The sequence below is a fragment of the Canis lupus genome, chromosome 8, assembly GCF_048164855.1.
Source record: "Canis lupus baileyi chromosome 8, mCanLup2.hap1, whole genome shotgun sequence".
NCBI lineage: Eukaryota > Metazoa > Chordata > Mammalia > Carnivora > Canidae > Canis > Canis lupus.
Window position 1 is genome coordinate 29635108 of NC_132845.1, and position 72089 is coordinate 29707196.

General features: G+C 37.2%; 1 protein-coding gene across 1 annotated transcript; it reads left to right on the forward strand.

Moving 5' to 3' along the window:
• The first annotated feature begins 29593 nt into the window (after positions 1-29593).
• Positions 29594-43274, forward strand: LOC140639165 (uncharacterized). Its single transcript, XM_072837670.1, has 3 exons — positions 29594-29603; positions 35057-36993; positions 41819-43274. Exons 1-3 carry the CDS (start codon positions 29594-29596, stop codon positions 41969-41971), a joined length of 2100 nt encoding a protein of 699 aa, XP_072693771.1. The 3' UTR covers positions 41972-43274.
• Positions 43275-72089: the final 28815 nt, after the last annotated feature.

A 72089-nucleotide genomic window follows, 5' to 3' on the forward strand; every position in this document is an offset into this window, starting at 1 on the left:
AGAATGAAGTTCTGATATATAACATAATTTGGATCAGTCTTTAAAGTGTGGTTTTTTTTATCAGTAAAAGGAACTTGTAATGTGGAACACATATTATATAATTTGTATGAAATGTCCGTGTAGAAAAATTCATACAGATTAGTGGTTGTGACTAGGGTGAGGGACAAAGAGTATGGGAAATGACTGCCAATGTGTATGGTGTTTTTTGAGGGGGAGGGAGTGTTAAAAATATTCTAAAATTAAATTGTGGTGTTGGTTGCACAATTCTTTGTTTTTTTTTATTTTTTAAATTTTTAAATTATTGTTTTATTTATTTATTTATTTATTTTTGGCACAATTCTTTGAATGTATAAATAACCCCATTTTGTAAACTTTAAATTGGTTAATTTCATGAAAAATAAGAAGCAAACTGTATATATTTCCTGACTCATGTGGAGTTTTGTGGTTCAGGAAAAAAACTGATTTAAAAAAAGTAAAATAAATTTTTGAAGGATTTCAAAGATAAAGCATCAATCTGAGTTTGATAGAATAAGACCCTACTATACATCCTCTCTCTGGAGCAAAAAGCTTTTCAACTATCACATGAAAAGCAACTACCGGGATCCCTGGGTGGCGCAGCAGTTTGGCGCCTGCCTTTGGCCCAGGGCGCGATCCTGGAGACCCAGGATCGAATCCCACGTCGGGCTCCCGGTGCATGGAGCCTCCTTCTCCCTTTGCCTATGTCTCTGCCTCTCTCTCTCTCTCTCTCTCTGTGACTATCATAAATAAATAAAAAAATTAAAAAAAAAAAAAAAAGAAAAGCAACTACCTAAATATAAAGAAGAGTGAACTGAAAGACAGACTCAGACTGTGATGGGAAGTTTACACTCACTCAAGAAGGCTGGGCATATAGCAAACCATTTCATCTCTCTGACTCAGGGAACCAAAAAAGTGGTCAGGTGTCATGCATGTCCAAGGAGGTGGGGGGATCATCAGAGAAAAAGTCAAGAGAATTTTTTGGTCCTATATGCTTACACCTCTGATTTACCCTGCAAACATAATCTCTAAGCAGCTCAAGACAATCTGAATAGAGCTAGGATTTGTCATCATGTAAATGCAGGTCAGTACAGAATCCACACCACTGAGGGGGAGGGTGCCCTCTTGCTGGGTGAAGAAGTGAAAGGAGCTCTACAGCTAAGGTCCCATTGGGCTGGGTTTTTTTTGTCTGAGGGAAAGCAGCAGTGGCAAGGTTGTTCAGAGCACAGATTTGCTGGCCTGGAGAATGAGAAGAAAGAAGCGGGGAAACCAAAAACACTGAAGACAGTGGGGAAATCGCAGAAGCCAGAGAGGGGAACCCCCACATTGTGTCCCACATCACTGACTCTTTTTTGGGGGGAGGGGTTTTGATTTGGTATCAAATAAAATACTGGTATTTCATTTATTTATTTTTTTTTAATGTATACTCAAGAATGAAATGCACCTTTTAAATTTTCTTTCTTTGGCTCATCTGCTTTTGCCATCAAGATGTTACAAGCCTCAAGAAATGATACAGGAAGCTTTCCTTCTTTAGCTTTTTTCAGTTAACAATTAATACAACACGATTGTCTATTCCTGGAAGGTTCGATAGGTCTCTTCAGTAAAGTTTGTTGGTTGCTGTTTTTATAACAAGAAAAATTTGGATGTAGATTCAATTTAATAAATTTATTTTGATAAGCAAATCTCAAATATCTAGGTTTTGTTAGTCAATTATAGTGATTTTATGTGTCTAGACTTTTTTTTCAAATTTATTGGCATTATGCTATTTAAAATATCACTTTATACTTAAAAACTATGTTCTATGTCTATTTGCTTTTTTAAACTTCTTAATGATATTTTTCTGTTTCTTCTCTTTTTTTCTTAAAGTCATACTACAGAATGGGTTTTTAATCTTTTCAATAGAATAGCTTTTGCTTTTGTTGTTCTTTCTCTTTTCTTCTTTCATTGATATATTTTCTTTATCATACCCTTCTTCCGACTCATTGTAGATTTATAATTTTGTTCCATTCCTAACTTTTTTCTTTTGGCCTGTAGATGGTTTTTCTTTCTTTTTAAAACATTTTTCCAGGGGCGCCTGGGTGGTTCAGCCACTTCAGTGTCTGACATCAGCTCAGGTCATGCACGATCTTGGGGTCCTGGCATTAAGCCCTGCATCAGGTTCCCTGATTAGCAGGGAGTCTGCATCTGCTTTGGCCTCCCACTTGTGCTCTCTCTCTCTCTCTTTCTCTCAATCTTTCAAATAAATACATAAATAAATCTTTAAAAATATTTTTCTTGCTTTACTGATATGTAATTGACATATAATATTGCAGAAGTTTAAAGTGTATAACATGGTGATTTGATATATGTATACAATGTGAAATAATTACCACAAAAAGGTTGGTTAACACCTCCGTTAGCTTGTGTAATTACCTATGGCATGTGGTAAGGACACACAGCAACCTTCAAGAATATAACATAATATTAATTATAACTATAGTCACCATGCTGTACCTAGAACTTATTCATTTTATAACTGGAAGTTTGTATCCTTTGATCAACTGACTCTTGAACTATATGTGTACAGAACTGACTTAGAGCAGTTCAGCTGAAGATGAAAGATGAAAGATCTGACCTAAGATCAGACTAGCAAAGAGTTTGCTGTTGAAGCTCACCCAAGAAAAATATTTGCTAAAACAAACAAAACAATATTTGTCACAGAAAAGACACAGAATCCAGAATGTCTATAACCTGACTTTCATAGAGTTCAGGATGCAATAAAAAATTTAGCCAATAAACCAAGAACCAAGAAAATGGATTACACTTTCAAGAGAAAAGAAAATCAATTGAGTTTGATCAAGAGATAAATCAGATGTTGAAACTGATTTTTAAAATGTTAAAGTGGATATTATATCTGTCCTCAAAAAGTAAAATGAAATGTGTTTCCTATGCATAAAACTTTAGCAGAGTGATTGGGAAGTGTCACCAGAAATAAAAACAATAAAAGAAGAACCAAATAGAAATTCTAAGATTGAAAAAACAATGTTAAAAAAACCCCACAAAACCTGAATGGATTTAACAGCTTGATGGACATGACTGAGGCAAGATTAAGTAAAGTTGAAGTCAGAAGAAGAGAAATTATTTTGTGTAAACAATGAACAGAGCCCCAGGCTCTGTTAAATAATATTGAATGAGAGAGGAAAAGACATTTTAAGAACACTGGGGAATGCCATATATGAGATGATATATGAACATCAAGCAGAATAAACACAAAGACACTCATGCTGAGGCACATCAGAATCAAACCAAAGATAAAGAAAAAATATTGGAAGCTGAAAGAGAAAAATGACACATTACACATAAAGAAACAAGGTTATGATCAGAGACTGGCCTTTCATCAGATACCGAAGAAGTCAGATGAGGGTGGAACATTTTAAAAATGATAGAGACAAACAAACAACAAGGGAGAAAAGGTTAACTCAGATTCTATCTCCAGCAAAAATATAATTCAAGATGAAAGATGAAAAATAGTATTTTTAGGAAACAGAAAGTAGGAGAATTTGCAGCAAGCAGACCTGTATTATACAAAATGCTAAATAAATTATTTCAGGCTAAAGGGAAATTATATCAAATAGAAATGCAGATATCCTCAGAAAAAAATACAAAAGCATTGGAAATAGTATCTGGGGAAAAAAACCCAAAAGATTACATATTTTGTCCTTGTCCCTCTAATTCATTTGTAAAACTGTTTCAAATCATGACATTGTCTTATGGGATCTGTGATATATTTAGATATAATGCATTTAATTATAACCTAAGGGATGCATGAGTATATAGAACTATACATTTATTAGATGTCTATACTTTACATGAAGTATGACTTTATTTCTTTTGAGTGTGGAAATCTATAAACATTTGAGTTTTAATCCCTATGGCAAAATTTATAGCACCAAAAGAAAAATCAAAATGGAGTTCTAAAGCTCTCAAATGAAGTGTAAAGACAAAAATAGGAGGGACAAAAAAAAAAGATGCACAAAAGTAAAGTTTCAAAATCTATAAAACAATAATTGACAGAATTAAAAAGAAAGAGAAATAGACAATACCATAACCTTCATTCAGATGAAAACACTTTCATCAGCAATTGATAAAACAACAGGACAAAAAAATGAGCAAGGACACAGATCTTAAGGACAGTAAGAACTACCTTGATTTAACTGATATTTATAGAACACTACCTCAAAAATAACAGAATACATTATTTTTATATGCATATATAAAAATTCATATCCTCTGAGATCCTAATTAATGAAATTTACAACTTTATTTTTCCACTAACAATTCTGACCACTGAAAGTGACCACTGTTCATTGTTAAATTTCCAAATATTTGTGTATGTATTGATTATCTTATTTGAAGATTTCCACTGTTCACCCAACTTACATGTACATCCTAATCCTCTCAAAGCAGTAATGAGTGCACAGTAAAATGGGACAATTAGTGAAAAGTCTAATATTTTCTCAAGTTGAGAGAGAATCTAATTATAATGATATCCATGAAATAGAAAAACTATTTCATAGCTTCTGAATAAGCTGCATCATTGTAATGGACATGCAAAATGGCCCCCACATTTTCCACAGGAACTTGAGACTTCCTGTGGCCAAGGATGTCTTGGTTCCAAGTACACTCTATTGCAAGCTCAGTTTGCACAGTTTTGGAGTGGATAGAACTGTGTATGACGACTGTTGCAAACCCACACATTCACTGCTGGTCAGTTAGAATTCTTTTCTATATTATATTGTGTTTACTTTCCAAGATCTAAAACACACACAGAGCCATTGGATGCACTGGTATCCACTCTGCCCCCTCGGACATTCCAGCACATCTTGAAGATGCTGCCAGTACCATGGTAGCTGTGGACAAGACTTCCACTCTATTTGGATATGCCCACACTTGTCAAAGGAGCCACTGGACAAATATCTCCAGTCAGGGCTAAAAGCTACACTGTAGACAAGTTCCTGGTGTTGGTTAGCAGGCGGATACAAATGCCTCCCTCCACAACTCACAATTGAACCATAGAATCAAACAACACACTTGCTAGCATGATATTGGAATTTGGGTTGCTGGTGACTGGCCCGGTGGGACTCCACTTTATGATATATGCCTCTTTGCTGAGAGCCTGAAGGTCAAGCATACAGTAATATCAAAGGGGAAAAGAATGGTTTCCATCCAGAACATTCAGACTGGGAAGCTAGAAACTACTGGGTAGATGGTGCACGGTTTGGTTTCATTCCAGAACAGGCTCTGATGGCTGAGAAGAGAAAAGAAGGAAAATTAAAAAAAAAAAAAAAAAAAGGGGGGGGGGAGCTGTGTCAAAAAAGAAAAAAAAAATGCTGAGATAAACCAAAAGAGAGGAGAGGACTCTTCTCCAGGTGGTGGGTTTGTCTTTACCCTTAACACTGTGGACACTAGAGTTGCTCTCACAAAGGATGTTCAAAGAAAAAAAAAAAATCAGTAAAAAAAGTACAAGACACGTGTAACAGTTAAGATTTTTTTTAATGTCTCCAAAGATATACAAGGCAAATTTGAATGGATTAAACCAAAAAAGAATTCATTGACATTCAGAATGAAAATTCAGATGCAGGATCATCATTAGACACAGCTTTATCTGGTAGTTTAAATAATACCATCAGGAGCCAAGGACTTCTTTTTCTCTTATCTCTGCTTTCCTAGGATAGACTTACTTTTTGTAATACATATGGTACCTACCTACCTACCTACCCCCCCTCCACTACACACTAGCATATCCAAACTAAAAGGTGACTTCAAGGTGTTGCCTTATTGTAGAAAAATTATCACAAACTGATGGTTACCAGAGAGGAAGTGGGTGGGGGTAATGGATGAAAGAGATGATGGGGATTAAAGAGTACACTTATGATGAGCACTGAGTAGTGTATAGAATTGTTGAGTCACTATATTTTACACTTGAAACTAATATAATACTATATGTTAACTATATTGGAATTAAAATTTTAAAAGACCCTAAATGAATGATTGCAGCTCTCAAACGATCATAGCATGATACTGAGAGTAAGAGACTCAGATCCTCTTTCATAGACATTGGAGTAAATGTCACCTAGCTTGTTTTTTACCCTGAATGGCCTACTTCACTTCTGGGGACATTTATTATGGCTAGGGAAATGGGCTGGACTGATTGATTAGAGTAAGTAGGCACTGCTCTGGACCTAACATTGGGATAAATCTCACACAAAATTTAGTAAATTCATTAATTCATTTCTTTTATTTCCATTACTCTTTTGAAAGCGCTCTCGTCAAGGTTACCAAGTACTCCTATATAACCAGTTACCTTGCAGAAGAAAAAGGTTACTGTAAGTATTGTTTAAAATAACATTTAAATTAATCTGGAATATAGTAAAAAATATCATATATTCAATTGAGAAATGTGATTTGATGCCTATTATGTGGCATCACATAAATACATATAAGATAGAGAAGATAGAGAATTACACAAAAGAGACAAAGTTCCTTCCCTCTTGTCCTGAGTTTTACTCAACGAGTCTATAATCAAAAGAACAATACCTCTGCAAATATAAGGACAGGCAATGAAAGGTGTGGTGGAGCATAATAAAACAGGATACCATTTAAAACTATTAGGGGGGCACCTGGGTGGCTCAGTGGTTGAGCGTCCACCTTTGCCTCAGTTCTTGATCCCGGGGTCCTGGGATCAAGTCCTGCATCGGGCTCCCTGCATGCAGCCTGCTTCTCCCTCTGCCTATGTCTCTGCCTCTCTCTGTCTGTCTCTCATGAATAAATAAATAAAATCTGAAAAAAAAAAAACTATTAGGGAAGGTGTTTCTGAGGTGGTACAGAAATTGGAACTGGAGGGTATTATGCTGAGTGAAGTAAATCAATCGGAGAAGGACAAACAGTGTATGTTCTCATTCATTTGGGGAATATAAACAATAGTGAAAGGGAATATAAGGGAAGGGAGAAGAAATGTGTAGGAAATATCAGAAAGGGAGACAGAACATAAAGACTCCTAACTCTGGGAAACGAACTAGGGGTGGTGGAAGGGGAGGAGGGCGGGGAGTGGGGGGGAATGGGTGACGGGCACAGAGGGGATAGCACTGGGTGTTATTCTGTATGTTGGTAAATTGAACACCAATAGAAAATAAATTTATTTAAAAAAAAACCTTTTAATTCTGGGGTGCACAAATTTTTTAAGGAAAAAAGAATAGTAATTGCAGAGCCTTATGGTAGGAGTAAGTTGGGTATTTTAAAGAAACGGCAAAGGAGGTCAGTATGATTAGAGCACAGGAAATAAGGGATAATACTAGAAAAGGGTGCAGATCATTTAATTGCATGGAGGTGATAGTAATTACTTTGGATTTATTCTAAAATTGATTAGGAAGCCACTGGAAATTTGGAACAGAAAAATGACATCATGTGACACACAATTTTTAATTGTTAGTCCAGCTACTCTCTGTAGAATATGCTCTACAAAGTTGTTCAGGAGGGATCAGTTGACATCATCCAAGTAAATGATGATGACCAAACAGAGTGAATTCTGGGCAAGCAATGACTTGCAGTAGGTCTTCGAATATATTTTGATTATACAGTCAATAGGATTTACAAATTAGAATTTCGGTTCTTCCCATAAGCAAATGAGTGAATGTTGATGACATTTATTGAATGAAGTACAACTGAAGATGGAAGCCTATTTTAGATGGTAAAAACAAAGAATTAAATTTTTTGTTCTATTGAGCTTAAAACATGATTATTTTCCAAGTGAATTCATCATGCCATTTATTGGCTATATAAATCTGCAGTTCAAGAGTGAGGTCAGGGATGGTTATGTGCAATTGGGATTCATTAGTGCTGAGATAGTATTTCATGATATCTCATGAAGCCACCTGTAGAATAAGCATAAATGGATGGCAGAGAGGATCACAGACCTAACCTTTATGCTCTCCAAACAATCATCATTTAGAAAAATGTGCAAAAGTTGTCATTGTGACATCTTTTTCTGAAAAACAAAACAAAACAAAACAAAACAAAAAACACCTTTCTTTGAGTATGAGGAGAAGCATCCAGTATGATAGGGAGAAAACTAGGAGAGTGTTTTGTCTTGAAAATTTAATGAAAAAGTATTTGTAGAAGGAGGGAGTAATAAATTTTGAAGAATTATGCTGACTATTCAAATCAAATGAGGACTATCAATTGACAACAAGGTAACTGGTTATATAGGAGTACTTGGTAACCTTGACGAGAGCGCTTTCAAAAGAGTAATGGAAATAAAAGAAATGAATTAATGAATTTACTAAATTTTGTGTGAGATTTATCCCAATGTTAGTTCCAGAGCAGTACCTACTTGCTTTAATCAATCAGTCCAGCCCATTTCCCTAGCCATAATAAATGTCCCCAGAAGTGAAGTAGGCCATTCAGGGTAAAAAATAAGCTAGGTGACATTTACTCCTATGTCTATGAAAGAGGATCTGAGTCTCCTACTCTCAGTATCATGCTATGATCGTTTGAGAGCTGCAATCATTCATTTAGGGTCTTTTAAAATTTTAATTCCAATATAGTTAACATATAGTATTATATTAGTTTCAAGTGTAAAATATAGTGACTCAACAATTCTATACACTACTCAGTGCTCATCATAAGTGTACTCTTTAATCCCCATCATCTCTTTCATCCATTGCCCCCACCCACTTCCTCTCTGGTAACCATCAGTTTGTGATGATTTTTCTACAATAAGGCAACACCTTGAAGTCACCTTTTAGTTTGGATATGCTAGTGTGTAGTGGAGGGGGGGTAGGTAGGTAGGTAGGTACCATATGTAGTACAAAAAGTTAAGTCTATCCTAGGAAAGCAGAGATAAGAGAAAAAGAAGTCCTTGGCTCCTGATGGTATTATTTAAACTACCAGATAAAGCTGTGTCTAATGATGATCCTGCATCTGAATTTTCATTCTGAATGTCAATGAATTCTTTTTTGGTTTAATCCATTCAAATTTGCCTTGTATATCTTTGGAGACATTAAAAAAAATCTTAACTGTTACACGTGTCTTGTACTTTTTTATTGATTTTTTTTTAAGTGTTTTGACACATGATGCTATATTACTTTCAGGTGTACAACATAGTGATTCAACTTCTCTATATGTTATACTGTGCTCACCACAGGTGAGCTACCATCTGTCCCACAAAACACAAATACAATATCATTGACTATATTCCCTTATGTTGTGCCTTTTGTACCTATGACTTATTCATCTCATAACTGGAAGCTTGTATGTCCCACTCCCCTTTATCCATTTTGCCCATTTTCTCGCTGTCCTCCCCTGGAAACCATCAGTTTCTGTATTTACAAGTCTGATTCTATCTTGTTCTGTGTTTTATTGAATCAAACCTATATTAATTTGTTTTTTAAATATTTTGTTAGAGGATAATAATATATTTTTCCATAAAAATAAATGAGAAATGCGAGTTGGCTAGCAGACACCTTAAACATCACACCATGTAAAATTAATTCTAATTCCTGAGGTCTTAAAATGTAAAAAATGTATGTCCTAAAGTCAATCAAATATGTTATATAGTCAACACTTGTCATATACTGTATACTTAAATCATAACATCATTTAAAGAGATCTATTTTTATCCTCATTTAATACATAAGAATACTTCCCTAAGCTTATATAGCTCATACGCAGTAAAGGATTCCATGAGTTGTGGAGAACATTTTGTGCCTCTTTCTTGTTAGCAAACTAGGTAGGGAATTGGAGAAGGGAAATTGAAAAGGCAGCAAGGAGAACCAAGAGACTGCTTAAATTAATTTAGGCAAATGTGCTCCTTTTGAAATCTATAACTACTTAATGAGATAGGTAAGCTTCAATTATACCTTACTATAAAATGCACTAGTATAAACTGGGGCAGATATTATCAGAGAACAAAAATTTGAAAGAGCATAGTTCAGATGTGGAAGTTTTATTAGCAGAAAATGTGTAGAAAAATCAGGAGCGAAAGGAGGATATAGCAAATTTAGAAAGTTAAAGTGTGAAAAGAAAGGACTGCTGAGATAGTTAAAGTTAGGAACTTTTGATATTCAAAGATGTTTTGTTTGACTAGCTTTTAACCAAATCAATGGTTAGAAACTAGATGACGTTTGCTTCCATTGGGATGAGAAAGATGTTAAAGGACCTTCACACTTGTAATAACTAGAAAAAGTTGATGAGGTAAAATTTATATGGGAAAGGAGAATATTCAAGCATTTTAAGGATTTTGACACAAGATCTGAGTTGACATTGATACGCGGGTACCTGAAACATCATAGCTCTTCAGTTTATAGTGGGAACAGATGGAGAGAGAGGTAAATGTGAATTTAGTAAAATTATTTTTATAGTGAGTTTCAGTGACTCCACAGAACTACCAACTTATCATTCCCTGTTGTATACATATACAGTTGGGAGTGACATAATTGGCTGTTGGAGGAACCCCTATGTAGAGACATTGGCCAAGAGTGTCATCCACCTCCTCATGTTTCATCATCCCCAAAAGTTCTCTGTGTCTTTTGGAGTCAACGTTCTTACTGCTGCACAAGGCAAATAGTAATAAGCTATGCTTTTAAAAATGTTCCAAATGTTGATATCATTTTAGAATCATATAATGTAATCATAATACTGAGTTTTTGCATATTCTCTCATCCACCTTCCCCTAATGTTAACATATTAAATAGTGATAGGAAATGACCAAAACTAGGAGATTGGCCTTGGTATAATACTACTAAGTAAACAACGAAATTAATTGGAACTTCAACAATTTTCCACTAGTGTCCCCCTTTTATTCCAGGATTGAATTTCCAATCTTACTTTGCATTTAGTCATCTTGCCTCATGGGAACAATCTTTGAGGCACAGATCTTTAAGACAAGCATCCGGCTTCTGCTCAAACTTCTTCACACTAATTTTAGCAACCAACAGTAAATCGAGTTCATGGCAATATCACTGTGTATTCTGATGATGATTTTCTGTTTTCCTTATTCTTTCCCTGCCCTCAGAGTTTCAGTGAGAATAATATATATTTCAATTTCATTAGCTTTACCAAACTAAGAAATACCTCATTTTATATACTTACATAATTTCTCATTTAACTTTATAATGCATGCAGGTGATCAGAGTATAAAACTCCAATAAATTCAAAGCTCTAAATTCAGAACAGCTCAACCTTTTGCAAATAGGTGAGCAGAATAATCTGCCATGTTGTTGTCAATACTGTCAATCTTCCATGCTTCCAAAGGAGGTGGGGATTGATGTCTTGCAAGCTCTAATTTTTGCTAATCACTTATAAAAATAAAAATGTTTCCCACTCACTGAATGTATATTAAATACCAAACATTGAATGTGGCATAAGGACATTTTTCCATTTTATTCTCATAAGTAACAACTGTGAGTAAAAAAATATAAGGCTTATACAAAATATAAGGATTATAGCATATCTTCCAAGTAAAATTTAATAAAATAATGGCTCACAGACTGTAATACTACAATGCCATTCTAATATCAATCACCTAGATTTAATACAGAGTATACAAATTAAGTGAGTCCCCAACCGTTTGCCCTCTCTTCAGATGCAAGCCACAAATTTGAGAGTTCCCAGGTGACCCACAATGACTAATTGGCTATAATAATTAGTTCCCACAATCTACTCAGGTTTAATAATTGCTAGAGTATCTCATAGAACTAAAAAAAGTGCTATATGTACAATTAGTTATATTTTTAAGGATATAAATCAGGACTAGCCAAATGAAGAGATGCATGGGCAAGGTCTGGGATGGTCCAGAAGTCAGAACTTCTGTGTTCTTGCCCCATCAAATCAGTATTAGTCACCCTCTCAGCCATTGTCATGTTTACTAACCAAGAAGTTCACCCAAACTCCAGTGTCCAGAGCTTTGACTGGAGTCTTATTATGTTTGTATGATTGTTTGAATCACTGACCATGTGACTGAACTGAATTTCCAATCTTCCTCCTCTCCTTGAAGGAGTTTAGCTCGATATCACCTGGTTCATACCTGATTGGTCTTTCTGGCCTGTTACCATCCTGAGTGAACTCATTAGCCTACACTCAGATGTGTTAGGCCAGTCTTCCAGATGTCTTCCTGATGACATAAGAGTCAGAAATTTCCAAGGCTGTACAGGTTATCTCCAAAGAACTTGAGAAAATGATGAGACAACCTCTTTAATATACAACAAGATTAACAGACATTAGTATCTGAGACAGGATCTGAGAAGCAGGCTTAAGAAATAACATTGCATTAATTACTATGAAGATCAGGAGCTACTACCCAACGGGTAATTTACCACCATACATTGTGGGTAGAGGGGGAAGAGAGTAGGGGAACCATAAAAATTACAGATCATCTTTAGATGAAGGAATTAACAAGACTGAGCTAGTCTCCTAGAGTATAAATGCCATAATTTTCTCTTCCCTTAAAATTACATAGACCAGATATAAAATCTAAGTCTTTCTGATGAAATAAAAGAAAGGTATCTCTAACTCACCAACACTGAGAGGTTTTAACAAAATTTTAAGTAGCTTTAGAAAAAATGAAAAATTGATAAATTAATTCAAGTTTTTAAAAAAGAAGAAAAAATTATATAGAGTGTGGTGTCTCTCACGATTGGACAGGGGCCCCCAAATGTGGGGCTATGATCAAGTGGAAGCCAGTGACACAGATGGCGATAGGATCCACCCAAGGCAGAATAAAGGAGATAGAAGTTGATTGAATGCACCACAAGGGAGCAGCTGCAGGACAACAAAGCAAATACGGTTGGCCTCAAGGCAGTGGGTATTGAATACACACCAGGGGAGAGGTGGGCAGGACAGCAGAGGAGAGGCTGTCTGCCAGGAGGCAGTAGGGGGAGGCTGTTTGTAAAATGGAGAGGGGAGGAAGTATAGCGATGTGTAGAATTTTCCCTTTTTTGGTAACTGTGTCTGGTTGTAAGTAGCCCATTGGTTAGTTAGGGCTTGTGGATATTTTGAGGTGGTTCGCCTGCCTAGCCTGTCTCTATTCAGCCTGGTGGTCTTGCTCTGGGCCCTTTCTGCATTCCATTGCTCAAGGCTGTTTGTCTCAAAGTGACCTCTACAAAGAGGACTCAGACTAGAGTTTGATGTTGAAAGTGTATGAAGCTGGAAAATAAAAAGTGATTTGTAATATGATACCAGAATGAGAACCTTATCTTGGTTATAAACATTCTACCTTTTGAAAAAACAGCAGTCATTAATAAGCATCAAGAAAATACTTGGTATCAGCAAATTAGTCAGCCTCTAAGAAAGAAAATATATATTATGCTGTTCAACCTTTCCGTGCAAAGATTGAGGAGAACCAGAAAAAGTCTGTGAACTTGAATTTATATCAATAAAAATGATCCAATTTGAAGAAGAAAGAAAAAAATAGATTTTAAAAAACCCCAAAAACAGCTTCAGAGGCCTGTGGGACAATAAGAAAATGTCATATGAGTAATCCATAAATACATGTTTGTTGTGAAAAATTCAAGCCTCCTGAAATACACGTAATAAAATGTTATGATCTCTTCTCACATTACCTTCCCAAAGGTTACCGGTGTTTGCATTGGATAATATATATCCTTTTATGCTTTTTGTCTGTGCATTTACCCAAGTGTGAATATGTAAAAGGTTTGTTTTGTACATAAATGGGATTATACTAAAATAAGTAGTGCTTATTTTTAAGGATAGGTTAACTTTGTGGATGATTACTCCAAGTATATTGAATAAAATAAGACAAAAGCTGAAGAAAAAAATAACAGAAGTTTTTGCGGGAAAGAAAAAAAAATTTCCTTCTATCCATCTAGGGTTTTTTTTTTTTTGTTTTTTTTTTTTTGAGACCTCCCTATAATAAAAAGATTAATAGGAGAAAAACACAAATTCAACAACTGTGTAACTCCTGTATACATGAGAAATATCCAGGAAAACTGAATAACTCCTTGAAATGGCCTGAACCATCACCTTATATACCATCTCCGGCTAAAGACAAAAGAAGGCAGGGTTGGGGGACAGTTGTGGGAGGTTACTAAGAAAAGCAGTGTAAAAAAGGATAAGTGTGGGTTTTTTTTTTAAAGCATTTATTTGTATATTTCAGAGAGAGAAAGAGAGAACACGAGAGCAAGGGGGTGCAGAGGGAGAGAGAGAGAGAGAGAATCTCCAGTAGACTCCCCACTTGGTGTGATCCCAGGACCCTGAGGTGATGACCTGAACAGAAACTAGGAGTCAGACAATAAATGGACTGAGCCACCCAGGCTGTGCAGCTGTAAGCTTGTCCATTGGTAAGGCTATCTAGAGATTTTAAAGACATCCTTTCCTATCTGGGACAAGGGGGGAGACACCCTTACAAATGGAGATTTCCCTATAAATGTATGTGTCTTTAAAACTTCTACTCACTTTCCAGAGCTTTTTCTCTATCTGTTGTTTCTTAAAAATAAACATCCTAAAAGAATTCTTTTTTCTCAGCTATGGAGGTCTCATAGATTTGAGACCTAAGAAGTGGCCAAGGCAGGCTGTCTTCATACTTTTTAGAAAAAGTAGAGTAAATCTGTGAGGAATTGACAAGACGAAGAAAATTAATGTTTGGGAGCTTCAATTTGTAAGATATTCTAAGCACAATTTGACCTGGGGTAGTAAATTAACAAAAACAACAAAGTTTGTTTATATAGGCTACTTTGGTCCTGAATTCCCATATTTGGTGATAAGGATGGCTTCTCTCAGTGTCCAGATGAAGGGGAAGCACCCTTCACATGAGAAATTTATTACCTGAATGGAGGGAGATGAGGGATCAAGATGCCCTTCTTGCACTGGCTGCTTTTTGTGTAACTGTAAATCAAAATATTCTATATACCAGTGTGGCATATCTTGGGAGCAGGCTGTCCTGAGCCTCAAGAGATATCACAAATGATATCTGGGTTTTGTTTCTGTAATACTATTTTTAAAACTGTGTATTTAACCTATCTTGTGGTCATGATAACATAGTAACAATACAGGTTTTAATAGCAAAGAGTTTTAAGTATATTGTATCAAGTGACAAAAATAACATAATTTAGTAACGAGTTTGATGTCCTTTATTTAGGGAAAAACAATCCATGGATTGGAGAAGTACAGTGCCTCACAAGCACTGAAACACTCTGGAGAGATTTGGGGCAAGATCAGGGGTCTATTAAGCATTAGATGTGCAGATGATTGGCTAAGATGTTGAGGTTTCCTGGTAAGGCTAGCAGGTCCTGGTTTTTGTTTTTGTTTTTCTCTTACTTTCATTTATTTGAGAAAGAGAGTGAGAGAGCACATGGGTGGGTAGGAGGGGCAGAGGGAAAGGGAGAAGCAGGCTCCCTGCTGAGCAGGGAGCCCAACATGGGCTTAATCCCAGGAAACTGGGGTGGACTCCAGCCAAAGGCAGACAGTTAACCCACTTAGCCACCAAGGACCCCCTAGAAGGCCCTTTTTTATAGGGTAAGGTAAGCTAGCTAAAGCTGAGTTGGAGGATTGTAATTGGGTTCTATGTTAGGTTTCCTAGATTGTGAGGTGTTTCCCATTAAGTACAGGATGACTTGGGTTCAGATTTGTGATATAGGCCCTACCACTGGAGCACTCTCCATTTTGTGGGTCCTGATATACAAATTTCCTTTATCAATTGAAAAAGATGCTTCAATATACTAGGAGAGCTTCTAATGTCTATAAATACCAGGCATTTTTAAGGCTCCTCACATTCTCATCATTAAATTATTAATCATTAAAGCAGAAAGCTGCGATCTGAAAACACCATACCTAAATGATTTCGGAATCTAGCATTCATGGTATCCATCAAATTCTTGCCGGTGTTAATTGCTTTTTTAAAATGCATTTGACATTCATGTCATTGTTAAAGAAACTTTTAGTTCTAAATTTTCCTGTTTTTATTTCAAAGCTTTGAAAAATTGAATTCCTATTACAGAAATTGACTGAATAAACTTGCAGAATAGCAAGCTAAAAGGCCTTCCATCAGAATAAAAGAGGCTTGTCACACACGGTCATCAAAACTTTGACCCCTGAAACCATGTGTCTTGATTCGCTAATATTCTCAAAGGAAATGTAAAGATTAAAGAATCAGTCCATTAAACCAATTGACACAATTCAATTATTTTTCTGGAGTGTGATTGAATTTGCGGTGGTATTTTCTTAAAAAAACACCTGAGTAATTTCCCTGTTACATTGACAGTTAGACTCCTTTATGCTTCAAAAACAAAACAAATGAAAGTCTTTGTTATTTCTGAGGATAAACAAATTCCAAAGAAATAAAAGATCTTATATCTGTGCCAGTAGTTTATATCATCTACATGTGAAAAATCCTTTCCCAGCAAATATAACGTAAGGCAGGAGTGTAAATGCAGCTGGGCTTGACTCGTGTAATTAACATGAGAAGCGCAGTAAGATCAGTATTCATAGAGAACACCTGCTTTTTTCACTCTCCATAAAAATTAGCATTTTGTGAATTGTGGCTAGTTAAAGTAGTGGTAGGAGACACTACCATACGAAATGTAAAAAGAAATCTTTGGAAATGCATGCCTCATTTATTTAGTGCCTATCCTTTAAAATTCACTTTTCTTACTGAGTTATAGAACATTTGGTTCCTTTTGCACAACATTCCATCATGTGGTGCTCCCATTGTACCATTTCCAGTGAATGAATACTGAATGGCAGTTGCAAAGCTATTTTGAGGAAGTTCCAGTTTTGAACAGACAATAGAATCCCTAGAAAAAATGTGCTATTACCATCTCAGAGTGAATTGAAATGGCAATATCTTCCACATTTATATGTATTTAGACAATCTTTATAACATCATGTTACTTGTGGGGAGCTTAGGTGGTGTGAGAAATGATTATAAAGCAAAAAAGTTAGGAGGCCTGATTAAAAAAATCTTAAGCGTATTAAAGAGAAGTCCATTGCTTTTGGAATAAATGTAGAAATTTCTTTAAAATGCCCTGTAGTGATTTCAAACTCGTATTATATTTGTATTCTATGAAGGTGAACAATTTTAAATTATTATTTCCAATGAGATTTATGAAATGATGTACAAACTCAATTCCTGTATATAAAAACATGGGCAGAAAAACAGGTCTGTTTTTTGGGGGGAAAAATCTATAGAAATATGATCATATGGATATATAAAAATGTAAAAATGTATCTTGGTTTTGCACTTTCATCTATGCTGTCAGGGAGCAAGAATGTCTTGTCTCCTTCTTGGGAGCAAGAACTCCTCTCCTCTTCTAGATCCTTCTAGCTGTACAAGGATCAAAATGACATGAGACAGATTAACAGGTAAAAATCATATTTAATAGGCATACCTATGGGCAATTCACATAGACATGGAAATTTCAGACACTCAGGCAAAATGAGGTATATATGTCTTTCTAAACCAAAGAGAGGGATAAGGGTCCAGTACTTCAGAGGAAAGGAATGCACTTCACAGACGGTAAGTAGAGCAGATGTTTGGTAATTAGATGTTCACCCTGCCTGTCACTCAGATAAAATTAATCTCTGCTAATAAATCTTATTCTGGGAATTATCCCCAATTTAGATCCTTCTATGTAGTTAAGAGAGGGGCAAAAGTTTCTCTTGAACCCACATGCATGGTCTCAAATACCTTCAACTCATAATAATCCACATGCCAAAGTAGAACATTCTGGGAACTGAATCCCTTCAATGCTATCTATTATTACTATTACTATAGGAAAATTTATAAAGCAATAAGTAAGATATATCATCCATTTTTAATAGCACCTGTAAAATTGTGGTTTTAATTGCCAATTTGCCAAATTTGGTTATCAGTTTGTTGTGTGAATTTATGGAGGCTTATCTGGGGAAAAATCAGCATCAAAATATCGAAAGTAGCATGTCAGCAAGTAATGTTTATAAAACATATACTCAAGTTAATTAGATAAAATAATAGACCAAGAGCCTTAGGCTACACACAAGAAGAAATGACACCAATATTAATAGTGTAACTATTGTTCAAAGTAAGCCAAGATAACTGTGGGTTTAAAATTTTACAATGCATTAAATTGAAGTTCCTTGAGAGAAATTTGATAATTCAGAGAGCTAATGTGTATTTAGAGGTAGGAAGAGAATTCGAGGTACAGGAACCTGACTCTAAATAGAGAATTGGAAATCTTTGTCTAGTTGGAGGAAAAAGTAGAACTTTTTGGACTGTTGTGGAAAACTCACATAAAGTCATGTTGTGGGTAGTATATACCACTACAATTTCATTATTTCAGCCTTTCTGGGCATGCGGCTTCATAATTAGTATTAATTTGACAATAGAAAATATACTAGATAAAAAGTTGGAGAATGTGGTTGTACCCGCTAGTGCATACTGCTAACCAAATTTTAGTTTTTATTCTAGAACTGCTCCACCTTATTTCTTGTTGAACTGCTTAGTATTTTATTGATCTGTTACTTGTCTGAGTTCCCTTAATACCATCACCAATCTTATCATTTTTGCTGTTATTTCATGCCTATTCTTATTTTCAAAATTACATGGAAACTCATTGGTGTCGTGCACAGTTGTTGACTAAAGAGGGAGGGAGGGGGAAATATGACGGAAAAGCATGGTGAAAAGAACAGAATAAAAGAAGCCAAAATAACTAGATTTAGGTCCCAGGTTTGTCTTTTCCTATCAGCGGTGTCAGATAATGTTATTTGACATGTTTGAGCCTCCTTCTTCTTCTTTATAAAATGGATTTCTATCACTGATTTTCAAGCAGTTTCTCAATAATACTTACATTTAAAATCCTCAGGGAGATTGTGTAAGGAGATTTTGGACTCTGTTTCCTCCTTCACATTTTAAATTGCTCCAACTTAAGCAATATTTTAATATATCGAGGTTCTGCAAATACTGGTCAAGAAAAAGACAACTTAAAATGATTGGGATGCATTAATAACATTTTTGCTTACCCTTGCCACCACCCTCCTTGGTTACTGTAGTCTTGAAGAACAGCCCACATTTCCAGGCTGGACGCAGTTCCCGGTATCTGCAGGATGCACAGCAGGCCTTATTATCAGAGAATTGTATTGACATGCACATGAATGATTCAGGCCAGGCACTTGTCTTTGCTTTGCCTAACTGAGAACACACTCAGGGTGGAGAAGTGTCCTTGTTACTCTCTACTGGCCTTAAATTTTTTTTTAATTCATAATTTTTATTCAGTTTTTTTAGTTGTTCTTGATGGAATCATTCATCTGATACAAGGTACTCCATCATAGTCAGAAGCAGAAGGTTGCCATCTCCAAAATGTGGGATTTTAAAATGAAAACATAATGTCAGGATTTTTAAGATACTATACCACAATGTCCATTTTGTATTTGAGGGCTAATGAAATATCCTTTTTCTCTTATTTTTCACTAAGCATATATTTTTTAACATGTGAAAAGTAGACAGATCATGAAATCTTTTTTTTTTTTTGGAGGAAAAGGAAATAATTTTTTTTTAGATTTTTAATTCATTTGTTTATTTATGAGAGACACACAGAGAGAGAGAGAGAGAGGCAGAGACATAGGCAGAGGGAGAAGCAGGCCCCACGCAGGGAACCAAGGTGGGACTCGATCCCGGGTCTCCAGGATCATGCCCGGGCCGAAGGCAGGTGCTAAACTGCTGAGCCACCCAGGGATCCCCAGGAAATAATTTTTGAATGGATGTATCATACTGATCCTATGATAGATACCTTTTGGTATTTTCACCAAAGACTACTCACATTGTGTATGTCTAATAAAGTCATACATGAGTAATTTTTTAGAAGTTCTGTGTATGCAGGTCACTGTTTTAATTAGCATAATTAACAAAGTTTTTCTGACCTGATAAAGTTAAAATTGTGATCATATATTTGACAAATTATTTTAATCAGAGCATAGGATTCATATTAGTGGGGTCATGGGAGTTGTTTAAAGTGGTTAAGCATATAAGAATAAAATAAAGAGAAAAATATAATAAAGGAGGAAGAGGGATCACAAAACATAGACAAAATTGTTTGCAGAAGAAATACTGTGTATTACAAGATAACCATCAGCATTAGCATCATTTAACATGTATTGACTTTCCCAGAAATTTAGAGCTTCACATTCATCACGTCATTTAATCTATATAACAAACCTACATGTTAATTATTAGTTGTATAGATTTAGAAATGAGGAAGCAATCTTAGAGATTGACAGATAATGCATGGCAGAGCTGATATCTAAACAAATCTGATTGTCTTGGCTTCAAGATGTAGCCAGAGCTCTGGGGGTTCCAAACAGACCAGATTAAGTCACTTGCCATTGACAAAATCCAAAAGCAGAAAAATGAGTGGTGGTGAAACAAGAATTTATTTCAGTGAAGTGCATATCAGGAAGACTTAGGACTAGCGTCCCAAAGTCTGTCTTCAAAATGCTGAAAAAGCTTCTAGATTTATATAAGGAAAATGTGGAACAAAGGTTAGTAGGTATGTGCAGCTGGGCAATAAAAGTCAGGTTCATCATTGTCTTGGGGTCAATCAAGTGGGGTCTTGCTGGTGCCAGAGGAGTCATTATTGCTGGAGGGGTAGCTTGGATTCCCCATCTCTGGATGCTTTGCCTACTAGATCTTTTGCCTGAGTTAAAGAAAAGCTGGAAAGAACATAATCAGTTAGAAAGTAGAGATTGAGGTCAAATGGAGGCAGCTAAGGGAAAACCCAGGTCCTCTTTCAAAAGTATGTTTTTTATTTTTTTATTTTTTATTATTATATATTTTTTTAGTAGTAAAATGAACACTTTGTTGTTGATCTGCAACAACCCCTTGCGGGAGCAGCTTAGGAGACTGGGTTTAAAAGAATTTTAAGGAGTTTGAGTAACATGTGAAAATTCCAAAGATACGGGTGAGGGCAGCCCGGGTGGCTCAGCGGTTTAGCACTGCCTTCAGTCCAGGGCCTGACCCTGGAGACCTGGGATCGAGTCCCACATTGGGCTCCCTGCATGGAGCCTGCTTCTCCCTCTGCCTGTGTCTCTGCCCCCCCCCCCCCCTCTCTCTCTCTCTCTCTCTCCTCTCTGTGTCTTCTCATGAATAAATAAATAAAATCTTAAAAAACAAACAAAGATACTGGGTGAGATGTTGTCTCAGAAAGGTAAGGCTGGACTGTAATTGCAATTGAGAAATTTTAAACACCATCCATTTATTTATTCATTAGTGTTTATCAAGTGTTGTAAGGCAAATGCTCTTAATCATTAAACTAGACAGTCCAGGGAATGTTTCCTAAACTTGCAGTATAGACAGTAAAACTGGGGAGATGTTTGATCTTAATGATTCTTAATGAAAAATAATAGAATGGCATTATTATTAATGAAAATGATAGAATAGATCAAATAGCAAAGAATAGGTTATATACAAGCTTATTTCACTGAGTAAGGTCATTGTATGTGTTAGTGTGTGTGTGTATATAAACTTTTGTTTATGCATACACGTGTGTACTCATACATATGCTGCATCAAAATGGAAAATGTTCTTTTTTTTTTTTTTTTTTTTTTTCCCCCTGTGCTTCTCAGTCACAAAGATTGGAATACCATTTTCTAAGGAACATCAGAAGATTATTTACTCAGAAACAAAGGTCTACCAAATTTAACTCAAGGACTGGATGTTACATTATAGGATATTTGGAGAATTAGTACCGTAGAGAGTAACTGGTGATCAATCATTCTTGCTTTCAGCCTCCTTCCAAGAAGCTGGGGACAAGCTATTATAGATAGAAGGTTTAAAATAAATTTGATTGTTTGATCTCTTTATAAAAAAATCCTTACTTTGGCTTTTTTTTTTTTTTTTTTTTTTTAAGGAATCAATGAAAGAAAAATGTTCCTCTATTCTAAAGCTTCAAATTCACATTATTTATTTTTTTCATATCAGTGATTTGGGGTATTTGGGGTTTCAGCCATTTTTGATTAAAATTCTTCTAGTGATCAAGATTGACCTGAAAGCTTGATGGTTTGCATATTTGTTTACAAGCTGGTAGCATTCCTCTAATGAGCTGTGAGTCTTGGGACAATAATGTCTTTATTGGGACCATAGTTAGATCATGAAAAGTATTTATTACATGCTGTTTATGGTGCTGTATACTTTCTTTTTTCTTTTTAGCTTTGAAAGTAGGAAATAGTTGTCTGTAGCAGAATTTTGAAGTCTATTGCTTTCATGTAGGACACACTGCCTCGATTAAGTACATTATTTCATTTGCATATAAAATATTCAACATTTAAAAAAATCTGTCCTGAATCACAAGAAACAGAATTCAAGATATTCAAAGGAATCCTTAGCAAAATAAATTATAATACAACATAGTCACGATACTAGACTCTTCAAAAAAGGAGCTGGAAGTGAAACAATGTAATCTATCAGTCTAAACAGAAATTTTGTTTTTTTTTTTAAAGATTCCATTTATTATTTGGGAGAGAGAGTATAAGTGGGGTGAGGGGCAGAGGGAGAAGCAGATTCCCTGATGAGGAGGAAGCCCGACTTGGGGCTCCTTCCTAGGACTCCAAGATCATGGTCTGAACCAAAGGCAGATGCATAACAGACAGAGCCACCCAGGCATCCCAGAAACTGTTGAAAATACTTCACACAAAAAGATTTAGTAAAACATTTAATAATATAGATCTCTCATCAGAACATAGAAATTAAATAAGCCCGAAGTTTTTTTTGTTTATATGTTTTTAAATAAACAATTTCATGTATATGTGTGTATATATATATTTATATATAGTATATATATATTATTATATGTTATATGTTATGTTATATATTATATATTATATATTATATATATTATATGTTATATGTTATAACATATATGTTATATGTTATTATTATATGTTATATAATATATTATATGTTATATGTTATATAGTATAACAATAACAATTTCATGTATATGTGTGTATATATATATTTATATATAGTATATATATAAATAGTATATATATATTGTATATATATATACTATTTAACATAACTGTCAACCTAGCAGTGGCTTAATCAGTATCACCTTAAAATAACTCTTGAGCCTAGATTCTCTTGTCTTTGGAGTGATTGTGAGATAGGGAAGCTGAAAGGATTCCATTTTAAAAAGGCTCCATTTCTGCCCTTTTCCGGCTGGGCCCTATTTACTCATGTTCTGTATTTCAACTTGCATCTGAGAGAAAAACAAAGAAGCTATGCTCCCACTTCAAGGGGGAAGTAAAACAGTTAATCATTCTCTGAGTTTTGTCTTAGGCCCCCAAACACCTGATAATATCTAAGAAGAGAGGGATCACAAACATGTTCCAGGACATTAGCTTCTAATGAATCTAGCATCGATACCCCCTACCTTTGTTGATTTATGGAACAACACCTATTGTTCGTCTGACACTCACTTTTGATCAGACCCTACCCTGGATTCCTGGAGAAACACATATTCTAGACCCTTTCCAATATAAATCCCTAAGCCTACATGGTGGGGAGACTCATAATCCTTTCCTTTCTGAGTCTCCCAGACACTCCGTCTGCTTTTCTCTGTATGTCACTCACACTATTCAAAAACCTCTGCTTTCAATGTCTTTGGCTTGTGTTTGATTTCTATCCTGTAAGAAGCCAAGGACCCTCTTGGTGGTCCTGAGGGACCTTGCTCTGGGCCCTTAGAACCAGCCTGCCCACATCAACTGCATGTAGTCTTACAGACTACATATTTTACAAGGCACCTAGCTTCAGAGATGTTGGGGGGTGGTTTGAAGTTGGTGGGGATGAAACCATCATTCTTTATGAAAAAATTACCTGTAGGCTGACAGAGGCCTTGAACAACCTTTTATTGGTCTATATGTTCTTCTATTCCTGATCCAGAAACGAAAGATTTGAATGGGAAGGCATCACTCTTGGCATTACCACTTTTGCAGGAGGACTACAGAAAAGGGCTGAACGTAGAATTATTGTAATTCAAGTAAAACAAAAATCATAATTATACATATTATCAATATATTAAATTTTAAAAATTTTCCTTTAGGGTATATAAACATATTTTTAACAAATGATTTTAATTATTTATTTTCTTAAAGATTGTATTTATTTATTTGACACAGAGAGAGAGAGAGAGACAGAGCAAACATAAGAAAGCGGAGTGGCAGACAGAGGGAGAGGGAGAAGCAGGCCCCCCACTGAGCAGAGAGCCTGACTTGGGGCTCGATCCCAGGACCCTGGGATCATGACCTGAGCTGAAGGCAGACACAAGGAATTTTATTTAAAAAGTTATTTTTTAGGAGTTCCTGGGTGGCTCAATCTTATGTGTCCAACTCTTGATTTTGACCCAGGTCATGATCTCCGGGTCTCTGAGCCTGCTTGAGACTCTCTCTCCCTTTCCCTCCTCCCTTTCCCCTTAAAAAAAATTAAATAGAAGTGTTTTCATATGTCCCACAATGTATAGTAAAACCAATTTTCTATTCTAGAAATTGTTTCAAAAATATATTCCAAGTTTTATTCAGTGCTTCTTACCACTGTCAAATATATGTCTTATATGATTAAGACAATCATAGTCTAGATAATCACAAATGATTATAATTGTTTCATTGGGTTATAAATACTTATGAAATTTACATCTTATATTCACTCTCAAAATGTAGATCTTCCCCATCTGTAGCCTAGCAAACAAATTTCACATACAGTAGATTTTCCTTCTAACTTTTCTGTATTGAAACAATCTGATTTTTACCTGTATAATTTATTTATACAGACATTTCCCAAACCTTTTTTTTTTCTTTTACCAATCAGACCTGCCATTCATACCATTTGCTATTATGCATTCCACCCTAGATAGGTCATTCCATCTATTGATTCACAGAACTTGCTTGCTTTTGTCTCCTGTGACTCTGCAACCTATAAAACCTGTACAAACAACTTTTAAAACATCCTTATACTATGCAGTAGGGACAACTACAGAAGGTATTGAGAGTGAGTGTGCACCCTTGGTTTACATGACTTGTTTTGATTTGTTTATTTTTGATGTTTCTTGGAGTGAAAAAAAAAAAAAAAAAACATAGTGGAAAGGTAGAAAATACAACCAAGACTAATTTCTCTCCATCCAAAATTACAAATGCTAACTTTTACCATTTATACTTTTAACCTAATTTTTGAAAAACAAAACAAAACAAAAACATGGATATATTTAGTTCCATTTAATCAGGTCTCAAAGAAAATTGCCATTTTGAGTTTGTATTTTCTAGTTTTTTTATCCATTTATTGTTTTTCTCTTCATTGAAGACATTTATGTAAACCCATCAAAGAAATGGACAGCTTGGGTCTATAACAAAGTGTCATCTTTTAAAGCATCAGTCAGTAATTGTATATGAGAGCATAGACTGCTACACATAAATGAACTGATCAGAGCACAACTATTCGATGTTTAAAACAGAATAGGATTGCCTGTAAAAGCAGCACCCTTGTGACATTTTTAACTTTAGTATTCGTGTCCTCCTTCTTCTTCACCCTCTCTTTTGACAGAATCCACACCAACCTCTTCATAATAACAAGGGCAGCTATGTCCTCAGGCCTCAGAAAACTCTTCCATGCCCTCACCCATATATCATTCAATATACATTATGTCAAACTTGTGGTTCAGGTGAGGCCAGACGTCAACAATGGCTGTGCTATTTCTCATCATGCACACAGATTGCTTTACTTTGGCCAGGTCTCCACCACGTACTACAGCGGGATGCTGGTAATTAATGCCAACTTCGAAGCCAGTGGGGCACCAATCCACAAACTGAATTGGTTTTGAAGGTGGCAAGGGCAACATTGACATCTTTGAGAAGTAGGTTACCACAGTACAACAGGCAGCAAGACGCATATTTATCATGGCAAGGATGACATTTCACCATCTGGTTGGCTGGCTCAAAGCATGCGTTGGTGATCTCTGCTACAGAAAGTTGTTCATGGTAGTTTTCTCAGAAGACATGACAGGGGCATATATGGCTAGAGGGAAGTGGATGCAGGGATAGGACATGCAGTTGGTCTGCAATTTTGTCAGATTAACATTCAGGGTTCCATCAAATCTGAGGGAAGCAATTATGGAGGACACAATGTGATCTATCAACTATTCAAGTTAGTTTAGGTTGAGGATTCAATATCAATTTTCTACCACAGATGTCGTAAATGGCCAAGTTGTCTACCATGAAGGCACAGAGTACTCCAGGGTGATGTGGGTGGTGAGGGTGGAACTCTAGGGTTGAACTAAAGCTAGGGAAGTTTGGAGGGCTGGGTGAATGGAGAACTCCAGTTTGCACTTCTTGCCCTAAATGATAGAGAGACATTCTATCAGCAGGGAGGTGAACCTGGACCCAGATCCCCATCCAAAGCTGTGAAAGTCAAGTAGCCCTGAAGACTTTGTGCACTGGTCAGCTAGTCTCCAGATTTGGTTGAAGACAAGGTCAACGATCTCCTTGTCAATGTTATAGTGCCCTCCGGCATAGTTATTGACAGCATCTTCCCTGCCTGTGATGAGCTGCTCAGGGTGGAAGAGCTGGCAGTAGGTGCCAGTGTGAACATCATCAATGACTATGGGTTCCAGGACTATAAACACAGCCTTGCAAGCACCTGTCTCAATGAAGAAAGTATTGAAAGAGTCATTTCCTCTCCCAATGCTCTTGTCACTTGGCATCTGGCCATCGGGCTGGATGCCATGTTCCAGGCAATGGGACTCCCAGCAGGCATTGCCAATCTGGACACCAGTCTGGCCAACAGGATGGAGATGCATTCACACATGGTTGCTGCTTTGCAACTGCCCAGCAGATGGCAGAGAGGAAGAGGAGAGGTTGCTGCTTCATAAAGCATGACTCTTAGGTGGTAGATGTAAGAGAACCTATCCATTTATGTTTTTAACTAGGATATATAACACATACATAGAAAAGAGTATAAAATAAAATAATGTGCACTTAAATGCATGATTACAAAATGAACACTGTATAAACATATCCTGGGTCAAAATATATAACATTGTTAGAATCTCAGAAATTATTCCCAGCACACCTGGGTCACTCAGTGGTTGAGCATCTGCATTTGGCTCAGGTCGTGATCCCAGGATTCTGGGGTAGAGCCCTGCACCAGGCATTCTGTGGGGAGCTGCTTCTCCCTCTGCCTATGTCTCTGCCTCTCTCTGTGTGTCTCTCATGAATAAATAAATAAAATCTTAAATAAGATTATTCTCAATTGTCCCTTTTCCATAGAATCTTACTCCCTATTAAATACTACTGTTCTGACTCCTGTGACAATGTTTCCCTTGTTTTGTCAAGTTTAGTTTCCATCTATGCATTACAAATAATATAGTCTAGTTTTGTCCATTTTTTTATTAAAGATTTTATTTTTAAGGCATCTCTACACCCAATGTGGAGCTCCGAACTCACAACCCTGAGATCAAAAGTCAGATGCTCCACTTACTGAGCCAGCCAGGGGCCCCTAATTTGTCCATTTTTGAAATTCATGTATTTATATATAAATATATATAATTTATATATCAATGGATTCATACACCATATATTTTGTTTTTCACTTGACATGATACTAATTTAAACTCAAATACATAGTTTGCACTTTTCCTTGCTGTATTGAGTGCCATTTCATGAATATAATTTAATTCTTTATTATTGACAGAAATTTGGGCTGTTTTATTTTCTCAATATGACCAACAACATATGAGGGTAACTAAGGAGTGTATATTTGGAGTGGAATTGTATTTGATAGATTATGTGAATTTCTAACTTGGCCAGACAATTCCAAACTTATTCTTAAAGTCAGTATGCTAGTTTATACTCCTAATAGCAGTATATAAAAATTTCTTTGCTCTACACTCTTGGATAAATAGAATTATTTATGATTTTAATGTATTAAAATATATGTAATAGATACTCATCACAGTGAATGTGAAATGGTATCTATTACACTGTTACTTTACATTTACTTGATTGTTAACGAGATCAACTGCATTTTCATGTTCCCCCTATAAAATAGGGCTTTTTTTGAAAATTATGTAAGGTTTTTACTCATTTTTCTATTGGATTATTTCTCCTTTATCATTTATTTGTAGGATTTCTTTATCTACCCTAGATATTAATTCTATATTTGTATTACATACTACAAATATATTCTGCTACTTTGCATCTTTACTTTTAACAATGTTTGCAGATTATTTTTTAGACATTTATATACCTTGGTTTTTCCATTGATGGCAGATAGCCCTGATTCCCAAACTGTCCGGAGACACTCCAGGATACCTCATTGAATTCACAAGGGTGCTCTAGGACATTCTATATTTTCAAAGGGAATTCGGCAACACAGAACACTTATTGAACAATGTGTAAAATACTTTCCAGAGGAAGTTTACAGTTTTACTATTAGATTGTGCTATATTCTTTTGAATGATAACATGTTTGCTAAGCTAGTTTTCTGTTGTTTCTTATGGTCAAAAGAAATTACCAATCTAGACACAGACCATACAACCCTTCCCAAAATTAACTCAAAATCAATTATAGCAGTAAATGTAAAACTCAAAAAAATTTTTTTTTTATTATTTTTATTTATTTATGATAGTCATACAGAGAGAGAGAGGCAGAGACATAGGCAGAAGGAGAGGGAGAAGCAGGCTCCATGCACCGGGAGCCCGACGTGGGATTCGATCCCGGGTCTCCAGGATCGCGCCCTGGGCCAAAGGCAGGCGCCAAACCGCTGCGCCACCCAGGGTTCCCTAAAACTCAAAAATTTAAAACTCCTAGAAGATATCATAGGAGAAAGCCTAGATGACCTTGGTATGGTGATGACTTTTTGGATATAAAAAAAAAGACATGACCTAGGAAAGAAAGAATTGATACGTTAGACTTCATTAAAAAAAAAAAAAAAAAAAACAAAAAAAACTTCTGCTCTACAAAAACAAAACAAAACAAAACCAAAGGAAAAAAAAAAACAGTATCAAGAAAATTAGAAAAGTTTTAATTCTGCAATTTTTCTGAGAGAAAGTTTTGTCAAAGACACATTTGATAAGGGACTGTTATTCAAAATATACAAAGAACTCTTAAACTCAGCAATAAGGAAATAAAACATCTCAGTTAAAAACATGGTCCAAAATCCTTAACAGACATATCTCACCAAAGAAGATATACAGATGGCAAATAAGCATATGAAAAGATGTTCCACATCATATGTCATTAGAGAAATGCAAATTAAAACAACAAGGAAATACCACTGCACACCCATTATTCTGAACAAAATCCAGGACACTAACAAAACTAAATGCTGGTGAGGATGTGGAGCAACAAGAACACTTATTCATGTTTGGTGGGAATATAAAATGATATAGCCGCTTGGAAGACAATTTGATGTTTTCTTACAAAACTACTCTTACTCTTGCCATATAGTTCAGCACTCAACATTCCTTAGTATTTAACCAGAGGAGTTAAAACTATCTGTCCATATAAGAACCTGCAAATAGATGTGGATAGCAGTTTTACCTGTAATTGACAAAACTTGGAAGCAACCGAGATGTCCTTCAGTAGGTGAATAGTAAATAAGCTGTGGTACATCTAGACATTGGAATTGTATTCAGATATAAAAAGAAATGAGCTATTGGGGCACCTGGGTGGCTCAGTCAATTAAGCATCTGATTCTTGGTTTTGGCTCAGGTCATGATCTCAAGTTTGTGAGATGGAGCCTCAGCTGAGCTCCATGCTCAGCACAGAGTCTACTTAAGATTCTCTCCCTTTCCCTCCCCCCTTCTCCTGTTTGATCTCTCCTAAATAAATAAATAAACAAACAAACAAATAATAAATAAATAAATAAATAGAAATGAGGTATGAAGTCATGAAAAAATATAGAAGAAATGTGCATGTATATTACTAAGTGGAGAATGCAATTTAAAATGGCTACTGACTGTTATTTCAATTATATGAAATTTTTGAATAGATAAATTACAAAGACAAAAAGATTAGTGGTTGGCAGAATTGGAGGAGGGGAGAGGGGTGAATAAATAGAGTACAGATGCTTTTGGGGGCAGTAAAAACATGCTGTATGGTACCATAATGATGCAAAGATGTTATTATACATTGGTCCAAACCAATAAAATGTAAACCATCAAGAGTAAGACTTAACATAAATACGGACTTTGGGTGATTATAGAGTGTTGACAAAGGTTTGTCAATTGTAATTAATGTACTACTCTGGCAGGGGATGTTGCTAACAGGGCAGGCTGTGCATGTGTGGGGCAAAAGAGATATGGGAAATCTCTATATCTTGCTCTCAAATTTGCTGTGAATTTGAAACAGCTCTAAAAATAGCCATAATAAAAAAAAACATTTTAAAAAGCAATTACTACTCAAAAATAAATTTGAAAGAGAAAATGAGAGTGGCAACATCCAATCTAATTGAAAGGTTAACAAGTAGTGCAGCACTCAACAGGCACACGCATCCCATTAATAAGTTAATGAGATTATTTAAGAATGAAATAAAAATATTTTTTTTCAATTTATGCACATTTATTTTTCAAATGTCTACTACACTTTTAGGATTTAAACATGAAGTTTTCAGAATCTAATTATTAAATAAACAGAATGATTGAATATTTCTTTTGGCTTATGAACATCACAAAAAAAATTGAGGCCCTAAGGACATAATGAACAGAAAACTTTAAGAACTGGAATAGTGTTGCAGTAAAGAAAGGCTGTAATTTACTGGTTTGGAAAAATGTACAGGAATATCCTAGAGATGCTGTGGGCTCAGTTCCAGACCATGGCAACAAAGCAAATATTGCAATAAAGTAAGTCAAATCATTTTTGGGGTTTCCCAATGCATATGAAAGTTATGTTTCAGGGATCCCTGGGTGGCTCAGTGGTTTAGCACCTGTCTTCGGCCCACGGCATGATCCTGGAGTCCCGGGATCGAGTCCCACATCAGGCTCCCTGCGTGGAGCCTGCTCCTCCCTCTGCCTGTGCCTCTGCCTCTCTCTCTGTGTGTCTCTCATGAATAATTAAATAAAATATTAAAAAAAAAGAAAGTTGTTTCCACTATACTATTGTCTGTTAAGTGGAATAGTATCATGTCTAATAAAATACATAACTTAATTAAAGCAATACTCTATTGCTAAAGAACACTAATCATTCGGTGCCTGGGTGGCTCAGTGGGTTAAGCATTCATCTCTGATTTCAGCTCAGGTCATGATCTCAGGCTTGTGAGACTGAGCTCCTCATCAGGCTCCATGCAGACCAGGGAATCTTCTTGAGATTTTCTTTCTCCCTCTTCCTCTGCTCCTCCTCATCGTGCTCTCTCTTTGTCTAAAATAAATAAATCTTAGAAAAATGCTAACCATCATCTTAGCTTTCTGTGAGTCAGCATCATTTTGCTGGGGGAGGGTCTTGCCTCAACGCTGACGGCTTCTGACTGACGGGGTGGTGGTTACTGAACGGTGCAGGGGCTGTGGCAATTTTGTAGAATAAGGCAACTGTGAAGTTTGCTGCATCAATTGACTCTTCTTCCATGAACGATTTCTCTGTAGCATGTGATGCTGTTTAATAGCATTTTACCCACAGTAGAACTTCTTTCAAAATTGGAGTCAATCCTCTCAAATTCTGCTGCTGCTTTTTCAGCTAGGTTGGTATAATATTCTAAATTCCCTGTTGTCATTTCATAAATCTTTACAGCATCTTCACCAAGAGCAGATTCCATCTCAAGAAATCACTTTCTTTGCTCATCCATGAAAAACAACTCTTCAGCTGTTGAGGTTTTATCATGAGATTGCTGCCATTCAGTCACATCTTCAGGCTCCACGGCTTTTCTCTTGCTGTTCCCACCACATCTATAGCTATTTCCTCCACTGAAGTCTTGAGCCCCTCAAAGTCATTCATGGGGATTGTAATCAACTTTCTTTTTTGTTTAAGTTTTGAATTAGATCCCAGTTAGTTAACGTACAATGTAATATTAGTTTCAGGTGTACAAGATAGTGATTCAACAGTTCCCGTACAACACCTGGTGCTCATCACAAGTACGCTTCATACTACTTTCCAGAAAAAACCCACCAGTTTGTATTTCCAACAGTGCAAGAGGGTTCCTTTTTCTCCACATCCTTACCAACATCTGATGTTTCTTGTGTTGTTGATTTTAGTGATTCTGACAGATGTGAGATTATAGCTCTTTGTAGTTTTGATTTGTATTTCTCTGGTGATCAATGATGTTGATTATCTTTTCATATGTCTCTTGGCAGATTATTTGGTTTTGGATGTTGAGTTTTATAAGTTCTTTATGTATTTTGGATACTAAGACTTAATCAGACACGTCATTTGCAAATATCTTCCATGGATTGCCTTTTAGTTTTGTTGATTGTTTCCTTCACTGTGCAGAAGTTGTTTTTTTTGTTTTGTTTTGTTTTGTTTTTTTGATGTAGTCTCAGTAGTTTATTTTTGCTTTTCTTTCCTTTGCTTCAGGAGGCATATCTAGAAAAAGTTGCTATACTGATGTCAAAGAGGTTACTGTCTATGTTCTTCTCTAGGATTTTTATGGTTTCAGGTCTCACATTTAGTTCTTCAATCCATTTTGAATTTACTTTTGTGTATGGTGAAATAAAGTGATCCAGTTTCATTCTTGTGCATGTTGCTGTCCTGTTCTCCCAGCACCACTTGTTGAAGAGATTGTCTTTTTCACATTGGATGTTTTTTTCTGCTCTGTTGGAAATTAATTGACTATATAGTTATGGGTTCATTTCTGCATTTTCTATTCTGTTCTATTGATCTATGTATCTATTTTTGTGCTAGTACCATACTGTTTTGATTATACCTCCAGATCTGCTTGTCTTTTTCAAGGTTTCTTTGGCCATTCAGGGACTTTTGTGATTCCATGCAAATCTTAGGATTGTAGTTCTAGTTCTATAAAAAATTGGTATTTTGATAGAGATTGCATTTAATCTGTAGATTGCTGTGGGTAGTATAGACATTTTAACCGTATATGTTCTACCAATCCAATTTCTTTGTGTCATCTTCAATTTCTTTAATCAATGTTCTATAATTTTCAGAGTACAATGTTTCACCTTTTTTTAAAAACAGATTTTTACTTATTTACTCATGAGAGACAGAGAAAGAGAGAGAGAGAGAGAGGCAGAAACATAGGCAGAGGGAGAGGCAGGCTCCCTACAGGGAGCCCGACTTGGGACCCGATCCCTGAACCCAGGATCATGCCCTTAGCTGAAGGCCGACTCTCAACCACTGAGCCACCCAGGCATCCCTCTTTCACTTTTTTTTTTAAAGATTATTTATTTATTTATTCAGAGAGAGAGAGAGAGAGAGGCAGAGACATAGGCAGAGACACAGGCAGAGGGAGAAGCAGGCTCCATGCAGGGAGCCCGATGTGGGACTCGATCCCAGGTCTCTAGGATCACACCCCAGGTTGCAGGCCACACTAAACTGCTGGGCCACTGGGGCAGCCCCCTTTCACTTTTTTGATTAGGTTTATTCCTAGGTTATCTTATGGCTTTTGGTGCAATTGTAAATGGAATTGATTCCTTAATTTAGCTCTCTGTTACTTCATTATTGCTGTTTAGAAATACAACAGATTTCTTTACATTGATTTTGTATCCTGTGACTATTGAATTTGTGTATCATTTCTAGCAGTTTTGGGTGGAGTCATTTGGGTTTTCTATATAGGGTATCATGTTATGTGTAAATATGGAGCAGACTTCTTACAAGCTCCTGTTAATGTTGACATTTTGACCGCTTCCTATGAATCACAAATGTTCTTAATGGCATCTAGAATAGTGAATCTGTACCAGAAAGTTTCAATTTACTTTGCCCAAATCTATCAGAGGAATCACTATCTCTGGCAGCAATAGCTTTATGAAATATATTTCTTAAAAGATAACACTTGAAAGTCAAAATGACTCCTTGATCCATGGGCTGTAGAATGGATGTCTCATTAGCATGAAAACAACATGAATCTTGTTGTACATCTCCATCAGAACTCTTGGGTGACCAGATGTTTTGTCAATGAGCAATAGTATTCTGAAAGGAATCTTTTTTTCTGAACAGTAGGTCTGTCTCAACAGTGGGCTTAAAATATTCAGTAAACCTTGTGAACAGATGTGCTGTCATCCAGGCTTTTTTGTTCCATTGAGAGAGCACGTGCAGATTTAACATAATTCTTAAAGGCCCTATGATTTTCAGAATGGTAAGTGAGCACTGGCTTCAACTTAATGTTATCAGCTGCATTAGCCCCTAAGAAGAGTCAACTTGTCCTTTGAAGCTTTGAGCCAGGCATTGACTTCTCTAGAACTATGAAAGTCCTAGGTGGCATTTTATTTTAGCATAAGGCTATCTCCTATCTCCTCTACACTGAAAATATATTGTTTAATATAGCCACTTTCATTAATGATCTTAGATAGATCTTCTGGATAAGTTGCACTTTTGTTACGGAGATGGTTTCTTTTCTTAAATCTCATGAACCTTCCTCTGCTAGCTTCAATCTTTTCTTCTGCAGCTTCCTCACCTCTCTGTTGGGGCCAGGCGGGAAGGGAAACTCCTCAAGATGGCGGATACGCCAAAATGGCTGAGGTTCCTGTCACCACCTCCACTTGGGATGACAGCTTGAGCAGACCCTTACACCTCTCCTTTGGACTTCCTCAACCGAACCCAATGCCCTTCAAACCCCAGAGGAGGAAGTCACCTTTGACTGATCGAATTGCAATCCTTCCTTTGCATAGTGAGGGTCACTCTGACTGGTTGGATTGCAATCCTTCCTTTGCATATGAGCCAACCAATAGGAAACCGTTCTGCCTTACAACGTTATGTAAACCCCCTACCACCTTGTCTTGGCGCGACTTCCTCGACTCACTCTCTTTCCCCCGTGAGTCGTGGAACCTCGCCCGAGGGTGTCTGCAATAAAATCTGTTCTTGGACCCTCGCTTGCCTTGGCGGTCTCATTTCCGTCTAGTTACTAAAAAACTTAACATTTGGTGCCGAAACCCGGGAGGAGATCGAGCCCCTGCAACAGCACGGAGGCTCTCTCCTCTTCCGTCGGACTGGAACTCTGCTCTTTCTCTGCTGGGGTCACCGGACTCCTTGCGGTGTTCCCTGGTTTCCGACCCTCTCCCGGGGCGCCCTGTCCTAATCGCGGCCGCGTCAGGGCAAACCCTCCTCCGCCACCTGGTGGCTCCGCGGTTCCGGGGAGTAAAGGAGACGTCCTCACTCCACGGTGACCACTTCTGTAAGCAGCAGCTCAATTCACAGTCGAGGGGACGCCCTCCTCCAAGTCTTGAGCTGATACGGGAAGGAGCCATGGGAACCTCCCAGTCCAAATTCGATTCCAAAACGCCTTTAGGATGCCTACTGGCTAATCTCCGAACTCTGGAGTTAGACCAGGACTTACGAAGGCGACGCCTTATCCATTACTGTACCGTCGCTTGGCCTCAATATCGGCTGAAAAACCAATCGCAATGGCCACCTGAAGGCACTTTTGATTATCAGATACTTATGGACCTTGATAATCTCTGTAGACGCCAAGGCAAATGGTCTGAGGTGCCCTATGTCCAGGCTTTCTGGACCCTGCGCTCCAGACCAGAACTCTGCTCTAGCTGCTCAACCTCTCAGGTACTCCTAGCCCCCTCTCCCCCGCCGACTCTTCCCCACTCCACCTCTAGAGACTCCAACTTGGCCCCTCCATCCCCCCTCGTGGAGCCTCCTGAAGATCTCTCCAGGCCCCCTGTAAGGGCCCCACACCTGTCTCCTCCTCCCTACCAACCCGCTCCCCAACAACCTGTGTCCCCGACTCCTTCCTCAATCTCTGAAACTCCAGGCCCAGGCCCAGGCCCAGCCTCGAGCATACCCTCTCCAACCGTTCCTCTCCTCCCAGCCCCAGAACCTCAACCACCTTCCAGCCCCCTCCCTTCTCCTCCTATCTCTGCCCGTACCAGATCCAAAAACTCTTCCCCGGACCTGGTCTGCCCCTTGAGGGAGGTTGCAGGGGCTGAAGGGGTTGTCCGAGTCCATGCGCCCTTTTCTCTACAAGACCTATCCCAAATAGAAAAACGCTTAGGTTCCTTTTCGGCCAATCCCGACAACTACATCAAGGAATTCCAATACTTGGCGCAGGCCTATGACCTAACCTGGCATGACTTGCATGTCCTCCAGACCACCACCCTCACCACTGAGGAGAGGGAACGTATCCAGGCTGCTGCCCGGGGACACGCTGATCAGGTCCACCTTACGGACGCCACAATGGCGGTCGGTGCTCAGGCGGTCCCCGCCGTAGAGCCAGGCTGGGATTACCAAAACGGCCAAGATGGCCGCCCGCGCCGCGACCACGTGGTCCGATGTCTCATCGCCGGCATGCGGGCGGCCTCTAATAAGGCCGTAAATTATGACAAGATCAGAGAAATCATACAGGCCCCTGACGAAAACCCGGCTATATTCCTTAACCGGCTGACCGAGGCATTAATTCAGTACACTCGCTTGGACCCGGCCTGTCCCGCGGGGGCCACGGTTCTAGCCACACATTTTATCTCTCAGTCAGCCCCAGATATCCGCAAAAAATTAAAGAAAGTCGAGGAAGGCCCTCAGACCCCCATTTCTGACCTAGTGAGAATGGCATTTAAGGTCTTTAACTCCCGTGAGGAAGCCGCAGAGCTGAAGCGACAGGCCAGACTCCAGCAGAAGGTTCAGCTACAAACCCAGGCCTTGGTAGCAGCCCTGCGGCCGCGGCTCCAGGAGCCAGCAGAGAGGGGGACCCACCCGCACCCCTCCGGGGCCTGCTTCAAAGGCGGGGCTGAAGGCCATTGGGCCCGGCAGTGCCCCACCCCGAGGGCACCAACTCGACCATGCCCTCTCTGCCATTTGATGGGCCACTGGAAATCCGACTGCCCTAGCCTCAGGGAATCCTCGGCGCCTCAACGCGGGGGAAGACCCGAGACGGTGAGTCCAGCCTTCCAACTGCTCGGGCTGGAGGAGACTGACGGAGCCCAGCCTCGGCCGCCCCTCTCACCCAGGCCGAGCCCAGGGTCATGCTCCAGGTAGCGGGTAAGTCCATCTCCTTTCTGCTGGATACGGGGGCTGCCTATTCTGTTCTGCCTTCCTACGCGGGACCTACTCTACCCTCACCAGTCGCTGTTATGGGGATCGACGGGAACCCCTCCACTCCTAGGGCCACACCTCCCCTTACTTGTAGCCTGGATGGGTTCCCCTTCTCTCACTCATTCCTGGTGATTCCCTCATGCCCAGTGCCCCTGCTGGGTAGGGATATCCTCCAAAAGCTAGGGGCAACTATTCATTTGTCCCCCTCTCCTCCCTCCTCACCCTCAGCTCGTCTCATCCTATATCTCTCCACTCCATCTACTCCTACCCCGGATCAATTACCCTTCGTGAACCCCCAAGTATGGGATACCTCGGAACCCGTAGTGGCCTCCCACCACCCTCCCGTCAAAATAAAACTCAAGGATGGTTCCAAGTTCCCCTCTAGACCCCAGTTCCCTATCTCCCTCCTCCATCGCCTCGGCCTCAAACCGATCATAGAACGACTAAAGCGTCAGGGACTTCTGATTCCCATAAGCTCTCCCTGTAACTCCCCCAACCTGCTGGTCCGTAAACCCTCCGGAGCTTATCGATTGGTTCAGGACCTCCGACTCATTAATGAGGCAATAGTCCCTCTCCATCCAGTGGTTCCTAACCCTTATACCCTGCTATCCCATATCCCTCCAAGCACCACTCACTTTATGGTGTTGGACCTGAAGGATGCCTTTTTTACTATTCCCCTACACCCCGATTCCTACTTTCTTTTCGCCTTCACCTGGGAAGACCCAGACACACATACCTCTGGACAATTAACCTGGACTGTCCTACCCCAGGGGTTCCGGGACAGCCCCCATATTTTTGGTCAGGCCTTGGCTGCGGATTTACAACAATGCCTTCTTAAGGCTAATACCTTACTATAATATGTAGACGACCTCCTCCTCTGCAGCCCTGCCCTCACCATCTCCCAGGATGACACCACCTCCCTATTTAACTTCCTAGGGAGCAAAGGGTATCGGGTCACACCTCTAAGGCACAACTCTGCACCCCTTCGGTCACTTATCTGGGAATCCACCTGACCCCCACCTCTATATCTCTTACCGGAGACCGTATCCGCCTCCTACGAGAGCTCCAACCCCCTCAGACGGCAGATGAAATACTTTCCTTCCTCGGGTTGGCTGGCTTCTTTAGACACTGGATTCCAAACTTTTCTATTTTGGCCCGCCCCTTATACCAAGCGGCAAAGGACACTCCCCAGGGTCCTCTCACTGATCCCTCTTCGGTCCGCCGCCTGTTTTCCAAGTTAAGAGACTGTCTCACCGCTGGGCCGATACTAACTTTGCCTGACCCTTCAAAACCATTCCACCTTTACACTGATGAGCGGTCGGGTTCAGCTACTGGCCTTTTGGCCCAACCGGCTGGACCTACTTACCGGATTATAGCCTATCTATCTAAGCAGCTAGACAGCACCGCCCGCGGATGGCAGCCCTGCCTTAGTGCGCTCGCAGCTGCTGCCTCCTTAACTAAGGAGGCTCTCAAATTGACTTTGGGACAACCCCTCGTGGTTTACTCCCCCCATCGACTTGGGGATCTTCTTAGCCACCGATCCCTGGCCCACCTAACCCCCTCTCGTCTCCAACTCTTCCATCTGCTATTCATCGAAAACCCTCAAATCTCCCTCTCTACCTCTCCCCGCTTAAATCCTGCAACTCTGTTGCCTACACCTTCGCCTACCTCTGAACCCACTCACTCCTGCCCGCAGCTCATAGAGGATCTCACCCCTCCCCACCCTGGACTCTCTGATCAGCCATTATCCAACCCTGACCGTATACTCTTTGTAGATGGCAGCTCCTTCCTGGCTGCGGATGGTCGGAGACACGCCGCCTATGCTGTAGTCACCCCAGAGACGGTAGTGGAGACAGTCCCCCTCCCAATTGGGACTACTTCCCAAAAGGCTGAACTTATAGCTCTCACCAGGGCTCTACATCTATCTAAGGGACAACGAGTCACCATCTACACCGACTCAAAATATGCCTATCTCATCGTTCATACTCATTCTGTCCTCTGGCAGGAGCAGGGATTTTTAACCACCAAGGGGATGCCTATAGTAAACGGACCTCTCATTGCCAAATTGCTTGAGGCCCTTAGTCTGCCCACTGAGGTTGCAATCGTTCACTGTAGGGGCCATCAGACTTCTAAAGACATGGTCTCCATAGGAAATAATAAGGCCGACTCAGTGGCCAGGGAAACGGCCTTAAGTAACCCAATATCTCCCATCCTCTTCCTTAATACCCCTCATCGACCTTTCTACTCTATAAAGGAAACTCAAGCCCTCCAGGCCCTGGGAGGAAAGGCAGAAAGTAAAGGATGGATTTACATCCGAGGGAAGATTGCCCTCCCAGGAAACCTGGCCCATACCCTAATTACTGATATCCACCAATCTCTCCATATTGGCCCAAGGGCACTGAACCAGTTTCTCCAGCCCCTGTTTTACTATCCATCCCTACCTAAGGTGATTGAGGCTGTCCATAGGGCTTGTAAAACCTGCTCAGCTGTAAATGCACAGGGAGGAATCCGCAGGCCGGGGCCTAACCATCAGCTCCGAGGCCATCAGCCCGGTGAAGACTGGCAGCTGGACTTCACTCACATGCCCCGCCATAAAGCCTTTCGTTATCTACTGACTTTGGTTGATACTTTTACAGGATGGATTGAGGCATACCCCACAGCCAGAGAGACTGCAGATGTGGTGGCCACAATCCTCATCGAGCACATCATCCCGAGGTTTGGGTTACCCCGGACCCTACAGTCAGACAACGGGCCGGCATTTATCTCCAGTGTGACCCAACAGGTGGCCGAGAGCCTCAACATTACCTGGAAGCTGCACATCCCCTACCACCCTCAGTCTTCGGGTAAGGTGGAAAGGGCCAACGGGCTACTTAAGGCTCAACTCACTAAACTTACCCTGGAGACTCGCCTGTCGTGGCCCACACTGTTACCTATAGCTCTCACCAGACTCCGGGCGTCCCCCCGAGGACCATCAGGTTTGAGTCCCTTTGAGTTACTGTACGGTCGGCCCTTCCTTATCAACCACAACCTCCCGGCCATTCCTCCACCTCTTTTATCCTATCTGCCTTACCTTACCCTCCTCCGGGCCCTCTTGAGAGCCCATGCCGATGCTGTCATTCCGGCCCCGACCGACAATGCCTCCGAGGAAGCCTCTCCACGAGACTTATCCCCAGGGGACCAGGTCCTTCTCAGAAATCTGCAGCCAGGCTCCCTGCAGACCTGATGGACCGGACCTCACACGGTCATCCTCACCACCCCAACCGCGGCAAAATTGCTGGGACCTACGGCATGGGTGCACATCAACAACCTTAAACGGGCACCCACAGGTATCGAATGGACCTCCCAGATGGTGGGACCCACCAAACTCCGCCTGGCTAGGGATCCTTCTCATACTTCTCCTGAGCCCCCCGATCCAAGCGGTAGAATGTGATTGCATGAAAGGCAGCGGTACCTCGTGCTACTTTTCATCTTATACCCACATGCCCAGAACTTGTTACTCAGGGAAGACACCCATCACCTGTACTTCAAGACATGCCGAAGGAACCTTTTGGATGTCTGAACTTTCTCAAACCAGCCGGTACCCCAAGACTGGTAAAGTATGCTGGACTTATCTAAGCCATGTGGGCCTCTCTGATGGCGGGGGGGAGTCCAAGACCAGGCTGGCCAGGAGCAGACCCGACAAAGGGTCATCCACCAACTCCAGACCTCAAACCAGTTGACCTATAAGAGTATTTCCCTTGATGACATCAAGAAAGTTCCCACCACCGAGCAGCTAACGACAGCCCTCCTAAATTCCAGCTATAACTTATGGCGAAATTTCTCCAAAACCGGGGACAGCAACTGCTGGATCTGTTTTCCCTTCTCTACACTCTCTAATATCATAGGAATCCCTCTCCCAACTAATTGGACGCTCCCCAACTCCACAATCACCAATCAGACAGTCCATATTGGACCTATTGGGGGGAATATACCGATCATTAATTCCTCTAACTCTCTCACCCCTGCAGCTGCCAACATCACTAATTCCTCTCTTCCATACTGCGCCCCCTCGGGAATATTTCTCTCGTGCCCCCAGGGCACTTACCGTTGTTTAACTGCTAATGATTCCCTAGACTGCACGTTCATCCTCCTGTCTCCCTCAACCAACATTTACTCCGATTCCCAGCTCCAGTCCACATTATTTCTCCAATACCAGAGAAAAAGGGCTGCCTTTCTCCCCTTTCTGATAGGAGCAGGAATAACTACTGGGGTCGCTACAGGAGTGGCGGGAATGGGAACTTCCATAGACTTTTATTATAAACTTTCCCAAGCTCTGAACGATGACATGGAACGGATCGCTGACTGCCTCACGGCCCTACAGACTCAGGTCACTAGTTTGGCAGCTGTTACCCTGCAAAATCGACGGGCTCTCGACCTTTTGACCGCCGAAAAAGGTGGAACCTGTCTGTACTTAAATGAGGAATGTTGCTATTTTGTTAATCAATCAGGTATAGTTACTTCCAAAGTTAAAGAACTCAGAGACCGAATCCAGACCAGGCGCCAGGGCTCGTCTTTCTGGGGCCTAGACCCCCACACTTGGGTAACATGGTTACTCCCTTTGGCGGGACCCCTATGCTTAATCCTTCTTCTCATCTCTGTCGCCCCTTGCTTGTTTCGATGTTTACAGGAACGCCTGCAAGAACTCACCCGGGTATCTGTCAACCAACTTTTACTTCACCCATACTCTCGCCTGCCCACATCCGACTACCCCTACAACGACGCCCCACCGTCAGCAGGAAGTAGCCAGAGCAGAGTCGACGCCCCCGACACCATTATATAAAACAAAAGGTCGGAATGTTGGGGCCAGGCGGGAAGGGAAACTCCTCAAGATGGCGGATACGCCAAAATGGCTGAGGTTCCTGTCACCACCTCCACTTGGGATGACAGCTTGAGCAGACCCTTACACCTCTCCTTTGGACTTCCCCAACCGAACCCAATGCCCTTCAAACCCCAGAGGAGGAAGTCACCTTTGACTGGTCGAATTGCAATCCTTCCTTTGCATAGTGAGGGTCACTCTGACTGGTTGGATTGCAATCCTTCCTTTGCATATGAGCCAACCAATAGGAAACCGTTCTGCCTTACAACGTTATGTAAACCCCCTACCACCTTGTCTTGGCGCGACTTCCTCGACTCACTCTCTTTTCCCCGTGAGTCGTGGAACCTCGCCCGAGGGTGCCTGCAATAAAATCTGTTCTTGGACCCTCGCTTGCCTTGGAGATCTCATTTCCATCTAGTTACTAAAAAACTTAACACTCTCTCAGCTTCCTAGAGTCGAAGTGTTACAGGCGTGTTCTGAATTAGGCTTTGGCTTAAGGGAATGTTGTGGCTGGTTTGGTTTTCTATCCAGGCCACTACAACTTTCTCCATATAAGCAACAAGGATGTTTCACTTTCTTTATCTATCACTTGTGTGTTCACTGGAGTTGCAATTTTAATCTCCTTCAAGAACTTCTCTTTTGCATTCACAATTTGGCTAACTGGTGTCAGAGGTCTCACTTTCAGTTTATCTTGGCTTTCAACATGACTTCCTCACTAAATTTAATCATTTCTATATTTTAAAGTGAGAGATGTGCAACTCTTCATTTCACTTACAGACTTAGGAACCTTTGTAGGGTTTTTATTGGCATAACTACAGTATTGTTGTGTCTCAGGAAATAGGAAGCCTGAGGAGATGGAGAGGGTTAAGGGATGGTGGGTTGGTCGGGCATTCAGAACACACATATTTATTGATTTATTGTCTTGAATAGGCATGGTTTATGAGATCCCAAAACGGTTACAATAGTAATATCAAAGATCACTAATCACAGATCACCATAACAATTATAATAATAATGCAAAAGTTCAAAATATTTTGAGAATTACCAAAATGTGACACAGAGACACAGTGAACAAACGCTATTGGAAAAATGGTGCCCATAGACTTGGTCGATGCAGGGTTGCCACAAACATTCAACTTGTTAAAAATACAGTATCTACAAAGCACAGTAAAACAAAATACAATAAAATGAGGTATGCTTTATAATTTCTTTAATTAAACATGTAACTAATAAGCTCAGAGACTGAGTTGGAACCTGAATGTCTCTTGATATTTTTTTTTTTTTTTTTTTTTTTTTTTTTTTAATGTCTCTTGATATTGTGCCTGGATAAGCTTTGGTCTCATTAACTGAATAGCAGTTTCAATATGGCTGTTTCTTTACTTAAATTGACTCAAATTTGTCATCATGAGATTTTTATTCCTCATAATTAAATAATTATTAATAGATCATTTAAAGGGTTCTTTAAATAAAATAATAAGCCCTATATACCTGTTACCTCTTAATTTCCCACTTTAATTATTATAATTAGCAGTTCTTTATTCTGTTTAATTCTACACAGCTATAACAAGTAACCTTTAGCTATTTTTATTATCTCTATAAAATTTTAAAGTTTAAACTTTGTTTTGATAGTTTGTCAGATTTCTGAGCATTCTGATTTTGTAGCATAATAATTCCTGTAGCATTTTTTAACCTATATGGAGTTATAACTATTGAAATTGGAGATAGAAAAAATAAGAAAATCTTGTTATGTGTACAATTGCCCTACTTTTCTCTGATATTTCTTTTTCTCTTCTTTATGTAGGAATGAACAGAAGTTCTGTGTGGGACAAATACCAATTATTTCATAGGTTAAGCTGTTTTTCCATTCATTTTAGCTCATGATGGACAGAGACATTCTTAAGACCAATTCTACTCTTTTTGAACTTTTATTTATTATACTTTTACATCATTTTTTAAAATTGTCTATTGATTTTCACTGATGTATTTCCCCCCAAATAAGTAAACTATATAAAGTACTAAAAATGTCTTTGGAACTTTATAAATAAAATTTCTTTCATAAAAGCTACTGTACTCTACAAAATATATTTACATTATTATCTCATTTGAAGCTCACAACTACTCTGTATTTATGAAGAAAAAAGAAGAAAAAATAAACTTGAGTAGATAAGATGATGTTTCAACACTCACCTAATGTCAGTAGATAGAAATATTTTAAAATTAGATATTTTAATTCAATATCAAATATCCTTTCCAATGTACTACATTAAACCACTTTTCCACGGATATTAAAAAGTAAAAGTAAAACATTGTTGACAGGTTCTTCTGTATTTTGTTCTTCTTAGAAAAAAAAAAAAAAGCTTTGAAAAAAATCCTAAGATTCTTAAATAATATTGTCTCTTCTTTCATTGTAATTATGCTTTCTCCACCTATTCCTTTAATTTATGTGAGTTCACATAAATGAGTTCACATTAGAATGTCTTTTTCAACACATATGGAATTATTCTATAGCTGTGGAATATTACAGTCATAGTCTATAGGCCTTACCTGGCTTGCTATCTGTTTTGATAACCAGAGATTTTTTTTAATTATCACTAGACCCATTTATTTATGTGTTATCAAAGTCTGCCTTAATGGCCCAAGGACAAAGTTGAATGAGGTGACAGACAGTATTGGCCTGAAAATCAGAAAACATTTAGTATCTGGCCCTTTAAACAAGATGTGGTCAACCACTATTCTCTACTAACTAATGTGAACCAGAAAACTTTGCTATTCTAATTATTAAACTCAGATCAAATAAACAAGTTAAGAGAAAACATTCAAAATGAAGCTATGGCTTGCAGAGACCATAATATATTTTGTATGTTAGGAAGAATAAATATTGATTTGTAGGTCTAATATTAGACTTTAACTTTTATGCTTTTTATTCCTGTTATATTCTTGTTTGCTTTCTCTTAAATTTTATAACTTCATTAATAGATACAATAGTATTTACTATTAAACCCAGGTCTTTAAGGATGAATTAGGTCAAAAAGGAGGGAGAAAGAGAAAAGTGTTCTAGGATGAGGAAATAGCTTATGGAAACACACGTGGAAATGAATGAATATAGAACTGATACTGTCAGAGTAAAGAGTATGTAGGGAAATACTTAAGATTATAGCATATACATTAGTGTATAACTTCTCTGTATGTTGTGGATTAAAGATGATGAAAGGTGTGAGGTTTATCTTTCCTCTTATAATATGGACAGGCTATTGATGTCTGTGACTGAAAGAATATAGGACAAATGACACTATTTAAGTTTCTGGACCTATCTTTAAGAGACTGTCAGCTTCCACTTCCTGTCTTTTGGAATTGTCACTCTTAGAATCAGTTGCCATGCTGTGAGAAGCCCAAGCTACATGGAAAGACACATGGGATTACTCTAGTAAATAGCCTCAGTTGAACTTCTGGCCAATGACCTCAGTATCAACTTCTAGTCCTGTGAGTTTTAGGACTCACATGCAGTTCAGTTGAATCTAGTCTTTAGTAAATGACTTCCACATAAGCTGGTATTTGACTGTGGTCACATGAGGATCCTGAGCGAGAATTATTCCACTGACTCACAACTAATTTTGACAAAGCAGGAAAGGATAGCGGAAGGGAAAAAAGCCTCTTCAACAAATAGTGTTGGGAAAACTGGACAGTGACATGCAGAATAATGAAACTGGACTTTTTTTTTTTTTTAGATTTTATTTATTTATTCATGAGAGACACAGAGAGAGAGGCAGAGACATAGGCAGAGGGAGAAGCAGGCTCCCTGTGGGGAGCCCAATAGGGGAATTGATCTCCAGGATCATGCCCTGACCCAAACACAGATGCTCAACCACTGATCACCCAGGTGTCCTGAAACTGGACCACTTTTGACACCATATACATAAATAAATTCAAAATGGTTGAAGGACCTAAATGTAAGACAAGAGATCATCAAAATCCTAGGGGAAAAAAAAACAGGCAGCAAACTCTTTAACCTTAGCCACAGCAACTTCTTACTAGACATGTCTCTAGAGGCAAGGGAAACAAAAGCAAAAGTGAACTACTGGGAACTCTTCAAGATAAAAAGCTTCTGCACAGTGAAAGAAACAATAAACAAAACAATAAAGGCAACCTATGGAATGAGGGATGAATTTTGCAAATGACATATCAGACAAGGGGCTAGCATCCAGAATATATAAAGAACTCATCAAAATCATCATCAACAACAACAAAACAAATAATCCAGTTAAGAAAAGACAGAAGACATAAACAAATTTCTCCCAGAAGATATACAAATGGCTGACAGATGTAAAGATGCTCAATATTACTCATCAGAAAAATACAAATCAAAAAGACAATTAGATATCGCCTCCTATCTGTCAGAAAGGCAAAAATTAACAACAGGAAACAACAGATGTTGGCGAGACAGTGGAGAAAGGGAAACTCTTATGCTCTGTTGATGGGAATTCAAAATGGTACAGCCCTTCTGTATAATAGTATGAAGGGTCCTCAAAAGGTTAAAAATAGGGCTATCCTCTGACCCAGCAATTACATTACTAGCATTCAAAAATGCTGATTTGAAGCACATGAACTCCAATGTTTAATATATATGTATATATATATATACATATATATATAAAAAATCAAAATAATGGTATCAGCCATCAAAAATAATGAAATCTTGCCATTTGCAACAATATGGATGGAACTAGAGTGCATTATGCTAAGTGAAATATGTCAGTCAGAGAAAGACAAATATATGATATTCATATATGGAATTTAAGAAACAAAATAGACGAACATAGAGGATGGGAAGGAAAAATAAAATAAGATAAAAACAGAGATGGAGGCAAACCAAAAGAGACTCTTAGCTATAGTGAAGAAACTAAGGGTTGCTGGAGGTGCAACAGATGAGGGGTTGGGCTAAATGGGTGAAGAGCATTAAAGAATGCATTTGTTATATGTAAGTGATGAATCACTGAATTCTACTCCTGAAATCAATACTATACTATATGTTAACTAAATTGAATTTAAATTAAAAAAAAAAGAGAACTATTCCATTGAGCCCAGTCAATCCATGGAATTGTAAACAACAACAATTGACCGTGGTTTTAGATTTGATGTAATTTATTGTGCAGCAATAGTGATCTGATAGGTTATCAGATAATTGCTTCTCAAAATATTCACAAGCAGCATGTCTGTGGATCTAATATTTTAGTTTATTAAAGATGTGACCCAAAGAGATACTGTTAAATTTGGCATGATGAGTATTATTTAAGCTGTGCTGATTCACAAGCTCCAAAATCTTGTAATAGGAGAAAGAAATAACATTTACTTGATTTTATCTTTGATTTTCTTTGTGATGGCTACTCGTCTTTTTTGTTTTTTAATGAAGTATAGCTGACATACAATGTTACACTAATTACAGGTGTAAACATAATGATCTGACAATTCTGCACATTACACAATGCTCACTACAATAAATGTAGTTATCATCAGTCACCATACAATGTTATTACAATATTATTGACCATATTCCCTATGCTGTGATTTTTCATCCCTGGGACTTATTTATTTTATACCTGAAAGTTTGTACTCACTACTACATGATTTTAAAATACACACATTACAAATTGAATCATACTTTTTTTCCTATCATGAGACTCGGTTTAACAAGCGTAAAGAAAAAATTGAAAAAAAAAAAAACCCCTCTAGACAGTAAATATAATTGTATTCATTGTATTATTCTTTTAATTTTTAAAATATGATTAGTGTTGTTATGGATTTTAAAAACTAAGAAATAAGCTTTTCAGCAAAGTCCAAACAGAAGCTTACTTATTTTGGTGCAAAATCACTTGCCTTATTTTTTTTCAAGAGGACTACTTTTTTTTTAAAGACTTCACTAGAGGTAGTGTTTTCCTCTCAAGCCGATAACACTCACAGCAGCAGTACTGAAGGACAACTGCTCAGCATTTGCATTCATAGCATCTCAGTGGGAACAGCTAGACACAAAATGATTTAATTACATCGGTAGTTCCTTGCCAGACCATACATTTCAAACTGGTAGGAAAAAAATTTTTGTTTTCTGTGATATGTATGTTAAATTTCTGACACTTAGTAGGTCCTAAATAAAGGTTTGTTGAGTAGACAAAGAAAAAAAAAAAAAAAAAAAACACAGTCTCTCCCAAACAGAGGTTTTTAGCCCTTATTCCTGGTTGAACTGCCTGATGCTTCATTCAGATCCCACTTTAAGCCCAATCTCCCTGATATGGAGAACTGTGTTCACACAGGTTCTTGCTTCTTGTGAGGGCTTATCACTTTAGATGAAAGTGATAGCTCCTTGCAATTCATTTTAATTCCATGCCTTTTATCCAGGTGAGTAGTAAGTGTCGGCCCAAAGATAACTGAATAGAAGAATGTCATTCCCTGTGATTGCATCATTATCTGAATTATAGGCTACTTGTTCTATTAATTCTAAATCTGTACTCTTCCCATTCTATGAAGTGAGATGATTTGGATGGTTAATTAACAGAGGATTTTCTCTAATGATTCAGAGGGCATGGATTCCTGAGCATGCCTGTTTACTTCTTTGAGGCTCATTTTTATCAACCACATGAAATCCTATCCTGCCATATTTTTATGAGGATTGCTGTCTATAGTATCCATTACATTAAAATGTATTAAAATTACAAAGTTTTGGATATATATGATAAATATATGTTCAGATACTTAGATAAGTGCATATTATTAATTTGTCTGTTAACATTTGGGGGTCTTTCCTACATTATTTTATCCATATGGCATGATAATTCTTCTAAAGGTTGATACAGCTTTCTGGAATTATGCTCAAAAGATAGGTTATACTATATATATTAAATGTTTAGTTGTCTTTAATCCAATAGAATTTTTAAATTTAATAATGTCTAAATATATTTATTTTATATGCCCAATATTTAAAGTAACTAAGTTCTGAAATTGGCATTAGGCCTATTTTGTCTATAAGATGTGTGGATTAAGATTTATTTCCTGTGATCCATTTCCCTAGGATCAAATAGGACAGCTTCTTTAAAACTCATTTCTCATTATATCCTTATAATGTTAAATATCATCCCATTGTGTAGGCAGAGGATACATCTCATCTACCATCTCTAACAACACTATTAACTTTTAATAAGCAGTTATTCTTCAATTGGCTATACTAAACAAGATGGGAAATGATGGTTTTCATTCTCAGTGAAATTTTTATTCTTTACATAACCGTCCTTCCGACCCATTATAAAATCATACAAGCTAAATAGCTATGCCATATGTAGCAGCAACTGTGTGCTAGATCTTGTTCTGAGTCCTTCATATTATTAGGTCATTTATTTCATGCGATATAGAAGATGTGTACTATCATTATTCCCATTCTCTGGAGAAAAGAGATATCAAGTAATCTGTTCAAAGTCATATAGCTAAGAAGTAATAAAGACACAGTTTGAATCCAGGCAGGTTTTCTCTAAAGTTTGTGGTTGTATCACTGTGGTACGCTGTCTTTTGAGATCCCAAACATCTGAAATGCAGAACTAGTAAAATGACTAAATTAGGTATGGGAATAGATTTTGCTGGCATCTCTATAGGAGTAGGAAATTCATGGCCTACTCATCACATTGCATCTGGTAGAAGATCCCACTTGACAGGTATTGTTTTTTTAAGGCTGCTGCAATGAAATACCACAAATTTCGTAACTTAACATAACAGAAATTTATTATCTTATAATTCTGGGGGCCAGAAGGCTCTAGGGGAGATTTCTTCTTTGCCTCTTATACCTTCCTGTGTTCATAGGCATTCCTTGGCTTATGGAAGCATGATAGTAATCTCTGCCTTTACGTTCTAATGGCCTTCTTTCCTGTATCTCTTCTGTGACTGTGACATTGTCCTTTTGCTTCTCCTCTAGAAACACAGGATGACCGCATTTCCTGATTCTTACTTAATTACAAGTACAAAGTACTTTTTTCTAAATACTATCATTTTTATAGTTTCCAAGGGTTGGGACTTAGACTTACTATTATTATTTTTAAAGATTTTATTTATTTATTCATGAGAGACACAGAGAGAGAGAGCGAGAGAGAGCGAGAGAGACAGAGAGACAGAGACACAGGCAGAGGGAGAAGCAGGCCCCATGCAGGGAGCCTGACGTGGGACTCCATCCCGGGTCTCCAGGATCATGCCCTGGGTTGAAGGCAGTGCTAAACCGCTGAGCCACCCGGTTGCCCTATTTATTATTATTATTATTATTATGATTATTATTATTATGATTATTATTATTTTGAGGCCACAATTTAATCCACCACAGTACTTATCTCTAGATCAATGATAAATAAAAACCTTAAATTTAAAGAAGATAAGCTCTTTCTCCTCAGCACTAGATAAAGAAGATGGGTTGACAAAACCCAGAAACATCTCCCTAATGCCCATGAGACTGTCCCTGAAAAATATCTTATTGTCAATACTAAGCTATCTCAACAGAGGCAGAAAGAACTATAACTGCTCAAAACTTTATCTTTCCTGTCTGGGCAAGCAGAGAGAAAATGCAGTTATCATAACCACAGAGTGCTAATTCTTTCCACAAGAAATAATAATTGAAAAGTACTCTGGACAAGAGAAAATAAAAAAACTGGGATCCCCAGAGAGAATAGGAGTATGAAACAAGGAGACACATTGAGAGCTCCAGGTGAAATTCTCCCTTCCTGCAATGTACTAATAAAAACGGTGTCCAAACCGATATTATGAGATGCCCTAAGCTTTTCACTCTTTGAACTTGTAATGATGGGTGAGAGAAATGTGGTACTGAATAATGATGACAAACTAAGGTAAGCATTGGCTATAAAGCTTCATGCCAGATTAGGAAATTCTCTGAGGCTTACAAGTATCAATCTATTGTGCTAGAATAGCCCAAAATAAATGAAATGACACCTAGTATATAACACAGAGAAAACATCTCAAAGGAGAGATCAAGTCAGGTCCTCAAGAAGTGCTACAGGTTCCTGGACTCTAAAAAGGTCAATTTAACGCAATTTCCTAATGTCATACTCTATTGAGAACATGGGAATAAAATAATCTACAGCTGTTTTACAGAGGACTAACTGGGAAGATTGAATAAGGCATGCCACTAAACAAAAACAAAATTAAGAAGAACAGCATGAAAATCATTCAAATATACAAAAGTAACAAAGTGGCAAAAACTGATGTTGCGAAGATAAATGGAAAATTCAGGCTATAGGAAAATGTAATCCAAAGGATAAGAAGCAGAGATAATAAAAACCTTAGTTTCTACAACAAGTTGTTATATGCTATAGAAATAAATTACTAAAATCATGAAATCAATAAAGTAAATGCTCAAAGATATAATACTTAAGCGAAGTAGAATTAGAGTTAAAAAGAGAAATTGACAAGCTAAGGAAACAATTTGAGGATGCAAACTAACATAACTACAGAATTATTATTTACTCATAAGTGTGGTAAATAAGGCTGAAAAATAGAATTCAATTGAAACATTAACAGTGAACGCAAAGGGAACAGGCCAAGAGGTTTAAGTAAGAGAAAATAATACAATGGAGGACAAAGGAAATACAACTTAAAAGCAATCGTTATCAAAATGGAAAATTCAAAAAATGCAAGAGAACGTTCTTCAAATTTCCAGCTTCTGCCTGGTTTGGTTTCTGCGAAGCAGCTATGCCATCTCACGATCCCTGATATTGAGACTTTGTTATCTTCTTGGACCAAGAGAACCAAGTAGGGACAAGGAGGAATCAATAGATGCTAGAGGTGTCATTGAAGTAGAACTTTCATTGTCTCCCAACACTATTTGCTGTAGAAGACCCACCACACCTGCTGCTTCTTTTATGCTTGCGTCTCCAGGAACATCAGCGCCCACTAGTTCAAGCCACAAACCTCAGACTAAACATCAGTGCTTTCTTTATCCTCCCCCAGCTTTATTGAGAGACAAATGACATACAGCATTGACACATGCATCAATTACCACATCATTACCATAACAGGATTAGGGAGGGTAGTTAACACTGCCATCACCTCACATAATTACTTTATGTATGCATATGTGTGTGTGGTAAGAATTAAAGATTTAGGGACACCTGGGTGGCTCAGCAGTTGAGTGTCTGCCTTTGGCTCAGGTCGTGATCCTGGAGACTCAGTTGAGTCCCATTTTGGGCTCCCTGCATGGAGCCTGCTTCTCCCTCTGCCTGTGTCTCTGCCTCACTCCCTCTGTCTCTCATGAATAAATAAATAATTTTTTAAAAAGAATTAAAGGTTTACTCTTTTAGCAACTCTCAAGTATATAATGCAGTTTAGACAGCTTGCTGAATATTAGATCCCCAGACCTTATATGTATATGATAACTGGAAGTTTGCACATTTGACCAACATCCTCCCATTTTCATCACTCCTTGCCCTGAGAAACATCATTCTACTCTCTTCTGTTTCTATGAATTTGGATGTTTAAAAAAAAATATTTTATTTATGAGAGAGAGAGAGAAAGAGAGAGAGAGAGAGGCAGAGACACAGGCAGAGGGAGAAGCAGGCTCCATGCAGGGAGCCCTATGTGGGACTCGATCCCGGATCTCCAGGATCACATCCTGGGCTGAAGGTGGTGCTAAACTGCTGAGCCACCTGGGCTGCCCTGGATTTTTTTTTTTTTTTTTTTTTTTTAAGATTCCATATGTAAGTGAATTCATGCAATATATATTTTTTTTCTAAATTTTTACTTGAAAAAATTTTTTATTTTTATTATTGAAGTATAGCTGATATAAGATGTTATGTTAGCTTCAGGTATAAAACAGCGATTCAACAATTCTATGCATTACTCAATGCTCACCATGATAAGTAGATCATACAGTATTTTTCTTTCTCTATTTGACTGTTTCACTTAGCATAATGCCCCCAAGGCCTATCCAAGTTGTTTTAAATGGCAGGATATCATTCTTTTTTATAGCTGAATTATGTTCCATTGCATGTATATATCACATTTTTGTTATCCATTCATCTGTTGATGGACACTTAAGATCTTTCCAGGTCTTGGCTTTATGAATAATGTTGCAATGAATATGGCGGTACATATATCTTTTTGAGATAATGATTTAATTTCCTTCAGACATATACAGCAAAATGGGGTTCCTGTATCAAATGTTACCTCTACTGTTAATTTTTTGAGGAACCATCATACTTCAGTTTTCCACAGGAGTTGTACCAAATTACACTTCCACCAGTGTACAAGTGTTTCCTTTTCTCCAGATCTTTGCCATTATGTTATATCTTGTCTCTTTGGTAATAGCCATTCTAACAGGCATGAGGTGATATCTTACTGCGGTTTTGACTTGCATTTCTCTGATGATTAGTGATGTTACATGTCTTTTCATGTACCTGTTGGACATTTCTATGTCATCTTTAGAAAAATGTTTATTCACGGGATCCCTGGGTGGCGCAGCGGTTTGGCGCCTGCCTTTGGCCCAGGGCGCGATCCTGGAGACCCAGGATCGAATCCCACATCGGGCTCCCGGTGCATGGAGCCTGCTTCTCACTCTGCCTGTGTCTCTGCCTCTCTCTCTCTCTCTCTCTGTGACTATCATAAATAAATAAAAATTGAAAAAAAAAAAAAAAAGAAAAATGTTTATTCAGGTCATTTGCCCATTTTTAACTGGATTATTGGGATTTTTTTTTTCCTGGTATTGAGTTGTATGTGTTTCTTAAATATTTGGGACGTTAATTTCTTATCTGATCTATAATTTGCAAAGAACTTCCCCTAATTCATAGGTTTCTTCTTCATACTATTGATTGTTTTGTTGTGCAGAAGCTCTTTAGGATTCTTGGAGGCACACACATGAGAGAGTCTCTGATCTGGTCCCTGTTCCAGCAGGCCTGCTTTTGACCTGTGGCTGAGAGAGAGCTATGCATTGTAAAGTGCCCTTTCAAGGTCTCAGGGGGCTCAGGCAGGAGTCTCTCCTCCTGGATCCCTGTGCCAGCAGGCCTCTTCATGGACTGTGGTCTTCACGGACTGTGGTTGAGAGTCTCCTGGAGTTGAGTACATGGCTCTTTCAGGATCTTTGGAAACACAGACAGGAATGTCTTCCACTGGAACTTGAACCCTCAGGAGTGGATTGTTGCTGACAGACTGGTGGATTGTGGCTGTGAGGAAATTGGAGCCCCATATAAACCCCTTTCAGGATCTCCAGCAATATAGATGGTACTGTCTCCCTCAGGGACTCTGTACCAGCAAAACTATTTATGGACTTTAGCTGGGATAGGAGCCCACTTGCAGGGGTCTGTCAGGATTTACAGTGGAACTGTGAAGTTGGTGGGCTTACCTCTAGGCTCTCTCAGACTGGGGCTGAGAGGGGCTGGAGCCAGTTTACAGAACATTTCAGGGTAAGTAGCATGAATTCTGTATGCCTATCACCTGATGCATAGATAAACATGACTGCTCCCAGGTCCTTTGGCATAGGGTGCTGGTGACAAGACCAAGCCACCCCTGTAGCTGAGTCCTCAGGGCTATGGAGCTGTTTCTGGGGCTGTAGTAGAGACCACAGTTGGTGTGTTGGCTGCTTGGCCATGAGCCTGTGTTCCCCGAAAGGCTTCCCTTGGTCTTTGACTGTCCTGGGTTTTCATATAGTCTCCTATGTGGATCCCCAAAATCCCACAGTCACTTTTGTCCTTAGATGGATGCCAAGCTGTAGTTGAAGTGGGGATAAGAAACGACATCTTATTGAACCATATTACTGATGTCCTTTCCTTATGCCATCTGTCAGGTTGTACATCTTGTTGACACAAATAGCAAACCATCTTATCTCAGTTACCATTTCTATCATTACTTTCCTATCCCAGACTTATTTGGCCATTTTTTTAAGGAGTGAATCGTTCACCAACATCTCTCATGAATGATACATGCATGTTCAATAAAAGGCTGTGAAGTAGATTATTTAAGGCCCATCAATATGCTGGCCCTGGAAAAATTAGGCATACTATTGAGTTCATGCCAAGATTATTTTAAGGAACTTGAAGGTTAATTGATTTTTTTTTTCTAGCAAAAAAAAAAAAAAAAGAAAAAAAAAAGAAAAATTCCATTTAGTAAGATACTGCATTCTGGAATTTCAGCTAAACATGGGTACAAGTAAGTATGTGAGAAAAATCAGATCTATATATCTAAGGGGGCAGAAAGGTGGTTTTATTGGCCACTGTTTTTATTTTTTATTTTATTTTTTATTAGTTTTTTTAGATAATGAGAGACAGGGAGAGGGAAAGAGGGAGAAAGAATCTTAAGTTCTGGGTGTCAGAGCCTGACGTGGGACTTGATTTCACAATCCTGAGCTCATGACCCGAACCAAAATAAAAAATCCATTGCTTAATTGATTGAGCTGCCTAGGTGCCTCTGGTCATTGTTTTCAAATGAGAGTATCCCTATGTGAATTGATGTCACATAGATCTTTTTATTACAATATAAACTCCACAACACTGTTTTTATTTTTTTAAATCCAATTTAACAATACTACTTTCCTACTTTGAAAACATAAGTGATTACTCTTTGGATAAAAGAACATTTCTTCAACATATTTTCTCACATATATCAAACATTTAAATACCATTAATCAAATGAAACCCTTTTTCTTTTAATATGAGACATGAAACATAAAATTCTTGCCAATCAAAAACACAGATCTCCAGTATTTCAAATGTTTTTCAGAGAACTCAACCATTAATTTCACTGACCTAGCATTTGCCAAATGCTTATTTGACTTAACTTGATATTTGAGATAGAGATTATGATAAACATATATGTCATTGTCTGTTTGAGCTGCTATGTCAAAATACCACTAACTGAGTCGCTTATAAACAACAGGAAGTTTTTTCACACAGTTCTAGAGTCTGGGAAGTCTGAGAACAAGGCACCAGCCTGGTTACATTCTGGTGAGGGCCTTCTTCCTGGTTCACAGTCTTTGCCTTCTTGCTAAGTTCCCCCGTGGTAAAATGGGTCTCTGTGATACCTCTTTTATAATGGCACTAATTCTATTCATGATGACCCCAACCTCTTAGCCTATACACCTCCCAAAGGCTCTACCTCAAATACTATCACCTTGGACATTTGGATTTCAACATGTTACTTTTGGGAAAACACAGACATTCAGAACATTGCAACACGTTAACTATTATTCTAGATTATCCAAAATCTCTTTATTAAATTTTTTAATAAAGTACTTAGATTATCGTACTTTTACTTCTCATCAGAAATATTTTACTAAAATGAAAATGATTGTTGTCTACACCTTTTACAATGTCACTAAAAGAAATGTCATTTGAAGAATGTTGGAATGTGACAATATTGAACTTTATCCAAGCCCTGTGATCCTAGAAGACAGTAAAGGTTAAGAAAACCTCCTACCCTTTGTATTCTGGGAAATGGCTTATGGCCAAGACCTGTCCCTCCCCACAGGATTTAGATAAGAATCACAGATGATTCTTCCTGACTACTTATAACAGGCCAAAGACTCTTCAAATTCTTAATCTTTGTTTAATGAATGATTAGCTGAACTGATCAATGGGAAGAAAACATTGTTAACTGAATTATGTTTAGGCTTCTCTTCTTCCCACAAATTCCTGTATTTAAGCCAGCCTTCTAAGAAAAGGCTGGTCTGGGGGTAAAAATTCTCTAATGGACTATCCAGTCACTCCATTGTTTTATTCCTCACATCTGTTTCTTTCTAGCTTTGTTTAATCCTCTCTATTAAAACAAGAAAACAAAGCCAAAAAAAAAAAAAAAAAAAAACCCAAAAACCTCTGTCTAGCTTTTCAGAGGCTTGCACACAATTCTCCCTACTGCAAGTGTCCCTTTTCTTCTTTGCGATTATCCTTTTGAATAAAGTTTCTATTAAGTCCAGATTTGTTTTTATTTGACAAATGTTTCTGGATAAGATTAGTTATAAAAATTAAAATATTTAAGGTTAACTTCTTTATGCCACAAAAATATCTATACTGAAGAATTTCAGAACAATGGCAATACAATGTAAACTAGATAAACCTATGGGTTCCTATTATCTGTCAGGAAATCACAGCAAAATGTAGTGCCTTCCATTACGTATACCTTTGCTTCTTTTCATTGCTTCTACATTTTGTCATTTTTTTCCTTTTTATAAACAATAAAGCTTTTCTTTGTAAAATCTTGTAGATGTGGAAATCTACAAACTGCAAGAAAGAAACCCTTAATATTAAGAATTTTATAGCAATGTAATTAATTTGTATAAATCTATATGTGCATGTAATGTATATTGCCAAAGAGTTGAGAAAAATTGCAGATCCATTTAAACCACAGTTAAACACTCTATGAGTGATTAGTAATTGATTTCATCATTTTAGTGGCAGCTTGGTATAGTAGTAATTGTTAGATGAGTGGCTGCTCTGTTCAAATGACTGGAACAAGTGCATTGATTTGGAAAGCAGTTGACTTTGTTGCTCCTTCTAAAACCAGACTCATTTCTTTCTTTCTTTTTTTTTAAACATTTTAAAGAAATATCTAGTTGGAAACTAGCAAGAATAGAAATTATATTTCAGTATGTTCTCAACTTTAGGCAACTCAAGAACTTTTCATGTGAAATTATATCATTTTGGGAATTCACTTTACATGTGCCTGATGCAATTCTTTCACAAATAATCAATCATTCAATCAGTAAGGATGGTTCTGATGGACTGTGAGATTCAGCAAGGGAGAGAGGAGCATCTGATTAGTTAGTGCTTAATCATGACCAAATATATTACCTGCATAATACCCTGCTATTGGAGAACCCAAAGAGCTCTCCTGTGTTCTGAACTCCACAGGTCTATCCATTCCAATGCCCAGGACTTGTTCCTAAAGTTTCAGCTCAAATACTGTGGATTACTGATTGATTATTTGGAAGCATAACTGAAACACAAAGCTAGAGGTTCTTTTAGTTCAGGTCACTAAAAAAAAAAAAAAAAAAGCTACATACTCTAGACCATTGACTATAATAGTTTGAGGATCCCAATGATTCTTAAGTTTTTATTTAAATTCCAGTTAGTTAACATAATATTGGTTTCCGTGTACTATGTAATGATTCAGCAATTCTATACATTACTCAGTGCTCATCATGATAAGTGTACCCTTTAATCCTCTTCACTTATTTCACCCATCCCCACCAACACCAATCATTTTCCCTCTGGTAACTCAGAGGGAAACTGTTTGTTCGCTATAATTAAGCGTCTGTTTCTTGGTTTGTTTCTCTCTTCCCCCTTTTATCCTCCCTCTGCTTGTTTGTTTCATTTCTTAAATTCCATATATGAATGAAATCATCTGGTATTTTTCTTTTTCTAACTTCTTTTTTCTTCTTAGCATAATACCCCCTAGTTCTACCCATGTCATTGCAAATGACAAGATTTCATTCCTTTTATGGCATGCCATGTTTTCTTATCTGTTCAACAGTTGATGGACACTTGGGTTGTTTCCATAGCTTTGCTATTGTAGATGATGCTTATGCACAGTAAAGGAAACAAATCAACAAAACGAAAAGGCAACCTATGAAATGGGAGAAAATATTTGCAAATGATATATCTGATAAGAGATATTTTTAATATCCAAAATATATAAAGAACTTATAAAACTCAATACCCCCAAAACAAACAATCCAGTAAAAAAAAATTAGCAGATTTGAACAGACATTTTTCCAAAAAAGACATACAGGTGGCCAACAGACACATGAAAAGATGCTCAACATCGCTCATCACCAGGAAAATACAAATCAAAACTGCAATGAAATATCACTTCACACATGTCAGAATTGCTAAAATCAACAACACAAGAAACAACGGGTGTTGGTGTGGCTGTGCAGAAAGGGCAACCCTCTTATACTATTGGTGGGAATGCACACTGGTGCAGCCATTCTGGATAAAAGTTTGCAGGTTCCTCAAAAAGTTAAAAATAGAACTATCCTACTTTCCACCAATTGCAGTACTAGGCATTTCTCCAAAGGATACAAAAATACTAACCCATTGATTTTTGTTCACAGTAAATGTTCATTGTTTTCAAACAATTGAGATCTTTTGTTAATACTAGGATCCATCATTTTTAGAAAATTATACCTTTGTTTTACATTATGGTATGTTCAAATACTCTGCTCAATACTAGGTTACTACTTTTCTAAGACACATATTAAATACATTAAGAAGAGATTTTTGAGAATGTCACTACTACTTCCACATTATATGGTATTGATAGCCATTGACATAATTATAACACAGTCCATATCATCTCAAAAAGACACATATACTCAAAAGGATTTATTTTTATTTCCTCTTAAAAAGTGGCTGTAGGGACACCTGGGTGGCTCAATAGGTTACGTGATCAACTCTTGATTTCAGGTCAGGTCATGATCTCATGGTTATGAGATTGAACCCAGCATCTGGATCTGCACTGGGCATGGAGCCTGCTTATGATTCTCTCTCCTTCTTTCTCTGCCCCTCCCCCACCACTTGTGCACACTTTCTCTAAAACAAGAAAAGAAAAAAGAAGAGAAAAAAAAGTAGTTGTAATTTTTTTTATCATAGGTACCCCAAAGAGATTTTATAATTTTTCACTTTTTTAACCTAGGTATATGACAAGAACTTCTTGAAAAGTTAGGGCCTCAATGATTTAAATGGTATTATTAGTATTCACTTTGACAATCTAAATTAAGTGTCTAGCAGCTAAAAGTTATTTACCCTAGTATAAGTACAGTTGTATCGTTCACTGTGTTTACTTGTTGCCTTTATTCTTTGAGTCTCAGACACTACAGTTTGCTTATTTTTTTCTACCCTACCATAGTGATGTATAAGTCCATGTATATCCATGAAGCTGTAGCTTTTAGTAAGTGCATTTCAGGTATTTCCTACATTTAGAAAGAGCTACACATAATGCTTCACTGTAAAAGGTCTCTGCAGATGGTGAGGGTTTTGGGAAAAGAAAACTTTCAGCTTTTTATTTCTTTTATAGTTGTTTACAGCCCTTGAGGTAGGAACATTTTCTCTTTTAATGATGCAAACAGGCCCTAAGTATGAGAAACTCACTGTCCATTATAAAGCTCAAAATAATCAACAGGGATTGTATTCACAAAAGCCGAATTAGAGAGGAGGGTTTAAGAATATTATACTAATAGATCTAAGACTTGATTACTAATAATGTCAGTGAAATTTCTACAAAGTAGTTTTGTTACTTTCCTATCTTGCAAGGACAGGAAAATTTTCTTTCAAATGCTTTGTTTTTTTTTTTTTTTTTTTTTAATTTTTTTTTTTTTATTATTTATTTATGATAGGCACACAGAGAGAGAGAGAGGCAGAGACACAGGCAGAGGGAGAAGCAGGCTCCATGCACCGGGAGCCCGATGTGGGATTCGATCCTGGGTCTCCAGGATCGTGCCCTGGGCCAAAGGCAGGCGCCAAACCGCTGCGCCACCCAGGGATCCCTCAAATGCTTTGTTTTTTTTTTTTTTTTTTTTTTTTTTTTTTTTTTTAAATGCTTTGTTTTTAATGCATGGACCGTTTTTACCTACTTCTTGAAATACATATATCTTAACCTTTTCTTTTTCATTATTTTTTTTAGGATTTTATTTTTTATTTATTAGAGAAAGAGGGAGAGCACAAAAGGAGAATGAGATGGAGAAGCAGATTCCCCGCTAAGCAGAGAGACTGATGTGGGACTCAAACCCAGGATCATGAGATCATAATGTGAGCCAAAGGCAGGTGCTTAAGTGACTGAGCCACCTAGGCATCCTCTTTTCTGTTATTTTAAAACATTTTCCTTTGAAAATGAGCCCTTACTTTTTTTTTTTTTTTTTTTTTGCTCTTTATTATTTTATCTTTTTTTGTTTGTTTGTTTTTCAATTCTTACTTTTCTCAAGTCTCTCCTTTCCTTGGGCAAGGTAGTAAGCTTAGTAAAACAGAAATAATTCAGGAGCAAAACAGAACAAATTAGAAAAAAATGATTTTAGGGCATTACTTCTATGGCTTTCAGAATGATATACCTCTTACTCTTTTGTAAATTTGTATTCTTAAGCTACTGGGAAATAAGCAATTATTGATGGACCAAGGTAAATTAAAAATTATTTCAATAATAGTTTACCTTCCACCAGATATCTGAATTAGATTAAAAATTACTTAATTGACAAAAGAGAAGAGCAAATAGAAAAAAGAATTAAGTTTGTAATACAAGCTCTATCATTACATAGCTCTCAAGTCTTCAATACATTATTCAACCACAATAAAACTTGTTTTTAAAAATTCATACATCCAAAGATTGTATCATAATTTTGCAAACATCAAATAAATAGGAAAATTCTTTGCAAATTACTTGACATATATTCAATATTGACTGCAACTAACACTTTCTTCAATCTGTTATTTTACCCTACCTACTCCCATATTCTTTAAGTATTTGGTCTATCAGTTACATTTCTCTTTTTTATTTTTAACAGTATGTCCTTACTGACATTGTTTTTAAATCAGTCTCTAAATATATCCATGACATTTCCATTTGAAAAATAAAAGTTATTACAATCCTATATTCCCTTCCAGCTTTCCTATTTCTTCTTTTCAGTCTACCTCTTGGAAACAAAGTAGTGCATACACACACACACACACACACACACACACACACAGAGAATAAATATAAAAATAAGGAAAATGTAGAATTTGAGATTATTCAATATGAATCATAAATCACATATGTATATACAAACTTCTCAATTTTTAAATTTTCATTATTTTCACATTTTTCAATCTCCATTCCTTTTTTCCAATACATTCCCTAATCCAGCTCTACCATCTGATCCAAGCTTTCTCCTACCCCATCCACTGAAACATTTCTAGCAAGAACCAATACCATATCTTAACTGTCAAACCCTATTTTAATGAGTTTCTCTCTGCTATGATGCATCTTACCCATTTTCTCTCACCATTCAAATAGTTCTCTTTCAGTATGAGTGGTAAATTGTTTTTCTCTTCAACTGATGATATTAAAAATTAGGATGTTTCATTATCCCGACTTTCTTTCTGACCTAAAAAAGATGGCTCCTAAGTATTTTTTTTCTCTAGCTATGGCCTCTCTGTTAATTTTCAGGCTCATATACCCAAATATCTTTCAGAAAAATTGATTCTACACACCTAATAAACCCAAAGTAGGACCTAGATTCACAGATTCATGCCTTTCAAATCTATTTATTTTTCTATAGTTTTCTATGTTAGTTAATCCCAAAAGTCTTCACATGAACAAAAAATGCTATTAGGGCCATTCTCAAAATATATCCTGATCCTAATTAATTCTAATTTCATCTTTCCCCATATACCTTTCTTTAATGTGAAATGCTCTATTAAGAACCTACAGACACAGTGAATTCTGAGTAGATTCTGAAATCAATCAAATTGACATTGACCTGATATTTGTGATCTTATTTCAAAAGTAATATTCTATTTATATTATATGTATTCTATTCTATTATACTAGCCAAAGTCTTTTGCATGGACTTCAGAGTTTCAAGGGGTAAGGGTGAATTGATACTGCCTCTTGATGTGAGGAACTAAACTATAAAATCACATTTCAACAGACATGGATGTAAGTAGACAAACAAGGCAAAATTTTTAACCAATTCACCAAAATCCTAGTGTCTCCAGGAAATTTAATGTTGATCTTTTGGAAGGATAAGCCTAATGGATGTAGTAGGCAAATCTAATGACTTTTGAAGTAAAATAAGGTAGTGAGCACTGGTATCAACTGTCTGGATTCTAGCACTGGTTTTACCACCTACTCAAATGTGCTCAGCATATTTATCTTTAGCCTGGGTTGTTCTGTCCTTCAAATGGAGCTAATTTTAGAACCTACCTCAGAACTTTGACTTAGTTCAAACAAGTAAACCACTTAGAATGGCACTGGGCACATAATACTCATATGTTTTAATAATTATAATTATGCAATAAACAGGACCACAAAATATTAGATTAATAGCAATTTGATTGATTCAAGAGAATACTTAGTATAAATTGTCTATAGAGCTCTTAATAGCCCAAATTAAAGGATTCTATCTAGACCCACCTTTTTTTCCTCTCTGTTATATACTATCCCTTAAGAATCTCAACCAGTGCCACAGATTTATACCGATTTATACCATAATCCCAGTCCTGTGATCCAATCACCCCCTGTATATATCTGAACATCATATTAAAGTCAATGGCTGCAAAATTAATTCTTTCACCCCTTTCCAACTCTTCCTGCTTCCTTTTCAGTATTTTTCACAATAATAGAATTAGTTGCTTAAGTTAAAACCTCATGATTATCTTTGTTTTCTCTCTTTTTACTCTCAGTTTCTAGGTCCAATTCCTCAGCAAGTCATTTGCTGTGACACCAAAGTGTACTCCTGTGTTTTCTCTCTTCCTCTCTCTATTCTTACTGAAATAATCATAAAATAAACCAATAGTACCTGTCATCTGTACTCCTGCAATAGGATCTCTTGTCTCTCTGCATTCACTCTCCTCTATACCTCCTTCACCTACAGTTAATCTTTAATAATATAAATCAGATCATCTTACTACCTAATATGTAATCATTTAATGACTTCTAATAACACTTAGAATTAAATTCAAAATTTTTTACATGGCATAAAAACATGTGCATCTCCTGTCCTGGTCTCTACTCTCACCTCATGTTTCTCTCCATTTGCACACTGTGTTTCACAGTGTCCTCCTCTATGAACCCCAAATCTGCTGAGCTACTCCTAATTAAGAATGCTTTCAAATGTTCTTCCTTTTATCTGGAATGTTTTTTGCTGAGGTTTCTTAATGGATTGTTTCTTTCTATTATTCTGTTCTCTGGTCAATGTTATCTTATCAGAAGGACTTTTCTGGAACAGCCTATCTAAAGTAACCTCACCCCATCCTATGTTACTTTCTATCACATTGCCATGTTTTATTTGTGACTTTTATTTCTATCTGACTTTACTTGACATATTTACTTTCTTATTATCTGTCTACCCTCAATATTTTGGAGACACTTGGTTTCCACAACTGTATTCTCAGAACTTTGACAGTGCCTGGAACATAGGAGCTTTACAAGTGATCCTTGAGCTGGGTCAGTTAAAAAACAATGCAAATCATTTGAACATTGAATCCAAAATGTCTTCAAAATATTGGACCTATGGTTCCAATCAATATCTATAATACATATTTTAAAAATAAATATTCTAATGAATTGATCTATATACCAATTTTGTTAGGTAGTTATTTAAATGTGTCATCATAGCTGTAATATAATACAAGCAAGTAACAAGCAAGTGAAGCAAGTGATATTCAAAATAAAAGTCACACAGAAAGCCATTCGTGTGTTAACTGGTTAGTAGTAAAAAATAAATTGTCTTATTCCTGAAAGAAATTAAACTATGAAATGTTAAAATTCATTCAGCAAAAATATTAATATAATTTCCAGATGGCAAAATCTTAAGTCTTAAAATACATAAAGAAGTTTATTAAATGACATGAATAAATTATACATCTTGAATGACAGTGCTAAAGTTACTTATGAAGATAGTATTATGTCTATATTTTCAGTACTTTATACTGTGCTTTATACAAAATTTATATAATAAATATTGGTGGAATTAGTTAATAAATTAAACGTCTATACTTCATAATCCTTAACAACAATTATCCTTGTCAGAAAACCACAATTCCTTCTCTTTACTCCTTTGAAAGCCATGTATTTATTTTCTGACTTTTCATAAATGTAAGTGAAAAGGACATGGCCATTCATCTTTTTTTTTTTTAATTTTTATTTATTTATGATAGTCACAGAGAGAGAGAGAGAGAGACAGGCAGAGACACAGGCAGAGGGAGAAGCAGGCTCCAGGCACCGGGAGCCTGACGTGGGATTCGATCCCGGGTCTCCAGGATCGAGCCCTGGGCCAAAGGCAGGCGCCAAACCGCTGCGCCACCCAGGGATCCCATTCATCTTTATATTAGTATAAGATGCTGGTAGATCTTCAAACATCAAATCTAAGCAAAACAAACAAACAAGGCAAACAATTATATTTTGAGGTTCTTATATGAACCTACACATGTGACTCCAGTTACTTCAAGCTAAATCTGGAGTAGATACTAAAGGATGACCAAATATGTCAGAAACTTTGAGAGATTCTTACTGAGTTCAAAAGGAACTTGGTGTGAAGTACTAACGAATTACTTGCTAAAAGAAAACTTGCCTGGGAATTGCGAAGATGAGATTTCTCCCAAAGAGAACAACCTCTCCACCAGTACCACTACCAAAACCATAGGCTTTGGGAAGCAGTGGTAAGAAAATGCTAAAATAAGTACATGTGATAGCAGGCAAAGCAAATGCCATCAGTATCTGTACCATTACTTGTACACTCTGCAGTAACCTGATGACACCATCCCATTCTCTCCATACTTCCTTCACATAGCATGAAGGGATAGCCAAAATGTGTCACTAAACATTTCAAACTTGAGTTATGGCTCTTTTTAAAGAAAGATCACCCACTCCATAAGGAAAGCAATTATAGTAAGTGATATTATATACATCAGATAGATATCATACAGAAGAAAGCAGTAACTTTTAAAGTGTTCAGTAATTGTTTAGTGGCAAAGCATGGATTAAAACGGCATACAAAAATATAAAATATATGAGGAAAGTCAAGAAAAGTCAGCTACTTACACAAATACTTAAATAATAAGAAAATATAACAGCATAAAAGAAGCAGTTATTAAAGAAACTATAAAGAAAATTTCTCCAATATGAAAAAGCCCAAAAGCTGTCACAAATCATCAGTCAACATGTTTTAAACATGTTGGGTTTCTTTTTTCAGAATGAAAGAAAAACTCTTTAAGGATCTGAACAGAAAATAATATGCAATTCTCTCCCCCCACATACATTAAAAATAATATGTAACCCCCCTCCGTCCCACATATCTAAAATTTCTCCTTTGTAAACAAAAGTACCAGAATCAATAATCCATGACAATTACTTTTTTCTTTTTCAAATATCAAAGAGAAGACAAAGGTGAAACTTCCAGGAAATTTTACTAATCTCAAATTCCTCATGATATCTAATGAATTCTCCCATAGGTGGATAGTTAGCATTAGAAACCATTGCTGTTTTGTAACACTATTATCATTTCAGAGAAAGTAATATGCCTTTCAAGTGTTCAGGGGATCAAGGTGGTGAGTGGTGGTTAGAGAACACTACAAAACCATATATCTACAGCAGTTCTCCCCCAACCCCCTCAAATATGTAAAAAAAATTATATATTCAGCCAGGCTAATATGTACTTCTGAAAGAAGTTAATACAAGGAGCAAAAAGTATTACATTGCTGATCAATAAATATGTCAGATAAGTATTCTAGCATTTTGAGAAAGAAATCATATAAAGAAGTGAGAAATGTGAAGATTAAAAGAAATGGTAGGGAATAATCAAAAAACAGTAATACTTCAGAGTCAATATTTAAGTTATTCTCTGTAATGTGATCATAAATAGAACATATGTTAAGATGTATCACTTATTTAAGGTAAGGCACAACATTTTTAAAAACAAATTTATTATAACAATCTGCATTCAAGTCACAGTGTTTCCTAAGAAAAACAAAAAGGAAAATGAACTATTTTATACTAGTATTTTAAAATTAATCTATTTATTCTTAGTTTTAGTATTTTATTTTAGACATCAAAAAACATATATATGAATATACAATTACTAGTAGAATAAAAAGTATAAGAAATATCCAAATCATAAGAAAAAAACAGAAAATTAAAACAATATAGCAAAATATCTCTTAAGAAAACTAGTAAGAAAGTATCAAAAATCTCTATGATGTCATGCTGTGCAAATGTTCCTTAGGAATATAAATAGAAATTAAAAAAGTTGAAAACACACTTCAGTGTTTTGAAAAATGATTTGTAAGCATGTCATAAATTCGTTGAATAATTTGCAAGTAAATATGAAGTACCAGCACAAAACACATAAGAAAATAATCCCATTATTTCATGTCTGCAAGAAAAATCTTTGTCTGTATGTCTCTCTCTCACTCTCATCTATATATTAGGAAATGAATATAAATGTGAAAGTACTTTTATTTTTAGGCAGTTTGGAGTAGCCTAGAGCAGACTAATGCGTCCACTTAGAATAACTAGAAAAAGATGGGAAAATACTAATCTGTTTAAATGCATTAGAGAGATTCTAAAACATAAAGAAAGAATGGGCCAAGAGTGTGGAGAGGAAAGAACATGAAGATTAAGCTGTCACTGTGTAGACACGTTTCCCTAGGAAAATTTTCCATTTCTGCACACATGACAGAATGGTGAGAACCAAGGGTTCGTTCTCAAATCCAGAATATATACAAACAAAGGCCATTCCTGGAATGACAAGGAAATCGTTAGTGCTTTTAATATTGTGTAAGGGGTGCTGGACATACAGAGTTAGAAATTTGAAAGCCCTAAAATCTGTGTCTGCTTTTCCCATCAAAATGTATTTGAATTTTGAAGCCAAATGAAGCAAGTGTCTAAAACACAGCAGAAAGCATTTCGAAGCAGAAGAGAGTTCTCAGAAAGCATAGAAGATAATTATGCTAACGTCTTCATGGGGGAAAGATTCCTGGTGACTACAAGGATGGACCATGGTTCTTTCCAAAGCTATAGAGGGCTCCATCCTAGGAGCAGATTCTAACAGAAGGTAAGAGTGAATTTTCTGATACTTTAACTGAGGCTTGACTCAGATCAGCCCATGCTTAGGTTAAAGTAATCAGGTCCCCATCTCTCTACCTACTAGAAGAAATGCTGAACTGTTTCTTAAAGGATGACATCATCTGGATTCTCTATGATATTTTATTTGTTTTATAAACAATATTCTACATTTTTAAAAGGTTAACACACATTCCAAGGTATAGGATCATCTGACATAAAAGCCAAGAAAACAAATACAAAGACTAAGCAATCCAGATATGAGATTTATCCTAAAATAACTTTTAAATAATTGTGATTAACATGTTCAAGAAATAGAAAAACAAAAAATAAGAAAATAAGGGAGAATGGTAGCAATTCAGTTGGCATCTGGGCTGCAACGTCATCAGAGGCTCAACTGAGCAAAAATGTTTCCAAGCTCCCTAGTTGTTGACAGAATTCATTTCCTTATGGTTGCAGGACTAAGGGTCTCAGTTTTGTTCTGGAGATCACTGTCAAGACTTAGAGATTCCTTTAACTTTGATGCCACATGGGCATCTACATATAGGAGCTACTTCATGAAATCTTACTTTTTTAAAGCCAACAGAGGAAAAAAGGAGAGAATGTGAGTTGGCTAGGAAGATGGATTATATGTGTAGTAATATAATGATGGGATGACATTCCTTCATCTTTGCTATATTCTATAGTTGAATGCAACTCAAAGGTTCTCCACACAAAGGGAGGTGATTACACAGAATTGGGTGGTGAAAATTAATGTGGATCAACTTAGAGTCTGTTTTCCACATAGAGACAATAATAAAATTCTTCACATAGAGAATAATAAAATTGTATATAGTGTACTTTTAATTATATCTCTGTTTAAAAATAACTAATACACACACAGAGCTTATGGATGACTCAACTTTTTCTTTTTTTTTCAATTTGAAAACAGTGGCTTACATGAACAGTGCATTGCATGATAGATATAGTCATAATGGGATACTAAAAGTCTGGTAATGCAGGACTGCATTAACTATTCCAGCAGAAGTCTTGATATTTTACACTACTCAAATGAGCTTCTCAGCGTATTTCTATTTAATAACAATAGCCTCTCTCATCTGATGCCTCACTGCTAGGACCCTTGAAAGAAAAACTTCACAACTGGGAGCTACCATGTAGAAACATAAGAACGTTCTTAATTTTTCCTCCTGCTATTCACTCTAATTCAGGAAATTAGGTGTTAAAACACCAAATATATTGTTCTATTCACCGAGCCAACGGCTCACTGTCACGTCAAGATCAGAGAGGGTGGCTTATGAATTAGCATACTTATTCATACATCATTTTCTCTGATGCCAGCTTTGAATAGATGTCTTGCCACATAACATACTATGTTTGAATAAGAAGTACTTTGGAGTGTACTTGGAAAGATTCCAAAGAAGGGAGCTCATCATTTAGTTATTTACTTTATCTAAGCACAACTACTTCAAAAAAAAAAAAATTCCTAACATGAAAGAACAGTGTTCTGATTTTTCTCAATTTGCATCTGCATCTGGCCTTCAACAACTAAATGTTAATTTTCTGATATTCCAATGGTCATTATTTCTAGATTTACAGCAATTTTGAAATATTGATTTTAATGCCACAATTTTCCATTGGTTTAAGGTCATGTTCATCAGCTTCATTTGATTACTTTGTTTTACTAATTTATTTACAGCTGCAGAACAAAAATATACCTGAACTTTCTGTTTGTTCTGGCACCCAAATCACAGTGCTAACAAAAGTTCTGTTTTTAGTTAACCGTGAATAAATAAAGAATGCTCGAAGGGATTAACTGTGGGGTCACTTTTCATACCAAATAGCAAAGGCTTGATTACAACCAGCAGTTAATGGAGATTTGGCCTGGGATTTCTTAGGGTTTGAACTAGTCGTCCCAGGAGAAAGGGCCCAGAGTTCAGGGGGAGAAATGTCAATATTTGAAGATACTCTGGGAGTACACAGTTAGCCTTATTTTGACAAAGAGAACAACTCAGTTTCCCGAAAACTGACCAAAGTGGTATAAAAACAAAACAAAAACAAATTTTGTTTTACTTTTTCATCTCCACTAAGAAGAGGATTCTGGCAAACTGTCTTCATGGAACAAATGCACTTCCTTACTTTAAAATTTATCTGTCCTGAAAATTTATCTGAGTTGTATATTGTCCTTTCCCAATTTGAGAAATTGTACTAAAGCCAAGAAATTCATGCTTCCTTCATGGGGTGGGGTTGAGGAGTTCCAAGGTTCTATTACAAGGATCACTATTAGGTAAATTACCTTTCTGACATACATTGCTACTTCACACCTTCCCACACACAGGAAGTTCAATGACGTGAAGTAGCAATGCTTCCATTATTCCTTTTTAACTTTCTCTTATGTATCTGACTCTTAACATATGTTGTTCTATTCTGCTCCATTACTGCAAGGAGTAATGGAAATAATCATTCCTCAAATATCGTTCTGTAAGAGATGGGCTTTTGTGTTCTGCTTAACCTGAACTCACTTTAAAAGTTGATTCTGAATTCCAGTCAAAAAGGTGCATAGGCCTGTTTCTCTCTGAGCTTCCTTACTAATTACAAGTATAAACCAAGGAAATAACTCAAGGGAAAAGTAATAAAGAATCATGAAAAGCTGTAAAAAGAGAAACTGGTAAAGATGGATGTGGAAGACTGGAGAAGGGAATATGGCTAGTTAAAATTGCAAGAAGATATAAATTGACTGTTATAATTGAAAATTTCAGCAACCCTTGTCAATAATTGATAAAGCAGGTAGACAGGAAATCAATAGGTATACAGAGTTCTTTTAGACTCTACCAACCAGCTTGACCTAATTCCCATGTATAATACATTAATACTAACACCACCAGAATACACATAGTTATCAAATGTATATGGATTATTTACCAAGGAAATCATATTCTGGGATATCCACAGTTTCAATATACATAAAAGAATTTAAATTATATAAGCATGTTCTCTGATTACAATGTAATTGTATTGCTATAGATTAAAGAAGAAGATACAAATCACCAATATCAGAAATGAGAGAGAAGATATCACTAGATAATCACCAGTATTAAAAGAATAATAAGGTAATTCTATTAAAACCATTCTGTCAAACTTGACAATTTGGGTTTAGTGAATATGTTCTATAAAAGATACAAACTGTCCAGCTCATTCAGGAAATAACAGTAATGAATTATGAAACATTGTCACTAATGTGAATAAATAAATAGTATAATAGAATTTAGTTAGGAACCTTTCCACAAGGAAAAATTCATACTCAGGTGCTTTCCCTTGTGAATCCTAGCAAACTTTCGTGGAAGAAGTTATGCTACACGAACTCTTTCAGGAAATCGAAGAGGAGGGAATATTTTCCAATTCATTTTATGAAGTCTGCATTACTCTACTACTCAAACCAGAAAAAGTCATTAAAAGAAAACTGCAGAGCAATATGTCTCTTAAACATTGTTGCCAAACTATTTTTTTTAATTTAGTAAATTGAATCCAACGTATATTAAAAAAATCATTAATCATGACCACATTGGGTTTATGCCAAGAATCAAGGTTGCTTTAATATTTAAAACTCAAACAATGTAATCTTCCATACACAGAAAAAATGTAAATGCATAACCACTTCAACAGCTGTATAAAAGACATTTGACCCAAGAAAGTTATTCATGACAAAGCCTTTTGACTAAGTAGGAATAGAAAAAAGTTTCCTTCTATTAATTAAAGGCATTATGGAAACCTACAGCTAATGATCCAATTAAAGACAACTGAATACTTTCCAAATAATATTAATAAAAAGTCAAAGATATCAACTTTTACCACTTTTATTTCCCACTTAACTGGAGGTTTGAATGGGTATAAGTAGGAAGGAAAAAGAAATAAAAGATACTCACTTTGGAAATAAAGAATGAAAACTGTTGCTATTTCCAGATTGTATAATTTACTTACATAAAAATTATTTAATCTCCAAAAATGTACTAAAACTAGTGAGCTTAGCAAGTTTGAATGATACAAAAACTCAATTTTATTTTTATATCTAGCAAGGGCACAATCAGAAATTGAAAAAAATACTTAAGTAGTGCAAAAATATGAAACACAGGGCTAAATCTAATGAGTGACTTGAAAGACTCATACATTAATATTATAAAACATTTTAAGAGAAATTAAAGAATCTTTAAATAAATGGAAAAATATACTTATGGATCAAAAGTGCCAATATTGTCAAGATCTTAATTCTCCACAAACTGATCTATAATTGCAATCAAAATCAGGATTTTAGTTT

Bases quoted from the DNA above. Each gene is read 5' to 3' on its own strand.
- LOC140639165 (XM_072837670.1), top strand. The intron at 36,994-41,818 runs GTGAGTCCAGCC...CGATGTTTACAG, and splicing joins GCGGGGGAAGACCCGAGACG to GAACGCCTGCAAGAACTCAC.